Source organism: Panthera onca, chromosome A1 (genome assembly GCF_046562875.1).
Source record: "Panthera onca isolate mPanOnc1 chromosome A1, mPanOnc1 haplotype 2, whole genome shotgun sequence".
Classification (NCBI taxonomy): domain Eukaryota; kingdom Metazoa; phylum Chordata; class Mammalia; order Carnivora; family Felidae; genus Panthera; species Panthera onca.
The window spans coordinates 203,233,822-203,305,910 of NC_138339.1; positions in this window are offsets into that span (position 1 = coordinate 203,233,822).

The window sequence follows — 72,089 nt, forward strand, 5'->3', positions numbered from 1 at the left end:
TCTGTACATTGCCTTTTCATTTTGTTGATGGTTTCCTTTGCTATGCAAAAGCTTTTCAGTTTGTGCAGCCCCATTTGTTTAAGTTTGCTTTTGTTTCTTATACTTTTGGTATCCTGTGCATATAATCATTGCTAACATCAATGTGAATGACCTTTTCCCCTGTTTTCTTCTAGCAGTTTTATGGTTTCAAGTCTTAAATTTAAGTCTTTAATTCATTTTGAGTACATTTTTGTGAACAGTGTAAGATAGGGGTACAGTTCCAATATTGTGCATGTAAATTCCTAGTTTCCCCAGCATCATTTATTAAAGAAACTGTCTTTTTCCCAGTGAATACCCTTGGCTCCCTTGTCAAACGCTAGTTGACTGTACATGAATGGATTTACTTTGGGGCTTTTGATTCTGTTCCTTTGGTCTATGTGTCACTTTTATGCCAGTAACATACTGTTTTGATTGCTATACCTTTGGACTATAATTTGAAATCAGGATGTTTGATGCCTCCAACTTTGTTCTTTCTCAGTATTGCTTCAGCAATAGAGATCTTGTGTGGTTCAATACAAATTTGAGGATTGTTTTGTGTATGTTACAAGTATCACTGGAAACTTGATAAAGATTGCATTGAATCTATAGATGACTTTGGATATCTTGGACATTTTAGCAATATTAATTCTTCTCCATGAACATAGGGTATTTTTCCATTTATTCATGTTTTCTTCAATTCCTCTCATCAATGTCTTAGTTTTCCATGTATAGATCTTTTACCTCCTGAGTTAAATTTATTCCTAAGCATTTTACTGTTTTTGATGCTACTAAACAGGATTGTTTTCTTCATTTCTTTTTTGAATAATTTGTTGTTAGTGTATAGAACTGTAATTGACTTTTGTATGTTGATTTTGTATCCTGCAACTTTAATTAATTCATTTATTTGCTCTAACACTTTTTGGTGGAGTCATTGGGCTTCTCTCTATATAATATCATGTTATATGCACACACAAACAATTTTACTTCTTCCCTTCAAAAATGCATGCCTTTTGTTTATCTTTCTTAATTGTTTGCTCTGGTTAGGTCTTCAGGTACTATGCATTATGTAGTTATGTATTATTATATAATTATACAGTATAAGTTCTGTAGACTTTCTTCATTTGTGTTCATTCTTTTTCTTTTACCCTCAAATTGGATAATTTCAAATGTCCTTTCTTCTAGTTCACTGATCCTTTATTTTGCTTCATTGAGTGTGTTGTTGAAGCTCTCTATTGCAATGTTTAATTTATTGATGTCACATTAGCTGAATACCAGCCAAAGTGGGAGAATTCACATCACAGAAATCATTAAATATTATAAAACATTGTATCATTTCTTCCAGAAAGCTTCTGTTAACCATTTCCAACATGCCACTAGTTTGAATACATGAAATAAAAAAGATAAAAGTATGAAATAAAACTTGAAGGCAAGAACTCAGAACAATTAGCCCTTATCTTAGAAGTGTTAGGTTTTACCTTAAGAAGAATGAAAAGGCTCTGGAATTCAATTCGATATGACGTTATCAATGTGTAATCTGAAAATACCACACTAGCTGTGTTAAGGATAATCAATTGGATTGTGAAGCTAGTACCTGAAGAGACATCAATTCAGGGGCCTAGAGTAGTCCATGAAATTAAGAATATTAATTTAGACTAGACTTACTGTGAAGATACAATAAAGTGAATCAGTATAATAGCTATTTAAGAGGTAACATAGATTGAAATCATAATGGATTGGATAAGGGGCTGAAAGGGAGTGTGACACATTGGATAATTGACAATTTGACAGATGGTAGTGTTATACAATGATAATAAAAAAATGTGGAAAGATAGCCAACTTGAGAAAAGGGGCTGTAAGGGTCTTTAATCTGTTTAACACAATACATCTAAGTACTACACTACACTACATCAAACTACTCAAGTGTTGCTGCATAGGTTGTTACTTTAATTTCCTTTCTCTGGTGATCTTAAGGAAGACACAATTACCATAGAAACTCTAGTAATATAAATGTTGTCTATATCCTGGGAATCCTCTATTTCTCAGAAACCACATAATTCTTCCCAAGCACTTGGATGCTTTAGAAATAAAATAATAAACAAAATATCATGTCATAAACCTACATTCAGAGGAAGATATTATTAATAAAGGTAAATTAGACTTTATTCTACATTGCCATATGCTCATCTAAATAGCAGGCATTCAATTACTGTGAGAGAAAAGTCCAGACTGGATATTGGGTGAAAGCTATCAGATTTTTGAAGGTATATTTCATTTACACCATGAAGAATCCTGATAAACTGCTTTAAAGTAAAATTAGTCTTGAAATATTCAGATTTGGCAGACAGAAACATAATCATTCTTGCTTGGAAAATGGCTATATAAACGTTGATAAATGTTTGCCCATTCACTCTTCATTTTCAGGGGTGAATGCAGCTTACCACTTTGCTATATGAGAACACAGAAAAAAACCCATATATGTTGCAAGCGATTTTACATCACTTATATCCCAGTTACCCTTTCCTAAGGGCACAGTATGAGATTCTCCCATTAAACTGTTACAATGCCCTTGGCTGTCTTATTTGACTTGGAAGATAATGAGTTTCCAAAAAAATATGCTTATAAATCTTTTTTAGAATATGTAACATGTAGCAAATAGCACCAACTGACATTTGAGTTGTGTTTCATATCTAATCTTGTTTGATCATTGGTCTTTACAACAGTATTACTACACACACTGCCACTCTAATAACAGGACCAGAGAACCCAAAATGTCTGCCCAATGTTTAAATATTCACCCATTTGGTGAATTCAGTCCATGTATTCTTTATTATATCGCAACTGACAGAACATTACTAATCCAAACTAACTGTGTTATTTTACAAAAATTAAAATCAGAAGTCAAATTCATATTCTAATTTATTTCCACAGTCTTGAGATAATCAGTAGTACATGCACTGAGAGATAAGTGGGGTCAGAAAATTTTAGTCTTCAATCCCAGGATAAATTTTTTTTATGTTTTATCATTAAATAAGGGGAAATAATTGTTGCTTATAGTGAAGAAATACTTAGTATTTTAGGAAACAAGGCTGCATACAATGTGTAGATAATTTATAGTGTGCATGACAATTGGCTTTCTAACAGTGGTAATGTGAATAAAAAGAAAGTCAATAGTTAGAACTTATAAAAGGAAATGAAGGACTTTATGAATGACTGCATTTCTGGAGTAAATATTTACAGGAAAGGAAGATTGATAGGGGAAGGGAAAGACTTCCAGAATGGGAGGAAAAACCTCTGAAAATCCACATCTCAATAAAAGCAACACCGACAAAATTTATCAAAATCAAAAATTTCAGAATTCTTGAATTAAAGGATCCCCAAAGTTTTGAGAATATTTATTCAAGAAAAATAGCTGTCTAGGTAACAGATTCATAGCATTTAATTTGACTTAATTTCATCCATTCTTCCCAGCTCCATTGAAGACTTGAATACTTATAGCCCAGTAAATGAAGTAGCTGTGAAAACCTGAAGCCAGGAAGACACTGAAAGAGGCAAAAGGATCTGGAGTTCTCACTAAATCTAAGTTCCCAGAAAATTATCACTATTAAAGTTCCCTGGTTGCCTGCCATAAAGCTTGTTTCTCAGGGCTTGTTTTACCTGACTCAGAGCTTGCCTCTATTTGAACAGCCTTATCACCAGATTGCTTGATGAATACAGTCAGGAGAAATGGTTTAATACTGCATTACCAGTTTCCCAAATGACCAAACACTGAAAAGAAAAGCTGGGAAATGAGATGTCCATGAGGAGCTTTATAAGACTCCAACATGTTCCTAGGAATCTATAATTCCAAAAGCATGTCCAGAACCGTGTGTATTCTCAGGAATGAACCAAGAAAATCTTAATCTCTCTTTCTGGCTTACATTGAGGCTCTGTGCAAGAAGCAAATGAAAGCTGAGGTGAAGCTATAAACTGTCTTCTGGAATGAGGAAAGTACATGGCTAAACACACAGAGCCCCTCAACAAAGACCAGGAGACATATAGGTTCAAGGCATTTTTTTTTAAATCTAATTTTTAGCCAGTAACTAAGCTAATCAAACATATACTTCAGTGGCTACATACAAGAAAGAGCACACACTTTGCAAAATTTAATCAGGAAGGTCACTAGAAAATAAGACAAAACAATACGAAAAAACAGTAACAACACAGACCTTAAGGAGGCTGACAGGGGACTCTGTTTTCCAGAATTGTCACATTATATTATTTTTAAATGTTGATTTTACATCAAAATTATGAGACATGCAGACAAACATAAAATTATGGTCCATAATGACAGTAATAAAAGTTGTCATTAAAAACTGTCCCTGAGGGCACCTTAATTTTTGTGGGAGAGACCCTTCTCCCCACCACAATTCTGAGTCCACTTAATTCTAGTGGGCCTGATCCCTTCTGCTCCAGGGGAAAGACCATGACCCAGGCCTGCCAATCAGAGCATTTCAAGTCCTTGGCCTCAGTGATTTGTTCAGGGATAGGCACATGATCCAAGTCAAGCCAATTAAGAAGTTTATTTTCTTGGAGAAGCTAAGTTTAGAGGATTCTGGGGCTACTAAAGGTGAGACAAGGGATTGTCTGAGGTTGTGAAGCTAATGGAGATGAAAAAACAACAGATCCTTGGCCATTGTTTGGACACCTGGATCCAGCTGGGCCTGAAGTTGATGCTTCTGTCTTTTTCAGTTACATGAGCTTTTTTCCTCCCCTTAGGCTAGTTTTAATTGGGGTTCTGACACTTGGAAATAATAAAATTTCTTGGAAAAATATGCTTACTGAGACTTTAGCACAAGCATCAGTAGGTTATCAGAATGAAACGTGTTATGCAGGTTATGATACACTCAAAATCCATGAGATTTTAAAAATACACCAAATTGACCTCTAAATTTGTAAAATAAAGCAGTGAAATGTTACCTAGAGAAACTCTGAACAAATAAATAGTTCTCTGGTGACAGCAGACTTCAGGCTACAAATTTCAAGTATCAGTTTAAAGATACAGGAAGAATATTCCAAACTTTTAAAAGGAAACTTTCCAATTGAATAAACAGTAAATTTTATATGTATCTTTTGTGTATATTATATATTAATGCCTACTATATTTACCAGATATATCTCAATGTAATTATATTACTATATATACAAATCATATAAACATATACACATATTTAGAACCACATAATTTCAGCTTTTTCAAAAAGATGTAATGAAAAGACTGTTCAAAAGAGCAGATATTAGACTTAATAGGTAGCTTAAATCAACTCTTATAAATACATTTAAAATTTTTTAAACCATGTATAAAAAATTAAAGGAACATATGAGAATGATGGTGCATTAAACTAGAGAATATCAATAAAAAGAAAGAAATCATAAATATTAAACAGACATTCCAGAGGTAAAAAGCATAATAAATGAATTCACCACAGTAGCACAATGACAGATTTGAACAGATAGAAGAAAGAATCAGTGAAAATGAAGACAAGCCAGTGAAAATGATCTGGTTCCCCAAACAGAAAGAGACACAATGGAAAAAAAAATGAACAAGCCTAAGGGATCTTTGAGACATCATTAAGCATAGCAACATAAGCATTTTACAAGGCTCTTCCTGAGAGAAAAGAAAGTCTCAGAAAGACTATTTGAAGATACAATGGTCAAACGCTTCCTAAATTGATTAGAAAATATTAATCTAAACATCCAAAAAGTAGGATAAACTCAGAGAAACCCAAAAAGAGACACACGGTAAGAACATTGGGAAAAATATCAAAGACAATCTTGAAATATCAAAGACAATCTTGAATCTTCTAGTTCAATTCTTCCCTTTGGAATAACAGCAAAAGAACAAGGTCTTATCACATACAAGTGAACCCCAATAAGATTTACAGCTAACATCTCATCAGAAACAATAAAGGAAATGAGTTGGTGCATTAGTCATGGTTCGCCAGAGAGATAGAATCAACAAAATGTGCGTACTTATTTATTATAAAGAACTAACTCACGTGACAATGGATGCTGAGAAATTTAAAATCTTCAGTGTGGGCCAACAAACTTGAGACCAGGAGAGCTGATGGTGCAGTGCCAGACTGAAGGCTAACAGGCAGACACCTAGGAGAGATGATGATGTGAACTAAGTCTGAAGGCAGTCTGCTGGAGAATTTTTCTCGTGCTGCAGGAGGCCACTCTTTTTGTCCTATTAATACCTTCAGTTGATTTGAAGAGGCTTACCCACATCATGGAGGGCAATCTTCTTTACCCAAAGTCCACTGACTTAAATGTTAATCTTATACAAAAACACCCTCCAAATTTATACATAAAATTAACCATTGCAATGGTTAACCTTGTCAATTTGGCTTATCTCTAAACCATACTTATTTCCAAATAAAGACAATAACAAGGTTATACTTCTATTTTACATGGTACAAGTATCCTGCATATGACAAAAAATGCACCATCCCTCTCTTCAGGAGAATGCAAAATACCTGAATGATGTTCACTCTTATCCTTTCCATCCCATAACTGAAATACTATGATATAAAATTAACAGTACTTAAATACTACAATATAAAGTGCATACATCTTTGTTATACGGTAAGGGAATAAGAGAGGGAAGAAAACAAAGATATATGCTTTAACATATTAATAATAAAATAAAAAGTAATATTCATGACAATTACAGAACTTGATTCTGTCATTGGTCACATAGTCACAGCTGGTATTCCTAACTACCAATTCCAACTAACCATTCTGGATTCTCCTTGACTTCATCAAGCACCTTTGTGGGTCATGGTTCTTTTCCTGGTAGTGTAACCCAAATATTCAATCCTGAAGGGTCTGGGCCACTAATGGTCCTACCTGAAATGACCTTAATCACAGAGCATGGTAATACTAAGATACCCTAATACGTCTGTGTTCCACATATACTTTACTTTTCCTCCACTGTAGAAAAACAGTCCAATTTCTCCTTCGTAATCAGGATAAATTATCCTAGCCAACAGAGTAACTCCCTCTTTGCCTGTTCATTCAAAGACATGAGGAATCCAAAAGAGCTGAGTGGCCATTTGAACTTCCAGTTCAATTCTTCCCTTTGGATCCAAGACCTCTAGGCCCACAAAGCATAGAATTGTGGGAAAAAGGAGGCAACAGTTTCACTAAACACGAGGGATAATAGTGAGTGGTACTACTATTTCCACCTCTTGATTCCTGGACCCATGCACCCTGGTTACTGGAAAATAGCACTGTATATTAAAAACTGAAATATACAGTGCTATTTTATATACAGTGCTTCCTAGAACCTTGACTCAGTCTACCAAGTATTGCCACCTAGCTAATGCTATAAGTGAGGTTTCAAAAGGCAATTCTACAATTCTGTTTTTCAAATGTTTGTTCATTTCTTTTGAGGATGGATGGGGCAAAGAGAGAGGGAGAGAGAATCCCAAGCATGATCCATGCTGTCAGTGAGGCTGACATGGGGCTTAATACCATGAGCAGTGAGATCATGACCTGAGCTAAAACCAAGAGTCTGATGCTTAGCCAACTGAGTCACCTCAGTGTCCTAGGCAATTTCACTATTCTAACATGCTAGCTGCTTCAGGATAGTGGGTAACATGGTAAGAACAGTGAATGTTATGAGCATAAGCACATTTCTACACTTCATTTTCTGTAAAGTTGGTCGTTTGATCAGAAGCAATGGAGTAAAATGCCATGACAGTGGATAAGACATTCTATAAGCCCATGAATGGCAGTTTGGACAGAAACACTGCATGCAGAAAAGGCAATTCTGAACCTAGAGTAAGTGTTTATTCCAGTAAGAATAAAACATTACCACTTCACTGATAGAAGTGGTTCAGTGTAACTAACCTGCTACCAGATAGCTGGATGACTACCCTGGGAAGTGGTAACATACTGGGGACTTGGTGTTGGTCTTTACCTCTGGCAGACAGAGCACTCAGCACTGGCCACAGCTAGGTCAGCCTTGGTGAGTATAAACCCATGCATAACTTACATCCCTGTCACCATAGCCACTTTGTTCATGAGCCCACTGAGTAAGACAGGAGTGCCTACAGAAAGAAGCTGAGCTGTCTTCATAGAAGTCAACCTATGCACTTGATTATTAAAACCTTCCTCTACTGAGGTCAGTCACCTTTTTGTAGGCATTGACAGGGGATATAAATATCTTCATGATTTTGCCTGTTCAGAGAGGCCTATCCACATTCCTCTTCCCCAGACTTCTTTGTCACAATTGTTCTCAGTTTATTTCTTCTAAGTCCCTGACCGTTCAGCCAAACCATTGGCTACAGTCCATGCATGAGTATATAATTGCACATCTGGCCATTTTTTTCTTCAAAGCAAACTAAACAACCAAGTGCACTGCTCAAATTTCTGTCCACTAAGATGGTTTATTCCCATCGTCCTTCAGGGATATTCCAGAAAAGGGTTATAGAGTTACAGCTGTCCACTTTCTAATGGTGCCTGCATATTATGCAGAATCATTTGTAAACCAGGCCTAAGTGTTTCTTTCCTCTTTTGGCCTCATATATACTTCCTATGAGGCCATAAGTGCAGGCTTAGAGAGAGAAGGTAGCATGGCAGACGTGGAAACTTGTACATTTGGGCCACTTCTTCTTATACCTTACTTATGCCTTCAAGGCCTGCTCAGGACCTATCTCATAAATACCACTTCCATTTGATGATGGATTTCTGCTGTGCAAACCCAACTTTATATTACTCCCATCAAGTGAGTAGTTACCTATGGAGGATGGCCTTTCTCCAACATTCTAAAGGCCTACTGTGATTCACCTATAGGGGACTGCCAAAAACTCCAAAGAGCATCCCTACCTGCCACTGATAATTCAAGCACCACTGAATCTGATGAGTCATATGTCCCAAGGGGAAAAGCATGGCAGCCTGGATCTATTGCAGACTCTTCTTCTTTTTCTGGGCCTCAATTTCAGACACTTGGTAAATGGCCAGCGTAACACATTCAGATGAGAAATATGTTTCTTCTAACCTCCAAAGGGACCCATTAGGTATTGTGTTTGTTTTTTGATTGTAGCAGGGTCCAGTTTCAACATCTTATCTTCTACCTTAAAAGAGTATGCCAATATGGTATATATCACTGGACTCCTAGAAATTTCACTATGGTAGAAGGCTCCTGAATTTTTGTCAGATTTATTTCCCAACCTCCTGGCACATAAATGTCTTATCAGTAAGTCTGGAGTAATTGCTACTACTTTTTCATTAGGTTCAATCAGCATAATGTCATCAGTGTAATAGACCAGTGTGATACCTTGTGGAATATAAAGACAATCAAAATCTCTGCAAACTAAACTATAACATAATCTGGAGAGTTGATATACTCCTGAGGTAGGACAGTGAAGGTATATTACTGGCCTTGTAAGCTGAAACCTAAATGGTTCCAGTAAAAAAAAAAAGCTTCTGGTGAAAAAAAAAGCACTTGCCAAATCAATAGTTGCATACCAGGTATCAGGGGAAGTATTAATATGTTAAAGCTATGAAACCACATCTGGTTCAGCAGCTGCAGTTGAAGTTACTGCATGATTAATCTCACAATAATCCAATGTTATTCTCCAAGATCCATCTGTTTTCTGCACAGGAAAAATAGGCAGGTGGAACAGAGATGTGGTGAGAATCACCATCTTTATGTCCTTCAAATGGTGGCACTAATCTTTGCAATCCCTCCATGAATACGGCATTGCTTTTGGTTTATTGTTTTTCTCGACAGAGGCAGTTTTAGTGGATTCCACTTGGCCTTTCCTGCCAGATTACTCTTATTCCACAGGTTAGTCAGCCAATTTGTGGATTATACCAGATGCTGATATATCTCCACTCTAATTATGTATTTCAGAACCAGGGATATTAGGGACCCATGAGCCCACTGTGAGATGGATCTGAACTAACATTCCATTGATCACCCAACTTCTATAAGCCCCTCTTCTGAGTGAACAATAGTGATGTTTGTGTCTCCTGGAATTAGTGTCAGTTCAAAGCCAGTATCCAGTAGTCCTCAAAAGGTTTGATTATTTCCTTTCCCCCCAATACACAGTTAACCTGGTCTTAAATTCCTTTTGGAAAGGCTGGGACAAGGATTAACAGAAAACTTTAGGCAGGGCACCCAAGGTCCTTTCTCAAGGGAACCCAGGATTCCTTCATTCAAGGGACTCTGGATCTGTAAACTAGTTCAAGTCTAGGAATTGATTGATGGTTCCATCACTGCTGTTTTTACAATAAAAACTAGAGTTTTATTCATTCAATCTAGAACTTGTCTGCTTATATAAATCAGGTAAGAGTTTAGTAGGCTTTATATCTATTTCATTTCTAGCAACATCATGGTCGAGTAACCAATCCCCTAGATCTGCATGGGTCTGACTACACAGATTGCTGCTTTGACTCTGCCATCCATTACTGTAATCATGCATTGAATACCACCACTTGGACCCTGTCACCCCAGGACCCAATTACTCCCATTGCATTTAGGTTTCCCAGATCAGTGACCACAGTTCCCACTGTAAGGTTTATCCTTCAGAAAAAAAGCAATCATAGAACTCTTCAAGGATCTGGGGCTTCCCTTACAAAACTGTTTTACATTCATGGTGAAAGGTATATCTTCTTGTCTCTGTCAGTTGGGTGAGTAGGTCTTAAATGATAAATCCATTCTAACACTCTGATATCCTTAAGCCTTTGAATCACTTCTACCATGAACCACGGCAGATCTGGCATTTCTAGCTCATGCAGTCTAGGCCAACTTTCAGCCCTTGTTTAACAAGCCAAGCAAACCATTCCTGAGGCAAGTAGGATTAGCCTCCTCATGTAAGGATGAAAAGGCTGCTTCTATTGGCAAAGATTCCTCAGAATTCAGGGGCTTAATGCCCTCAGCTTCATTCAAGGTCTTTCTACATGTGCTGATTCTACATAGGATCACATTTCTTCCTGAATGAATGCCCTCACTTAAATGCTAGACATGCTGTCAGGCTGAGAATTCAATGCGCATTGTAGATCAGCCACTTACAAGGTAAGCTTCGGGGCTTGGTTTTAGCAATCTTAGCCCTGTGGCTATAGGAGAATTTTTTGGTACAGATGTAGAAGCTTTCAAGTCATTTATACAGCACTTGAGTGAGGACTTTTAATCCCTGAGCTCATCCTTTTCTTTCTCCATTTTGTCTGGTGATATCAGTACCATCTACCCAATTCAACTAAAATGGCAGTTTGACACAAATGTTTGAAAGTATCATATACATGGTCACTCATATCCTTGCTTCTTACAAATGTTTCATTAAGAGTATTCAATGGTGATATTTTATGTATCGCTATTGCCTATCACACCCTGGATATACTCTACTACTAGGAACAGAGATATCAGTGTCTTTAATTAGATTAGACATCCAGTTCCAGGAACTCTAGAACTAATTCAGAAAATTCATGCTTAGTTAAGATTTTGTTCCTCTAGTATTACTCTTAGCACCAAAATCTGTATTAGTTAGGATTATTCAGAGAAACAGAATAGAATGTGTGTATGTGTATATCTCATATACATATATGAACAGATTTATTGTAAGAAATGACTCACATGGTTATGGAGGCTAGGAAGTCTAAAATCTGTGGTATGGGCTGGAAGTCTCAAGACTCAGGAGAGCTGATGGTACAGATGAAGTTTGAAGGCAGTCTGCTGGAGAATTTTTCTTGTGCTTGAGGAGACTGGTCTTTTTCTTCTATTCAAGCTTGGAACTGATTAGATAAAACCCATACACATTATGAAGGGCAATCTGTTTTCCTCAAAGTTCACTGATGTAAAGGTTATTCTCATCCAAACATCTTCCAAATTGACACATAATGTTAATCAACATAGATGGCATATTCAAATTACTGGAGGAAAAAAAGTCAGGCAATGGTCTTATGTAAAGCAAAACTGTCTTTCAAAAATAAAGGCAAAGATATTTGCAGATAAACTAAACTGCGGGAATTTATTGTCTGTAAGCTTTCCCTACAACAGACACCAAAAGGAGTCCTTGAAGCTAAACTATAAGGACATTACTTAGTAATTCAAATCCACACAAATATAGAGCATCAATGAAAATAATTACATAAGTAAATATAAAAGACAATATAAATGCATTCTTGTAAGTCTTGTCTGTTTTAAAAGAAAACTGCATAAAGCAATAATTATAAAATAGCGTTCATGGGCTTATAATCTAGAAAGATGTAATTTGTATGATAACTACACAAAGGAGGAGGGAGGGAATGGAGGTATATTAGAGCAAATTTTTTGTACACTATTGAAATTAAGTGGTATCTATCTAAACTAGGTGGTTTTAAATTAAGATATTAGTTTTAATACCCCAGGCAACCACTAAGACAATAACTCCAAAAGAGTTAAATAAGCAGCAGAAAGAGAAGCATATAAGAAAATATTTAACCCAAAAGAACGCAGACTTGGGGGAATAGAGAAACCAAAAATTGACATATGTATTATGCAAAACAAAGATCAAAATGGCAGAAATAAATCCCATCATTAATTATACCAAACATACATAAACAGTTAAATCACATACTGGTAAATATTTTACATTCACTAATATTCCTAACAATCATTACAGCTACTTATAAACCATAGGTTATTTATATCTCCAGTGCACAAAGATTTAAATTGATTCAGGATCTTGTCCAAGGTTACACAGACATAGGTTATAGTTTGACCACTCTTAACCAAGGAGTGAGTGTACCTACAATAAGATTTTGATTCCAGCTTTCTACCCATGATGGACCAAACATTGCAATTCACAATATTACTTGATTCATTAGGTACAAAGTCTATTTGCTTAAACTATTATTTCTTTTTAACTGAGAACAGTCATATGCAGGGATGAAACAAATCAAAGTCTATTTTTGTTAACAAACAAAAAAATAAACAGAAAATGCTAACAATAATAGATTCCCATTCTACTTTTGTTTCTTTTAAAACTTTTAATTTTTTGACATTGATAGTGGTATGACAACCCTATTTCTAACATTACCATTTAACCACATTAAAAATGAGAATTGATAGGTGGTGGTGAGGAGTAGATATACAGAACAGAAAATAAAAAGGAGGGAATTTCTTTGTGTTTCAGATGATACTTGTTAAACCCAACCTACTATTTAATCTAAATGTCACTGAGCAGCTCTATGTCTCTCTGTCAAAAGGTAGTCTGTGGGTCGTGGTGACCACTTAATATCAAATGGCGTTATATTAGAGAGTAAAAGTGGATATTGTTGACATATATGTACAAATTACAGGCATAAGCCATGACTGTTTCAGGCAAATTAGAACACATGTTTCCTCCTACTTACCTGTGGGCCAGTTATATTTTTCCCTTCACTGGAAGTCATAATTTACCTTTCAAGGCAGAAGACTTACATTGATCATTATTACACACTATGCAGAAATATGTGAATTCAAAATGGATGATCACCTACACTGAAAGCTTAAACTACAAAAGTTCTAGAAGACTGCATGCAAAACCATCATGGCCCTGGAATAATCAAAGATTTCAAAGTGGTTCACTTTGTATCCCAAATTCTATAAGTCTAAGGCACAAAACATTCTTTGTCTTTTCCTTTCAGTGATTTTTCTTACTCTTCAGTCTGAACAACAAAAATGATCCATTCAAGTGATTTTTCTTAGGACAAAAATCTGCTTTAATGCAACTTTTAATTTGTGCCTGGAGTAGTAGCTTTAAAAACGTTGCCTTACTTGATACTCAATGTCCCTAAAATTACCACTTTCACAGGTCAACACTTCTTTCACTGGAAAGCTGGCATCTTCCCGGCACTGATGACTACTGAAGGCTATTGCAGATTCTGTCAGCTACCAACATCTCGGTCAATATCCTATGTTTTCCTTCCATTGTCCACGTCGTCCAGGCACCATATACCACATGGATACTCCTCCGTGGAAACTGTGAGCACTGTCTTATAACCTTGAGGGTTATAGCTGCCTGCCTCCCTTCATTTAGTCAGGATTGCCAAAACATAACTGCCTTGCTCTGGAAAGCATCTTTAAAACACTCCACTGTGTTGTACTTACAATCTCTCTCCCTTTATTGGTGTGTGTGTACACATATGTATAAACAAAAATACACCGTAAGTAAAATATCTTTTTCATTCCCTTGGGTGGAATAAATTTCTTTCAACATAACTTGCTTTGATCAACCTTACAATAAACAGAAATACAAATAACTTACTTTTCACTTATTGTCACCGTGAGGTAATGGAATTGTGAGATTGTAACTGACCTAATGGAGGATAAGCAGGAACAGGGGGAGGATGAGGAGAAGAGGGAGGACAGGGGAGACAAGGAGGATTCCGATGTTAACAGAGAGTAAGCAGAATCCTACGGAATCAAGAAAGATCTATTTCAAGGTATAGCCATGTAATATAGACTGTTTTAAACAGTATAATGGAAACATGCTAGATCTATTCATACTGTTAAGGAATGATCTCCAAAACACTGTTAAGTAAGACAAAGTATGCATACAAGTATGCATAATATGTGTGTTTTCAACATATATATATGTGTGTGTGTGTGTGTGTGTGTGTGTATACACACACACACATATATGTGTGTGTGTGTGTATTTCTGTAAGTACACACAAGAACTGTATCTGTAAACTCTAGAAGGTAGGGTTTTAGTGTGTTATGAAGGCAAGTTTTGTTCTTTTTTTGTATTATTTTAAATTCTTACCATGTACATGCATTGTTTTATAATTGTTTTTGCTTCTTATAAATGGGTCTATTGTACAATCACAAAATAATATGTTTTCTCAAAATAGGGAAAAAAAATAAACCTTACTTTTATTCCCGTCTGTAGCCTATGCTTATTTTAACTAGCAAATCACTTGGTTATAGACATTAGCCACTGCCCCCCACATATTCCTTGTCAGTTAAGAGTAAAATCTGAATTGAACATTTAATGACTACGATACTGTCACTGTTTGAAATGAGGCTAAGCAAAGCAAGTCAGCCAAAGAAAGACAAATACCATATGATTTCATTCACATGTGCAATTTAGGAAACAAACACGCAAAGGAAAAAATGACAAGAAACAGATTCTTAACTGTAGAGAACAAACTGATGGTTACCAGAGGGGAGGTGAGTGGGGGAATGGGTGAAGTAGGTGAAGGGGATTAAGAGCACACTTACCATAATGAGCACTGAGGACATGTATAGAATTTTTGAATCGCTATATCGTACACCTGAAATTAATATAACACTGTATGTTAACGATACTGGAATTAAAATTAAAAATTTAATTAAAAAAAATCTTCACAGTGGTTACCAACTACCAAGACCAAATTAGTCATGCAGTGATTGGTGCTAGTCATTTAAATAGCAGAGATGAAGAGCTAAGATAGTCCATGTCCGTTCACTTCATGTATATAAATGTGCCTTTGGACAGGAAAGATGATTCAATAAGATAAAATGTGGGAAAGAACCGCTGGAGAATAAGAAAACGTCTGCCAGGGAAACCTGAAAAAATATGCCAGCAAACGTTTATTTTACACTTTTCAGTTTTGTTCCACATGATGCCTGATTATTTTCATCTCTAAAACCACATACAATTTTTTTTAGCAGAATAAACTTTGAACATAGTGAGATCAAAGTAGACTAGGGTAACCCACTTCCTCCTGAAATGGATATTAAGAATTCACTATATGCTTCATTAGATTCACTTAAGTTAATCATTGTGATATAATCACAGGCATTGCCATTTAATCCATTCTTTTAAAAGAGCAAGCTCTTATTAGTACATTACTCCTACTCTTCATGAATGAGCCTCTGCAAAGCTGTTAAATCACCATTTATGGGTTACTGACAGTGTTATTAAGGGACAAGTAAAAATATTGTTGTATGTATTTTGCCCTGTAAATTGTCTGTGATCGGTACCAAATAATGCCCTTCAATTATTTAATTATTATCTTACATAGTACAATGAGTTATGTGGTAGACTGATTTAATAGTTTCAGTTTTGAGTTTACCATGTGAAGAGAGAGTGGATTAATTAACATGATTCTATTCAAACAGATTTGATCTTACAGAACAAAAATGCACTTCATCATTTCTATAAGCCATTTCTTTTACACCTTATGAATTGTTTAAACGATACTCCATAGGGAAACCATTGTGTAAAATATATAAAATATACTTTAAAAAAAAGCTTTTATCAGTAAAATTTTTTTTGTAAAATATTTTATTGGGGAAAATGATTAACTGTGTAATAAACTGACAGTTATTTACAAATAATAGAAAAGATTCACTTTATTTCTCCATTGTCTGTAGTTATATTATCTTGGCACATACCTGCACAATTGATTTTTATCCCCTTTTCTATTGAATTATGGCTTCAAGGTTCAGTGCACTGATAGGAAAAGACACCGATATGTTCTGCTTTGAGATATATGGGGAAGTAGATTTCATCTCACTTGGTAAACAATAAAAAGTGAGATTCTTTTTTATAATAATTGGTACATATTTATATATAATTATATAATGTATGTGATGTTATATGTATTTTCTTTATATTGTACAAATAAATATAGGTTCAATACTTTATGTTACTCTATTTTAATTTGAAATATTTTTATCAAATTTTATACACATAATAACTGGTCTCAAGAAAGCTAGATTTTGTTCAAGAAATAAGGAAGGGGAAGCTGGTAAAATGTAGAGTTGTTAGCCCAAAACAATGGGTCTTCTGAATAATCTAATCCCTTTGAGACGGCATCTCAATACCATTTTACTTTTAGTAAGTGTTTTCTTGGTCCATTAGGTCGAATCCAATTTTCATGGTCCTGTGTTACAGAGAATTCTGTTCCCTCCACCTTCAAGGTTGTCTGGTTTTTATTTGATCCTACTCAGGGTTTAGTATAGCTATCTCTGGATAAAAATGGGCAACACTTTATGATCAACGCAGCAATTGATAAAAAGACAAGAAGTGTTAAGTCGCAATTTTACTACAAATGCATACATGTGTAAATTGGTAGAAATCTGGAAATTTGATTCAAAAAAATCACTTAACTGTGCTATATAAAAGTACATTTTTCTTAAGGATTCTTTTTTTGTGACATTTCATCAGAACTGGGGGCCAGATTTTTTGTTGAGCAACTCTTTTTTTAAGTGTTATTAATTTCTTGGAGGATGTTAAGGAGTTTTGTATGCTGTCTTTTCCAGTTATTTATTTAGCTCTATTTGCTTTGATTTTATACCAGTATATTTGAATACGAATCCTAGAGTTCTTTGTGAAATTATGTTTAATATCTTCACTTTATGTGAACTCTTTCTGAAGCTGGCTTCATAATAATTCAGGCAAAATATTTTCATACTGCAAGAAAATAAAACACATTTTGAATTTCTAGATTCTAGGAACCAAGAACTTGCCTATTTATTTCATGTCCATACACACTGTGTGTGTTTGTGTGTGTATGTGTGTGACAAGAACACTTAACATGACATCTAACCTCTTGACATATTTTTAAATGCACAATATAGCATTGTTAACTATAGGCACAATGTTGTGCAACAGATCTCTAGAACTTATTGATTTTATATAACTGAAACTATATATCCATTGAACAGCAGCTTCCCCAAGCTCTGGTAACCACCATTCTACTCTGAGTGTCTGAGTTTATCATTTTAGATACCTCATATAACCACGCAGAATTTGTCCTTCAGGAATTGGCTTATTTCACTTAGCAAAATGTCCTCTAAGTTCATCCAGGCTGTCATGTATGAAAGGATTTCCTTTTTTTAAGGCTGGATAATATTCCATTGTATATATCCACCACATTTTCTTTATTCTTCTATCAATGGACATGTAGGTTGCTTCCATACCTTGGCTATTAAAATAATGCTGCAACGGACATGCAAAAACAGATGTCTCAGATTGGATCCTGATTTCAATTATTTTGGATATATATGGATGAATAACAGTCATCGTGTCTTTAAGAAATTTAATATATTTTAAGAGATAAAATACATACAAATGAAAATGGATCAGGTAATTTATGATTAATATCCAAACCATAAAAAACAAATTCAGTTCACAGAAAGAAGAAATAGGAATTTGAATATCTAGGACTCAATTTAAATATATGTCAGAAAGAATTTTGGAAAAGGCCAGATATCCATAATAATTAATTTTGTAAAATAAATAACAGGTTCTCTACAAAAGAAATCATGCTTCACAAATGTATTATTATTACTATCCTAGGATGTAGTAAGAGTAAAATAAGTCATTCAGAGGAAAATATTAGGATATGTCATTTAACAGCGCTTTACCTAGAAGTATTAAGAAAAATTAAAACAAAATTCCCAATGGCTGTTTTTTTCATTAAAGATTCATTCATTCAATATATTTTTTATTGCCTACTACATTCTGGGCTCTCAGAGTTCAATATTTTTCCATTCTATGATTCCCCTCTAGTAATGGATAGCCAACGTCCCCCGTGCCCTCAAGGATCCCAGCCTCCTAGAATTCATTTTTCTGTGTGATGCCCCAATGCACTGTCCCAGTGCTGCTCTGCAAGACAAATAGGATACTGCAGAAGTGATGATATGCTACTTAGATAAGTAGGTTATAAAACACTGTGGCTTCTGTCTTGAACCCATTCTCTCTCTTGGGTCAAATGCTCTCTTGGAAGACATAATGTGAGCAGTCATATGCAGAGGCCCATGCGGCAAGGAACTGAGGCCTCTTGCCAACAGCCATGGAAGTAAGGTTGGAAGCGGACCCTCCAGACTCAGTCAAGCCTTCAGCTGATGGCTGAAGCAACAACTGATGCCTTGACTGCAGCCACGTGCTAGACTGAGACTGAACCAACCCGCAGAGCTGTTGCCAGAACACTTGACACGCAGAAAGTTTAAAATGATAAATGTTTGCTGTTTCGCTCAGCTAAGTTGGGGTAATTTTTTATGTAGCAAAAAATAAGTAGTACGTGGGTACCTGGCAATGGCATGCTGTTGTAACAAAAACCAAAATGATAGTAGTGCTGTGGACTGGGAAGAGGGCCTTGCAGACAGTGTTTAGTTAAAGACGGAAGTGCCTTGAAGAAGCTATTACTTGAACACTCCCGGTCTTTGATAAGGCTGTGGGTGAGGGTTCCAAGTAAAGGGAGGTAATATTATTGTTAAGTGGAAGAAAGAGGAGCTTTGTTATGCAACAGAATGAACTGGATGATATAATTGCTAAGACTCCCAACCAAAGTGTTTAACACCTGGTTTCTTTTTGCCGTTTGCAGCAAAATGAGAGAAGACAGATGAACTAAAGGAATGGCTAATAAGGAAAAAAGAGCCATGACGTGATAGTTTTTTAAAAAGTCTCAGTTTCTCCAGGCAGTGAATGATGCTATAGCTAAGAAATGGCTTCCAAGCAAAGATCACATCCTGGGCAATGTGAGGAAAATATGATTCATTGATGATGTCAAGGTGTGGCTCTAAAATGTTCTGTTAGATCTCAGAATGGTCTAAAGTACTATTCAGATAAAAGTTCCCCTAAAGAGATTAAGGGTCTATCTCACAGATCCCAAGTAAGAGCAATAAAGTTCATTAGCAGGATAAAGGTATTGTCCCTAAAGCATCTCAGAAGAAGCTCAAGGTAAAAAGAAATTAACTTAAAGAATTTTTGTCTAGCGCAAATGACTCTCAAGGAGGAGAAATTCTGCCCCCACCTCCATCTCCATCCAAGTACTAACCAGGCCCGACCCTGCTTAGCTTCCGAGATCAGATGAGATCGGGCGCGTTCAGGGTGGTATGGCCGTAGACCCCCCACCTCCATCTCCATAATCTCTGACAATGTCAAGAAACTGTTTGGTTTATCATAACTTGGAGAAGCCTTACTGGTACCTAGTGGGGAGAGGCCAGTATGCTCCCAAACACCTTGTAATATACATATTGTCCCCACAAACACAGCAAGCAAATATCAATACCAAACGAACATACCAATAGTACTAAAGTTGAAAATCCCTGTCTAATGGATAAATTGTAGCAAGATTCATAGAAGACCAGCATACTGATATATAGATATAGATATATAGATATTTTTACATTTGTGGAAACATCATCATCTTAGATGTTGTAATGGAGAGAAACAGTACAAAATAAAAACCAGATCTGAATTCCCCATATTCTTTTGGCAAGAAGTTGCTAAGAATATTCTTCTACTGCAAATGCATGCTATCTATTATGAAAAAATAGAATGGAAAATCAGAATGGAACCAAGAGCTCAAAAAGAAAGCAGAATCTCAAATCATGGAGAATTAATTATGCACAGGGCTTAAGATCTAATCAAGGACATTCCAACTTGTACTCCACTGAATTTCAAAATTGTGGTGGACCAGTGACTCCTTCATATACCTCATTTTCCCCTTTTACAAACAAAAATCTTTATATTAGTTGTCCTGTTTCTGTCTCTCCATTGCATGTTGGATGTGCAGGGGTTAGATTATTTGTCTCAATAGTTTATTAAGTAAAGAGAATATTCATGGAGCTGAACTTGAGGAATAGGACGTAAGGAGCCTCATTTGTACCTGTTCTTCATTTAGATGGCAAGGTTCTGGATTTTGAGCTGCTGCTCTAATGGAGGCCTTAGAGGTTTTTGGAGACCTTGGGATGGAGTGAGTTTATTTTGCATATAGGAATGATTATTAATAATTAAGGAACAGAGGGTGGACTGTGGCAGCCAACCATCAAGATGACCCCAGTGTTTCCCATGTCCATTATTCATACCCATGTGTAATCACCTCCCACATAATATCAGGGTTGATTTATATATTATTTATTACTATATAAAACGTGACCCCAAAACTATGTGGCCTAAAATAAGATATATTTTTATCCTCAAGTTTCTGTAGGTCAAGAATCTGGGCGCAGCTTAGGTGGGCCCTTTGCTTCAGAATCTGTCACAAATCTGTAATATAAGCGTTGGTCGGGGCTGCGATCTCACTTAAAGGCTTCGTCTTGGAAAAAGACAATTTCAAGCTGACTCATAAGATGATTGGCATGATTCATTTCCTCAGAGCTTGTTGAACAGAGGGCATCAGTCCTTATCTGATAGTCCCCTCACTTCTTTGCCATGTAGACCTCATATGCTTGCTACAAAGGCTGCTGATCTGCTCACAACCTACACTGAGCAGCTCAAAGAGTTATGAGGATTAAATCTGTAAATGTAGGTAAAGTGCTAGCATAAGTGACTAACACTTAACAAAATATAGGTGCTAGACGTTGTTATAATACTCAAAAAAGGAAGGAAAAAACATTAATGCAATGCCTTTATTTTAAAAACTAATACGTTGTCAGAATTCCAAAGATTATGCACATAAATGCATGGATAATTATAAATGTGAAATGAAAAAAGAACAATCTCAGTATTATTCCTCCCTACACATTTTCTTTCAAATTGGTAGATAATTAGTTTAAGAAATTAAAACATAGAAGTACACTATTTAGGTAATATTCTTATTTCTAGCTCAATGAAACAAGAGGAAAAATTAACTATCATATTTACAATATATTCACATAAAGTTTTAATTGGTAAGTTATGGAGCATACATCTGTCATGGTTTGATAAGAGAAATTTCCTGGGGAAAAGAAAAATATATGTATAATAAAGTATAATTATAATTGATTAAGTAGACAGTCAAGCTCATATATTATCATAAGCAAGGAAACTATTTCCAGGATATATTATGGAATTATACTAACAACTGTGATTTCCTGCTAAAATAAGATACAACAAATTAGGTTTTTATGTCAAAACATAAAGTTTTTAGATGACTAAGTTACTCATAGTAGACTATCTCTGTTTTAATGACTCACACAAAATTCAGAAGTCATTCATTACTTTTACTCATCGTAGCCTGTTATGTAATTACCAAGAACATACAACGTCCAAATATCATGCTATAGACACAAAAGGATGATCCTCAAATTCAATTACAAGCTTAGTAACTTAAAACACAATTTCTTGCATCATTGTTTTTTAAATTTTGTGCTAGCATATATTCATCATTCTATGAAAAGACACTCCATATTGATAAACACTTATTTCCTAAGATAAAAGGAGGGAAAAGTTGTTCCAGTCTTTGTTAGTTATTAGCCAGGGTGGAAAAAGTTCGAGAGAAAAGAGAGTGAATCCAGGAAGAAATCCATCCATTATCAAGACTCCGTCTTAGGATTATCTTTTCTGATATCCTGGTGCATTCTAAAGTGGGTACTTTCTTTAAATTATAGGATTTAGAATAAATCAACTTACAATATATTCCTATGATAGTGTCGTCCCTTACTAGGTTCCCAGGATGCTTATTGGTCAAAATACATTGACCCTATATATGAACCTCAAACTTACTTGCACTATTACCGGAGTCTCAAAGTTTTCTTCTGATCGATACATGCCCATCCAAAGTCTTACATACATTGTCGCTATATCTTGCTCTAAATTCAATTATTTATTCATTCTTTCAATATACTGAGAATTATTTCCAAGCAGGAATAATTATACTGTTCTGTCCAGAATTCCAAATATGTATGAAGCAAAAACTTTCCAAATCAATCATACAAGTCAGGGTTCTCATCTGGGCAGCATTCAAACCTCTGGGCTCTGTAGTATGTGTGTGTGTGTGTGTGTGTGTGTGTACACGCGCACATATGTACCCATGCACATTCACATGTAACTGTGTGACAGGTTTTATAAATAAAGATTCACATAAAAATACATATAAACATTTTGACATATTGAAGGATATTTAATGTAAACCACTTATCAATATTTCAGATAATACCTCAGTTATAGCTTAGAGTATGCTTTGCTTTGGACTACTGCTAAGCATTGGTCTTAATGACCAATAGCTAATGGTCATAATATCTGATTTCTTCTTTGGAAGCTTTCATAGACTCTTCTTGAAAAATCACTTAATTTAGAATAAGTGAAATCATTCTATTTTCCAAATTGGCCAGATTGATATCCTTACATGAAGTTAATGATTATTTCATTGATAGGGAAAAATTACATTATAAGATGGCCGACAGCACTGATAGGGGAATTCCAGTCCCCACCTGACAACTCCCCTTCCAGGTTCTTCTTCCTGCTCCACTTGCTTGCAGCCCATGCCAAATTACTAATGCAGAAGTAACAGACTATAAATTGGCCCCCATGCTTGCGCTGGGTGCTCAGACCTCTGGAGAGTGATCTCCTCTGAGGCCCCTGGTTGGAAATAAACCTCCTGTCTTCCAAGATCTCCAAGTGCCACTTGGTTCTTCTGCCAGGTGATCCAGGCCAGGTTCTATAACATCATAAGATAATGATAGAGGACAAGGGGCACCTGGGTGGCTCAGTCGGTTGAGTGTCTGACTTGATTTGGCTGAGGTCATGATCTCACAGTTGGTGAGGTCATGATCTCACAGTTGGTGAGCTCATGCCCCACTAGGGGTCTGCGCTGACAGCATGGAGCATGGTTGGGATTCTCTCCCTCCCTTCCTGGCCCTCCCCGACTTGTGCTTGCTCGCTCTCTCTCAAAATAAGAAACTTAGAAAAAAAAAATATATTATTTAGCAATTGGCAATTTAAGAAATGCATTTAGTATGACATAGTGAAAAAGGCAAACAAAGTTGGTTGCTCAAAATCCTAAAATAATCTTTCAATATTTAAAATTGTGAGTTATTTAAAAATGTATGAAGGTAATTAGCATTAGCTGCCCCCATCTGGCATTTTTAAGGTAATATTAGAACTAGTAATATTTTTTTCTGATGAGACACAAATGAGGTGGCAAATTAATTTTTTATTAATTAGACATGTAAGTTCTTCAATTTGTTTTAAAAAAGAAAATATAGATTTTAAAATAATTACTGCTCTTCAAAATTCTTAATTTTTAAGTTTATTCTCTGTTTTTATTTTCTGATTTTTTAATTGTACATTCTGACTAGATTGATATATTGTGAAACTAGATGATATAAATATATCAGGTCACTTGTGACATGTAGATCTCAAATGTATACACACACACACAAATCTTTCTATTTATCTGTTTAATTATCTGAAGCAAATTTTGCATAGCTGTTTTCAAGCTCTATCTAGAGATTTCATAATACATTTTAATCTTAAAATATGGTAGCATAATAGATTTATTCTATATATTTTATTTAACTATCATTTCTCACTGAGTGGTGAAAAAAGTCCAAAAAAAATTGCTGTTTTGTCAACTACCTTGCCCATGTGAGTACCCACACACTCTGTATTCCCACCTGCTACTCCCGTGTCCAGATAAATTGTCCATGCCCCCTTTTTACAGCAGAACCCTCCTAAAACTCACATAATCAAGGACTTTTTTTTCTATCAATTCTCCCTTCTTTTTAGGAAATTTTAATTTTTCTCTCTATATCAGATCATCCCTATCAAAATAAAATCTATTTTTTTTCTCCTATATTTTTCTCTTGGTCTTATATCTATCTCATGGTAGCTACTGATGAGGTTTTTTTGGGGGTTGACAGTGGGGTTTGTGGGGTCTGGAGCCAATGGCCAATAAAAAAATCCTTGTAGATGTCTTTGGTGCAAAAAGGTGATTTTATTAAAGTACGGGGACAGGACCCATGGGCAGGAAGAGCTGTCCTGGGACCATGGGGAGAGACTGGTTATATACTATGGGGTTGGGGGTCATAAAGTCCAGGGGAAGTTTGCATTGAGATTTTCATATGCTAAAGAAGACTCCCATTAGTGGAGGCCTAGCTATTGTCAAGCTAAGGTTGTTTTTTCCCTCTAGCAAAGCATTAACATTAAGACAGTAAGGAGTTCCTGGAGAAACATTTTACACTGCCAGCCTCAATATTTGTCAGTGGGCTGTAGGTTATAAGGAAATTTACTTCTATTGCCATTTCCTTCTGCTTTTGTTTCCCACATCACTCTGGAGGGGTGATAGAGACTTAGGTCCTGCAGGACTATGATCTCTATCAGTTAACCATTTGTTTTGGGGCAAATGTGTTTGGGCAGCCAGGAGTGCCTGAGGAATACCGCACACATCCCACCTGGGGCAGGGGTGGGGTGTTGACTGTCAGCTTGCCTTATGCTCCCTCATCAGCTACCACCCAACTTCTGTCTCCCCATTTACATCAAAACTACTCCTGACAGTTGTCTATGTGCTTTGTTTCCAGTTCCTTTCATCTCATTCTCTCAATTATTGATCCCAAGCAGGCTTTCTCCTACATCTCTTCAACAAAAGATACTACTGTCAAATTCAGCGATGCCATCTATGTGTTGGAGTTTAGGAGTAAGACCTGACAGAAGCTGAACCCTTGATGGCCTGTCCAGTCCAGCAGGAGCAGGAGGCATAGAGATCCTAATGGAAAGAAAGAGTTGAGGGAGGAATACCTTAGCATCTTTTCCATCGCCTTCCCATCTTCTGTAAGAGTCACACACTGACCCACCCAAATGGAACACAGCTTATCCAGGAACCTGGGAAACATTGCCCCAGTGAGTCAGCCCCCGCAGGAACACAGAGCCTTTTCAAGTAAACACAGCCAATCTGGGATGCATAACAAAGGAAGAATGGGTGTGAGTGCAAACAGGCCTCAGGGCTGGCCCGACAGACATTGAATGAATATTTGTGGATTCAATAAACTATCTGAAAATGTGAGTAGATGTGGAACATATAATGTAATTTCTTTGATCTATATTAATGCAATTGAGTGGAGATTAACTGACAATGCAGTAACACTCTCTGCTTTATGTATAATAAAATGATAAATATAATTGCTATACTGTTATACCTATGTTATGATTATATAATCATAATATGTTTGATAAAACTATATAATTATATAATTATATATTCTATATATTTATATATAGAATATAGTTATTATATATAACTATATATTATATAGTTATTATATATTCATATACATATATATTAAATATACATATATATTATATATGTTTGATATGTTTGATAAAACTATATATGTTTGATATGTTTGATAAAACTATATAATATATAGTTATTATATATTCTATATATATATATTATATAGAATATATAGTTATATATAACTATATATTATATATAGTTATTATATATTCATATACATATATATTATATATACACATATATATACATATATATTATATATGTTTGATGATATGTTTGATAAAACTATCATGTTTGATAAAACTATATATGTTTGATATGTTTGATAAAACTATATAATTATATAGTTATATATTCTATATGTTATATATAGAATATATTTATTATATATAACTATATATTATATATATAGTTATTATATATTCTTGTAATGCCTGAAGTTCCAAAACCTCCCACAAAAGACCACCAGAGTCGTAAGTCAAAGCCAAGCGGCAAGGGTCGTTTATTGCAGGTTCGAACCTGGTCCTCTGCGCACTCGTCGCCGGTGACGCAAGAGGCCACGATTAGGGTTGGTATAGCGTTTTTATAGACAGAGACAAATAGCACAGGGGAGGTTTTTACTTGTGGCGGGAGGAAGAAAGGGGGAAGGGGGTAGGTGAGGAATGTGCTAAGCAAGCAGGTTTACAGAAGCGAGAAATGCCGGTTAGTTTGTATACAATCACTCATTCCATTACATATCAGACTACATTTAGGAAGTTTTACAGCCCATTCTACAGCGGGTTACAATCAGGAAAGGTCTCACAATGCTCATAGCAAACAGCAAGCAAAACAGACTTCTCAGCAATTGTATTTCTTATCAAAGATCCATAATAAGCAGAAAAGAGAACCCAGCTTTAAACTAAGGCAGGGCTGTCATTTGGATTCAAAGCTGTTCCTTTCATTCTATATAATAAAGGCTATCTTTGATAAATGTTTCTAATTTTTTCAAATGCCAAAATTAAACTTTGCTTAGAAATAACAACGTTTTAGCATCCACATATGCGGCAAACATGTACAAATATTTGTAAAACTAAAATAAAAAATTCTTTGGCATTTTCCTCAGTAATACACGAAGACCTTGGCAATAAGGTTTTACCACTTAAATAATTAAACTAATCAAGACAAAAGTGTATTTTTTGAAAAAGCATTGGGTAGAACTTTTTATATAGCTGGGCTACTAGTCTTTCCCAGAACACAGGGGTGTGGACTGATTGTGAAGGTATAGTCTTTCCAAACTGAAAACATTTGAGACCTTACTTAACACCCCTGCTACTTCCGTGTTCCAAGAGTAAAAGCAACAAAGTAAAAAAAAAATTACTAGCTCCAGAATTTTTCAGCTTTTTAATTCTGCCACTAAATGTTCAATCTTACATAAAGCATCTTTAAAAAAAAAAATAGTGTTGGTATATCATACAAATGATCCTCAGAAAGTTAACAATGGATTTCTTATCACACCATGGAGACCAGAAGACAGTGAGATGGCATATTAAATGTCCTGTGAACAAAAGAATTGTGCAGCTGGCAAAACTGTCCATCAAAATGAGGGAGAAGTTAGGACATTCTCAGATAAACAGAAATGAGGGAGTTTGTTACCACTAAACTGTCCTACAAGAAATGCTAAAGGGAGTTCTCCAGACTGAAATGAAAGGACACTAGGGGCACCTGGGTACTTCAGTAGGTTAAGCATCTGACTCCTGATCTCAGCTCAGGTCATGATCTCATGTTCTTGAGATTGAGCCCCATGTTAGACTCTGTGCCCACAGCAGAACATGCTTGGGATTCTCTCTCTCTTTCTCTCTCTGCCACTTCCCTGTTCGTACCGTGTGCACGTGTGTGTGTGCTCTCTCTCTCCCCCTCTTTCTCTCTCTCTCAAAAAACATAGACTTTAAATTTGGAATGAAAGAACACTAAATAGTTACTCAAAGCCATATGAAGAAATAAAGATCTCTACTAAATATATGGGCATAAATGTAATCCAGTATTAACTGTAGTTTTGGTTTATAACTCCACTTTATTTCCTACAAAATTTAAAAGACAAATGAATAATTGTATATCTAAGCTCTTGTACACATAATAGGTAGAGATGTAATTTGTGACAATGACAACATAAAGGTGCAGGGTGGGGGGGTCAGAGCTGTATAGGAGCAGAATTTTGTATGCTGTTAAAGTTGTTGGTATCATTTTGAACCAGACTGTTATGAGTTTAAGACGTTAAATAAATTTCCATGGTAACCACAAAGAAAATATCTAAAAATTATGCAGGAAAAAATATGAGAAGGATAACAAAATGGTTCAATAAAAAAAATCAACTAAACACAACAAAAGGCAGTAATGAAGGAAATGAGGGACAAAAAGTACATATGAGGCACATACAAAAGACAAATAGTCAAATAGCAGAAATAAGTCCTTCCCTATTTGTCATTACCTTGAATGAAAATTAAACTCTCCAGTCAAAAGACAAAGATTCACATAATGGTACAAAAACCAAAATACAACTAACTACATGTAGTCTATATGAGACTCAGTTTACACTGAAAGACACAAAAAGACTGAAAATGAAAGGATGGAAAAAATATTCTATGCAAATAGTAACCAACAAAGAGCTGGAATGGCTAGATTAATATTAAACAAAATAAATTTTAAGTCAAAACCTATGACAAGGGCAAAGAAAGATCTTTACATACTGACAAAAGGATGACCTGAGAAGATATAACAATTACAAACATATATGCCCTTTTGTACATTGATAGCGGGAATTTAAAATGGTGCAGCAGATGTGGAAAAGTTTGGTTGTTTAAAAAGCTTAAGAAACTTAGGAAAACAGGAAACTAGGAAAAAACTAGGAAACAGTACGGCACAACTAAAAGTGTAAACAACTCAAATGTCCGCCAACAGCTGAATGGAGAAACAAAATGCTGTATATACATACAATGCATTATTGTTCTGTAATAAAAACGAATAAAGTCCAGATACATAAAGAACTTCTCACGGGAATGAGGAATCTATCATCAGTAAAGTAGAAAAAGTTGAGGCAGATCAAAATGGCAAACTGCTACAGCTGTCTTTATCATAGATCTATAATTAAACCTAAAACTCTAAGTTACAGGGAAATAGAGCTTTAAGAAACGTCAGAAGTTGTTATAGGCTTTTGAATGATTTATAGTGATGTGACACATGTTTATGTCTCAATCTGTTACACAATGAAATTTCTAAAATATTATATTACTGTATATTAAGTCAATGTACTATCACTATACTTATCTGAAGTAATTTCATAAGGATAGCTAAACGTCATCTAAAAATCCTATTATTATTATTATTATTTTGCTTAAAAACTTCAGAAGTTAGTTGCATTGCTAAGTTATGAAAATGAGACATTCTTTACTTTTTTTAAGTTTTACTTATTTATTTTGAGAGACAAAAACAGCACAAGTTGGGGAGGGGCACAGAGAGAGAGAGAGAGTGAGAGAGAATACCAAGCAGGCTTTGAGCTGTCAGCATGCAGCCCGATGTGGGGCTCAAACTCACAAACCGTGAGAACATGACCTGAGCTGAAGTTGGGCACCTATCCAACTGAGCCACCCAGCCACTCCATAGAGTAAGTTTGTTTATAGAGTGACCTTCCAGGTAATGTACTTCTGTTTCAGTCCCATAGAAACTTCCAGTGAGACTCTGGAAGATAAGTGTTTGAGACTAAGTTGGGAAGAGAAGATATGTAGAGGCAGAAGTGGTCTTGACACCCTCCAAATCATTTTATGTTATAATGTATTGGAGTGGTATGTTCAGGTTAAAACAAGATTGCTGAGATGCTTGACACAGTCCAGAAAAGAATATGCCTCTAGACATGATTCTATAATGAATGGCAAAATGCATTAGACTATCTGATGTGAAACCGAGTTTATAAAAGGTAAATTACCAAGTTGGTAGACAGAAAGTTTTGCTCAAGGTGTTCACATATTATAAATGCCACTGTCAGATAAATGCAAACCTAACTTTCAAGGGGTAATCTCGAAAACTGTGTGACAGCTTTTAGAGGAAAACAACGATTTACCCGACACCAGAGGAGCACAATTTACTACTAGAGTGTTCTAGGAGGAGCAGTTACAATATGTTGTTTTTAATTAGTCGCCTGCTTTTCCCTGGAAGAAGAAACTTCCATTAATGAAATTCCACTAGTGAATTCAACTTATAGAAGGGCTCCTTTTAAAACCAGGTCATCGGGGCACCTGGGTGGCGCAGTCGGTTAAGCGTCCGACTTCAGCCAGGTCACGATCTCACGGTCCGTGAGTTCGAGCCCCGCGTCGGGCTCTGGGCTGATGGCTCGGAGCCTGGAGCCTGTTTCCGATTCTGTGTCTCCCTCTCTCTCTGTCCCTCCCCCGTTCATGCTCTGTCTCTCTCTGTCCCAAAAATAAAATAAACGTTGAAAAAAAAAAAAAAATTAAAAAAAAAAAACAACCAGGTCATCTCTCACATCTTTACCCCTTTGGTCAGTGGCCTAAAAGTGATCTAGGAAAATATGCAGCTTGAGGACTGCTAATGGGGTCTTTGTGCCACCCCGCAGCACTTGTAGGAAGTTAGGATGATTGAGGCTGTTAATCATAAAGACCCTGTAGCTAGAATGATAAGCAGTAGTTTTCATCATCATAGTGCTTATTTATATAACCCTGAAGTTTTCAGCCCTACTTAGCCAGCACAACACCACATACGTTTGTGGTGTGAAATAGTGAAGGCAGCTGTAAACTGTTTAACTTCCACCCCTGAGACAGTGACACATAGGGAGTCTCTGTGCCCAGCTGTCAGGATGTGGATTGCAGGCAAATAGCTCCACCCTGGGAGACTCTGAGGTCTGGTGGGGAAACTAATTCTGGGTCCCAGAGCTGGCAATAGCCCTTGATGTTTTACTTCTATGCCATGCTCATTCTCCTAGAATGTCTCCAAACATTTCGTTAGTTGGAGGACTTTGGCAATTTCAGCATCATTAGTAGCAGAGGAAAGCTCTCTAGCCCATTGCAAGAGGGAAAAATAAAGTCAGCAACCACAAGCCCAAGGCATATTGGCAAATGTGCTTCCTACTGAATTTGTTACAGCTTCTTGATCTTTGCCTAAAGTTTGCTGAATTTTCTCCATTTTGAAAAACTAAACATGTTCCTTTAATATTGTTTCTCCTCAAAGTACAATTATAACTAATTTCCTAATCCATCATTTAAAAGACAAAAGAACTCAACTGTAGAGAATCACTGGGACATCTGTATAAAACTTCAAGGAGCCTCTTCAAACTTGCTTCTTCCATCTGGCATTTGCATTTCCTTCCCCTCAACTTCCCTTTCACCCAAACACAGTGGAGCTCTAGGGCTACTGTTCAAAGTCACGGACAGATATCATTTAATTCTAGTTGGCCTACATTTTATTTTTGTTTTAAATTTTTCTTGGGGAGGACTAAATCATACATAAAGGGGAAAGTATAAATCATGTACAGAGAATCAGTAAGAACCTATTTAACCATAACCTTGGATAAAAAGAATATAGTTCCAAGATTATAGAAGACTCCTGTGTAGATCATATATCCCTATTGCTTAGATACAACCAATATACTAACTAATCTGATACAAGTCTCTTGCTTTTTTAAAATATAGTTTCTTTACCCATTTGTACATCCTTAAACAAAAATAATTTAATTTTCCCTGCTTTTCCAATTTGTTGAAATGGAGTCACAGTGGATATATTAATTTGTGGGCTATAAGCAAGTTACTGCATGATGCTGTGGTTCACCCGTTTTCATTGTAGTAATAGTCCACTGTGTAAATATATGATTTATTTTTCAGTTCTGTAGGACTGGCTTTATAATTCGTGAGAGCTAATTCAAAATGAAAACGTGAGGCCCCAAGTTCAAAAAGTATTATGAATTTTAAGACAGTGACAGCAAAGTATTAAGCCAAGCAAAGGTACATTTTACGTGTGGGCCCCATTAGACTGCATAGACCACATGCCCGTGAAGCCAATCCTGACTCAATTATTGATTTACATGTTTTTGTTTTTGTTTTCTTTTCAGTTTCCTTCACTTCCCTTCCCTTTCCTCTTTCCTTTCCCCTTTCCTTTTTTCTTTTCGCTTCCTTTCCTTCTTTTCCTTTTCCTTTCCTTTTCTTTTTTCTTTTCTCTTTTCTTTTCCTTTCTTTTCCTTTCCTTTCTTCCTTTCCTTTCCTTTCCTTTCCTTTCCTTTCCTTTCCTTTCCTTTCCTTTCCTTTCGTTTCCTCCCTCCTTTTCTTGTACTTACCAACCAGCACACTTTTACAAACATCCTGCTAAATTTCTCCTGGGGCACACGTTCAAGAGTTTCTCCAGCATACGTACACCAGAGTCTGTCTGCTGCCTTAAGGATGTGCATTTTTAATAGCTAATGGCAAACTGTTTATCCAACTGCTCAGTAAATGTTGTATTGTCAAACAATAGTTTAGATTTCCTTTATTTCACATCCTTATCTATTATATACTTAGTGATACATAATAATAACTCCTTGTGATGTTAATATTCTTAGTGATAAAATAATGATTAGTCTTTATTTCATAACCTATCGTGATAATAATTGGAATTAAATTTCATTTACTTGGGGCACCTGGGTGGCTCAGTCGGTTAAGCGTCCGACTTCGGCTCAGGTCATGATCTCACAGTCCATGAGTTCGAGCCCCGCGTCGGGCTCTGTGCTGACAGCTCAGAGCCTGGAGCCTGTTTCAGATTCTGTGTCTCCCTCTCTCTCTGCCCCTCCCCTGTTCATGCTCTGTCTCTCTCTGTCTCAAAGATAAATAAACGTTAATAAAAAAAAATTTTTTTTAAATTTCATTTACTCTATCAATGTGAGGAATATTGTCATTTCAAAATGTTTTGTAATTACTGGATACTGTATATACATCTCCATTTGTAATCTCTTTAAATGTCATGCATTTAAGCTTTGTAATTTTTGTGTATAATTATTATCGATTTTTAATTAGACTTTCCCTAGCACTTTATACTTTTTACTTATGACTTTTATCTACTTTTGGTTATTTTCAGTAGAATGTCTGAATAATGGTCTGTGAAACAGCAGAAAACGAAGGTCCCTGTTTCCTATTAATCATCAAAATTTTCAAGAGACATCTATATTTGCTCTCTTTATTTTCTGATTACTTTCTGTTTAAATGGCTTTGGAATCAATTTTTAAAATTTGCTTATCTACTAAAATTTAGTTCTCCTGAAAGATCATTGCCCATCTAATACTAAAGCCAGATACATCTGAATGTTTTAAGCTCACTTCCTGTTTGACATGTCTCCACATTTCAGACTTTCCTTTTTAAAGCTCTCTCCTTTCTTGGCAATAGTGCACATTCCTAATGCCATTCTTCCTTTGCAACATGACTCCAGAGAATCCCCATCACTGATAAAACATTCTGTTAAGTTTGTGCCTTGATCATTTGCTTTAAAAAAAAAAATAGTTTTCAGTAGCTGACCTCAGTATTTCTGTAGCTCTAAGTATTACATCTAGTCAATAACTCTCAATTTTATAATGAAAATATAATTTTCCTTTCTAACTCGTATTCATTTCCAGTTGTGTGCCATATCCATATTTGTTTCCAACAAAATGTCATATATTTCAATGAGGGCTAAATTCACATATCTTTTTTTATATCCCCCAGGTAGTTAATAATATCATTTTGTCAAAAATGTGACCATTAAACTACTCAACTCACAGAAAAGAGAACTCTTTCAGCAACCCTAAGACTCCAAACTGAGTTTGTGGCATTTACATGATTTTGTCAGCAAAACTCTGTTACCTCCTGGGCAGTAAGTCATGGATTCACGGATTTATTTATTTATTTATTTATTTTTGCACTGCCTTTGACAGATGTATTTTTCAAGCAAATTTACATAGTTTAATCAAACAGAAACTAAACCTCCCGAATAATTTCAATTCAGTCTGTATTCTAAAATTCCATAATATCTCCTAGTCTCAGTATGCAGCTGAGAGGTTTCTTCCTTTCTTCTCAGTATATACTTTCAGCGTTCAGTCCCCTGTAAATTTTCACATTGGTTGTCCTCTCTATTGATAATGAACAGATGATATGAATTTCAGGATCTCAAATTTCAGCGGAAACAAATAATGGAAAACAAGAAGCTTTAAAATGTTTAGGTTGGATAACAAAAACAAAATATTTATGGAAGGCTTATTATATTGTAGGGACTGTGTGAGGCATTTTGCATGCAGTAATTCATTAAGCTTCCACATAGATTGTAATGATTTTCTAATTACAGAGAGGGAAAACTGAAGCTGAGAGAAGCTAAGTAATTTATCCAGGATTACTCCAAGGGATTGAGCCACTTGGCTCAGAACTGGAAGATTCAAAAGCCTGTGCATTTAAATGGTTGTCCTTGTGGCTCTGTTTCCCACATCAAGAAATGCATGATGGCAGAAAGCTTGAGCTTTATCGAATTCAAGAAAACAGTGAAAAGGAAATATTGTCCAGACAGCTGTGAAACAAGATTCCCTCAGTGTAGGAATCCCAAAAGGGCTTCCTCAATTCTGACTGAAGTTACTTTGAATGCAAAAATTCCAGGCCATGAATCTTGACATAATACTCAACTTTCTTGTCTGTTTCTAAAACACCTATTCAATGGGGCACCTGGGTGGCTCAGTCAGTTAAGCGGCCGACTTCGGCTCAGGTCATGATTTCGCGGTCCGTGAGTTCGAGCCCTGCGTTGGGCTCTGTGCTGACAGCTCAGAGCCTAGTGCCTGTTTTAGATTCTGTGTCTCCCTCTCTCTGACCCTCCCCTGTTCATGCTCTGTCTCTCTCTGTCTCAAAAATAAATAAACGTTAAAAAAATTTTTTTTAAAACACCTATTCAATATTTATGCCCCATATGTTTCCTTCTTGTATCTCAAATCTATCATATTCTTTTTATTGCCATTGTACCAATGATCTACTTGGGAATAAGTGAATCATAGCTAGACTGTTAGAATAGGACCGTTCTTTCTAATAATTATAGCTATGGACTCAATATTTTTGTCTCCCCAGAATTTGTATGTTGAAATCCTAAATCCCAAGGGGATTATGTTAGGAGATGAGGCTTTTGGGAAGATTAGGTCATGAGGGTGGAGCCAATTAGTTTTAGACTTACTTAGGACCTGATATTCTTTTCTATTTTGATCTTTTCAAATGGGAGTATCTATCCTACACCTGTCCCATCATTGTATTTTGGAAGTATATAACATGTTTGATTTCACAGGATCACAGCTGGAGGAAAACAGTTTGCCTCAGAATGAAACATACCTTCAGTCTCACCCATATATGATTTCAATGATAGTTAAATGACACTTTGGACTTAGACTTTTGTTGATTCTGTAATAAGCTAAGACTTTGGTGCCTGTTGGGATGGGATGAGTGCCTTATGCACGAGAGAAGGATATGAAGACATGAATTTGGGGGGCTGTCAGAGTGGAAAGCTATGTGTTGTATCTCCCCCATTTCCCCAAACTCATATATTGAAACCCTAAACCCCAATATGATGGTATTAGGAGGTGGAGACTTTGGGACCTCATTAGGTCAAGAGGTGAAGCCCTCATGAAGGGGATGAGAGCTCTTACAAAAAACTCCCTCCCTACTTCTGCCATGAGAGAACACGTGAAAAGACAGCAATCTAAAAACCAGATATTGTGTGTGCCAGCACCCTGATCTTGGACTTCCCAGCTTCCAGAACAGTAAGAAATAAATGTCTGCTATTCATAAACCACCAAGTCAATGTTTTGTTTTGTTTTTGTTTTTTTTATAGCAGCCCAAATGGATGAAAACAACTATATACCTTTTTTTTCATTCATAAGGCAAGGATTAAAGATTGTAATAGTGAGTTAAAATTTGTGCCCCCAAAAGAATACTCTTTATTTATCATTATGAAAAGATAAGATAAAGCATGCTTATAAAAAAGACTTATAGATTATTTTAATTATTGAGACAATAGAGAAGTTGAAAGCATAAAGACTATATTTCATATACCCTAAAACTTTAAAAGAAAGAAAATAATGAGAACTCCAAATTTAGAAAGCATCAGAAATATAATAACTAAATTGTTTAAAACAAATAATGTACATGGGTCATTTTCATTATGATTTAAATATAATAATGTAAACTATAGTATCATAGTTGATAATTATTTCTACTTCTTTCTTTGAAAGAATTATACTTCCCTGCCTGAGGACCTCAGGATTGAGCATAGAACTCACTTTGCCATTGAAATATAAACAAAAAAGGGATACTTTCAAGCAGAAGGTTTAGGAGTCAGCACATGGCTAGCCACGGTTTCTTTTATTTGTCCTTCTAACAAGGGCAAAATCCTGGATTTTGACATCCTGGATGAAGGTGATGTGGATAGGACCACACTGGCTCATTATGGATGTGTGATCATAAGCCAGAAATCAACCACTATAGTTGCAAACCACTGAGATTCTTGGATTGTTTTTCACTGGTGCATAGTTTATTCTATCCAGAAGGATAGAATGATATCTAGTGATTATTTTTATCCAAATTAATAGAACCTACCTAAAGAATATTCTACAGAGATGATTAAGAATCCTACATAACCCTTTTATTTTTTAATTATTTAAATGTTTATTTACTTAGAGAGAGAGAGCATGTGCATGAGTGTGAGCAGGTGAGTGATAGAGAAAGAGAGAGAGAGAGAGAGAGAATCCCAAGCAGGTTCCATGCTGTCAGCACAGAGCCCAAGTGGGGCTTGAACTTACAAATCATAATATCATGACCTGAGCCTAAATCAAGAGTTGGACGATTAACCGACTGAGCCATCCAGGCGCCCCACAACCCCTTTTATGTATCCACATGCACAAGGAATGAATCCAGCTCTATTGTTGGGACAGTGATTAAGCCATACAAAAAAAAAAAGCGCAAAACTTCTCCCCTCATACAACTTAATTCTAGTGGAAAAAGAAAGACTAAACAAATTCTTAGATTTTACAGAATGTTAGAAGGTGATAAATATTTTGGAGAGAAATAAAAGCAAGGAAAATTGATGGAGAATCCAGGGTCTGGGAAAGGATTGAACTTTAAAGTTCCCAGGGAAGATGTCACTGAGAAGGTAACATTTAGCAAAGAATTAAATGAGGTGAAGGAGCAAGACTTTAAGGTATTTGGAGGAAAAATCTGGGCAGGAAGAGCAGGATGGACAAAGATCTTGAGCCAGGTGTATAATTGCAGCAAGAAAAACAGAAGGGCCAGGTCAGAATGAGTGGGAGAAAGCAAAATGGAAGATGAGATAGAGAGGTAATGTTCCAGATCCAGATTATGTGAGGCCAGTAAGATGTAGCCTATCCTGGCTGCTGCATTGTCAGAGTACCTCCAGCTGGACCACTGGGAGGCTTCCCGGTCAAGGAAAAGAGACGATTGTGCCGTGAGCACAGTGGTAGCAGTGAACTTTGGTTAAATTCTGGATGTAATTTGAAGATAGACTCATTTGGATGTGATGACTAATTAGCAAGATAATGGGATTAAAAGATGGTATCAAGGATTATCCAAGTTTTTGCCTGAATGACTGGAAGAGTGGAACTTGCTATTAACTTAGAGAAATCTAGAGGAGTTGAAGATTGGGGGTAATGAAAATCAGGCATCTATTACACTAATAGGCATATTAAGTTTGAGATGTTTATCAGATGTCCAAAGGGAGGTATTGAGAAACTATTGTATGCATGGTCTGGAATTAAGGAGAGTTGACTGACTGTAGATATAAATTTAGATAGATTGATTTTAAAGCCATGAGAAGGTGGGGACATACCTAAGGAAATGAGAGGTGAGGACTGATTTTATATTCACTTATATCATTATTACTGCTAAGGGAAATGATAAACTTTAGGATTTATAATCAGAGTTTCAGGAATCCTAGTTAGGACAGAAATGTTTATTAGACTTAAGTGTATAAATATGTTGATTGCAAGAGCCATTATCTGACACACATCATATATTCAAATTAACCAAAATATATGTAGTATATACCTACTTTTTCCTTAACAAGATAGTACTATCTTAATATTTTATAGAAAATGACTCTATGTGGTCATTGAGTTGTGTCCCTCAATTCCCTAAATGATAGAATGATAAAAAATATTAAGAAATTTCCTATGGAGGGTTAAGTTTATTTATTAAAAAGTATATGTGACTAGCATAATTAAATAAAAAGGAGAGGGAAACATATTATCACATCATTTGAAAAGATTAAAGAATTATAACTGTGTCAAGCATTTTTTTTTCCTCCAATTATCGTACTACTCTGTTTTCCAGGAAAATGTTCACTGTTGATGATAATGTTAAATTACAAAAGCAATTCAAGGAAATCAGCATGAGAATGAGAAAATATTAAGGATAGAAATAAAAAGTAAAAGAAAAACTGTCAATCAGTTCACTCTAAACCATATAATTTTTAAAGGGGAGATTCATCAAACCTTAGTCCTATTTGGTTTTAATAGCAGAGATTAAAAACACCTTCAGCTGACAGATAATCTATACAAAATACAGAAAAAAATGAAAAACATTCTTTTCACCCTTCTGTAAAAACATGCCTCTCTTCCTTCCAAAAATAAAAATAAACACAAAAATATCAAGGTACAGACAGCAATAAACCACCCTGACAGCTGTCAACTCATAGTTGACATAGCATTAACTGTTAGACTATGGTGTTCTGCTGAACATAAATAATTTCACAAACTCACAGAATCCAGATGAAATTACTCTATGATACTGATGGAAAGAAAGAAAGAAACAAAAATCTCTCTGTAATCACTTCTGAGCACAAATAACCAATTGCCCAAGCAACCAGAAAGACGAAATGGCCCCCTTTCCAGGCCACCACAAGTGACTGCTACTCCATTTTCAATTACACGTTTAGCCTTGCTCTGTTGTTCCATCCTTAAAAACAATTATCAAGGTACTAACCAAGAGGGCCTTAATGTTCTCCTCAACAAGACTTAACTTTGGTTGCTTTCTTCCTGACAATACAGCCCTGACCTCACTTTTCTCAGAGGATTTACTTTAGAAAACTTTTAATTGTAAAGTCTTTCTCTGCTCCTTTGAGATGTAAATCTTCTCCCAGTCTCTTGCCAGTTTTATAATCCAAGAATGTCTTTCTCAAGGGCCTGGGGGCCATCTTGTTCAAATATAATCATCAAGAAAGATAGCTCCCCTATTTCCTGGTCAGTGGTAGGGCAGGAGCCTAACTTCCTGCATAAGCTTTGATTAACAAACATAGATAACCTAATCACCTTGACCAATCACCTGCCTAATGCCGACTAGTACTTTTCTATTAGACCACCCAGCATTTAAAAATTCTTTTGCCTTTTGTGTCAGTAGCGTTGAGTTCAGGCTCTGCCCTTAACTACAAAAGCCTGAACCCCTCCTGCAATAATCTTTCTTGCATGTTTGACTCCAGTTGGTGTTGTATTTTTTAGACATTACTCAACAGAACTACCAGTAGTTCCTATCAGCATTCAATCTTGAAAGGTAACCTGCTTCACTGAACCCTCTCCCAATGTACCTCACACAACCACAAATCCTACAACAAGCGCCCGCTAACATCCTCTTACTAAGATGTCTCATATATTCCCACAATGTCTGTTGTTTGTTGGTGTTCTGCTGGAAAACGTAGCTAGTGAGCTCCCACAAGACTAAAGTGACTTATACGCATAGGAAGGAATTCTAAATAAGAAAATATTAAATCACAATAAGCTATGGTTTGGGGAGGAATAAAATGAGAGTTTCTAACTGTTGAAATGTAATATGACCAAAACATTTACCTCTACAATTTTTCAAATTTCTTGAAACTATCAAAAAATATATGAAATTAAATAGTATACATACACACACATTCACAGCAGCATTAGAAAATAGGAAAAACAATTCTGTGATACTGCAAAATGTGCTAAATTCTGTGTTTGCAATAGCATGACTTTTAAGCTGAGACTCGAAAGGCAAATATAATTGGACAAGGAAAGTCCTTAAAGTTTGATGAAACTTATCTGGAAGAGCTCAAAGAGTTGGGACATAAAATGCAATGAGGCCAGGTTCGGGGAAAATTCCCAGAGGGCTTCACATACGAATTATTTCAAATTTTTAAGAAAAGAGATAATAACATTCCTTCACAAACTTTTTCAGAAAATAAAGGAAAAAACATTTCCCATATCATTATATGTGGCTACTATTACCTTGATACAAACCCAGACATAGACAAACAAGAAAATACAGCTTAAGATCAATATTCCCCATTAACATTGAAACATAAATATTAATATAATAGTTACAAATGAAATCCACCATCATAGAAAAAATGATTATACACCAACAGCAAGTGGAATTTATCCAAGGAATACACTGTTGCTTAACAATCAGATAATCAATAAATACAATAACCATACTAATTGAAAAGGTTCAGAAACCCAACCACGTTGTAATCTCAATAAATGCAGAGAAAAAAAAAATACATTGACAAAGACCAACATCCATTCATGATTTAAAAAATATTCAGCAAACCAGGAAAAAAAGGTAATTTCCTCAGTCTGATAAAGGGCATTTACAAAAACCTCACAGCTTATGATATATGCAAAGGTGAAAAACCAAATGTTTTCCTCTTTAGACTGAAAACAAGGCATGGATGTCTACTTTCTTCACTTCTATTCAACATTGCCTTGGAGACTTTACCCTGTACAATTAGGCAGAAGTAAATAAATGAATAGATAGATGAAGATAAAAGAAGCAAAACTGTCTACATTCACAGATGACATGAAAATACATGTAGAAAATGTCATCAAGGAATCCAGAAAAGAACTATCTGAACTAATAAACAAGTTTAGTAAGGTCTCAGGACTCAAACTCAATATCAATTATATTTTTTATACCTTAGTAACAAAGAAACCAAAAAAGAAATCAAAGAAAGCAATTGCATTCACAGTAGCTTCAAAAAGAAAAAAAAATAAGCTTAGGCATAAGTTTAACAGAAGAATTGCATGTCATACTCAGAACTATAAAATACTGCTGAATAAAATAAAAAAAAAAAAAAACCTCTCTAATAAGTAGAGAAATGTTTTGTGCTCATGAATTGGAAGACACAGTATTATCAAGATGGTAATTCTCAAATTTATTAATTTATTGTTTTCCCTTCAAATAGACAGCAGATTCTTTTTTAAAATTGCCAAATTGATGCTAATATTTATATAGAAATCTGAAATATTAGAACAGCAAAAATAAGCTTGTAAAATAAGAAAAAAAAGTTAGAGGACTTAAACTTTCTGATTTCCAAACTCACTACAAAACTACAGGAATTGAGACACAATGTGATACTGGCATAAAGATATGTATGAGATCAGGGGCACCTGAGTGGCTCAGTCAATTCAGAGTCCAAATTTGGCTCAGGTCATGATCTCGCGGTTCACTAGTTCGAGCCCCACTTTGGACTCTGTGCTGACAGCTTCTGAGCTGTGGATTCTCTATCTTCCTCTCTCTCTGTCCCTCCCCTACTTGTGCTCTCTTCTCTCAAAAATAAACATTAAAGACATAAAATAAAAAAAAGGAAAAAGATCAATATAATAAAATTGACAGTCCAGAAATAATCCCTAACATTCATTTTCAATAAGTGTACCAAAACAATTTAATACAGAATATACTCTTTTCAGCAAATTGTGCTTGGGCATATTAAAGAGAATAGATTTAGACGCTTACCTCACACCATATGTAAACAATGGACCACATCCCTAAAACCTGAAGAAAATACAAAAGAAAATTTGGGGGACCTTGGATTAGTCTAAAAAGTTAAATATGACATCAAAAGTATGTTCCATAAAAGAAAAAACATGATTGATTTGAGTTTTATCAAAATAAAAAAAATACTATGTTTCAAAAGCCCCTATTAAAAAAATGAAAAGACAAGCCAAAGTGGAAAGACCTTTTGCACATCATATATCTGGTAAAAGGACTTTAACAGAATGTTTAAAGAACTCTATAATATGATAATAAAATGAAAATAAACATCCCAATTTGAAAATGTGCAAAGAATTGAAAAGACATTTAACCAAAGAAGATACATGAATAGCTAAAAAGCACATTAAAAGATGTTCAACAACACTATTTATCAGGGAAATATGAACTAAGTCCCCTAGGAGATACCACTATATACCCACTGGAAGGCTCTTAGAGAGAGAGACAGTAACATGCTTTGGCAAAGACGTAGAGAACTTGGGACTATCATATATTGCTGGTGAGAATGTAAGATGGTACATTTTGGAAAACAGTTTGGCAATTTCTCAAAAAGTTTAATGTAAAATCACCCCCTGACACAATAGTTCTACCACTAAGAATTTACTCAAGAGCAAATAAAACCATGTTCGCACAAGGCATGTGCACAGTATTTGGAGAAGTATTATTAATTATACCGAAAAACTGAAAAAAAATGCTATCAAATGATGAATAAATGTGATATATCCAAATATTGGGATACTATTCAGTAATAAATAATAAATAGGAAATAAAGAATAATAAATAATAAAAAGGAAAAAAAAACATTGATGGGGCAACATAGGTGAGCCTCAAAATCATACTAAGAAAAGCATATGCAAAAGACTCTACCATGTTGGATTCCAATTCTATAAACTGTTTAAGAAAAGCAAATTGACAGAGAAAGAAAGCAGATAGGGGCACCTGGGTGGCTCATACGGTGAAGTGTCTGATTCTTAATTTCAGCTCAGGCCATGATCTCACAATTTGTGGGTTTGGGCCCCATGTCAGTGTGGATCCTGCTTGGGATTTGCTCTCTCTCCCTCTCTCTCTCTCTGTCCTTCCCCTGAGTTCTCCTCTCTCTCTCTCTCAAAATAAATAAATAAACTTAAAAGATATTAAAAAAAAAAAAAAAAAAGAAAGAAGACAGATGGTGGTGTAAGGCTGAGGGATGAGTGTGAGAATGGATTAACTGCAAATGATCACCAGAGAAATTCTCCCACTGGATTGTGGTGAGGGTTGAACAATTATACAGATGTAGTAAAAATAAAGATAATAGAGGTGCAGCAAGTTCCTTTATGTAGGTGCCTCTCAGGGTAGGTGAAAATGGAGTAATGACCTGGAGAAAAGGAAGGATCTAGGCTAAGTAAGAACATGCAGGCCAGGATGCAGGGCACCAAAGAGCCTTCTAGAATAAGGACCATGGGCAGTTGGTAAAAGACCGTCACACCAGCATACAGTAATAATGTGAAGAGATAAAAGGATTGGATTGATTGTGTTCTCAGACACATGAATGACCAAGAAACTGTATCACAAACTCTCTTACTCATGTTATTTCCTTGTATCAGTGAACAACTTACACTGACATTGACGATGCAGAAGGAATAGAAAAGATAAGGCAACCCTTTTCTTTAAGTCTTTCCACATTCATCAGTAAGCTGAAGGTAAAGTGTTGGTGGTATATGGGCATATCAAAAAGTGAAAGACAGCTGAGTTAGTTAAAAAATTTTTTTACATTGATTTATTTTTGAGAGACAGAGAGAGACAGAGCACAAGTCGGGGAGGGGTGGAGAGAGGAGACACAGAATCTGAAGCAGGCTCCAGGCTCTGAGCTGTCAGCACAGAGCCTGACGCAGGGCTCGAACTCAAAAACCGAGAGATCATGACCTGAGCCGAAGTCGGAGGCTGAACCAACTGAGCCACTCAGGTGCCCAGTTGAGTTAGTTTCGTGTAGCATTTCCACTGTTTGGTAACTATAAAATAAAACTGCATAACTTCAGCAATTCTACATGCAAGTTAAATGCCCATACACAGTAAAACCTTGGTTTGTGAGCATAGTTCATTCTGGAAACATGCTTGTAATCCAAAGCACTTGCATATCAAAGCAAATTTCCCCATAAGAAATAATGAAAACTCAGATGATTCATTCCACAACTAAAAAATATTCATATAAAATGATTATAATACTGTAATATAATACAAAATCATAAAGAAAATACAAAGACAAATAAAGAAATTAACCTGTACTTAACTTTGAAAACTCTCATGGCTGGTGTGAGGGAGGTAAGAGAGAGGAGGGTTACTGTGTAGGAGGACTTTCACTATCACTAACCACTAATGGAATCACTGCTATCTATAGGTTCAGTGGAATCTTTTTCTTTTTGTGCAACTTTAACAAGGAATCTATCCAATGACACTTGCTTTTGCCTCCTTTTGAGGATTTTGCAAAAATGTGACATTGCCCTGTCGGTAAATAGATTCATCGCACTGCTACAGCCTTATTTGTGTAGTGCTTTTCTACAAAATGTTGTACTGTTTCCCACATTTTACCCATCTCCCTAATGTCCGCCTTTTTCTCCTCCTTCTCTGCAGACGAGATTTCCTCCATAACCTTTGTGTTGCTCACGATGCAGATCCGTCAGTTCCTGGGTGGTCAGCTCCTGGCCATGTTCTTCCACCAGCTTTTGAATGTCATCCCATTTACCTCCAGTCCCATGGTCTTCCCCAAGTACAAAATTTCATCAGCAACTGGAGGCTCCTATTCAGGAACAAGCCTCTCTAAGTCATGTCCAAGAATGTAATCAGGCCACAGTTTTCTCCAGGCAGAATTGAGGGTTCTCTTGGTGACCCCATCCCAGACTTTATCAATGATCTTGAGGCAGTTCATGATGTGGAAATGATTTTTCCCAAACTCTCTTCAGTCACCTCAAAGCATTGCTGAAATAGTGCTTTGGTGTAAAGCTTTTTAAAATTTGAAATGACTGGCTGATCCATGGGCTGGAGGATTGGCGTGGTGTTGGGAGGAAGGAACTTGACCTTAATGAACTCAAATTCTTCCAGTAAGTCATCCTCAAATCCTGGAGGATGAACAAGAACATTATCCATAACCAGCAAGATTGTGAGTGACAGATTCTTTTCTAAAAGATGTTTCTTCACCCCAGGACCCAAGACCTCACTGATCCACCTAATGAACAAGATACAAGTGACCCAAGCCTTGCTGTTGGACCTCCATATAACTTTAACTGGCTCTTCTACACCTTGCATTTTTTTAAGGCTCATGGGTTCTCAGAATGATACATGAGCAGGGGCTTGACTTTGAAATCCCCACTTGCATTAAAACAAAACAAGAAGGTAGAAGGTCTTCCATGGGCTTATGACCGGCCACTGCATTCTCTTCTTCAGTAATGTAGGTCCTCTTTGGCATCTTCTTCCAAAAAAGCATTGCAGTTAAAAACTTGCTCCAGCAGGTAAGATTCAGAAACCATGAGTTTCTGGAACACGGTAGCAAATGCCTCAGCTCCCTTAGCGTCCCAACTTGCAGCCTCTCTGTGCCTCATAGCACTATGGAAGCCATTTCTCTTGTTAAAGTTATCAAATAATCCCCTGCTTGCCTTGAAGACTTCTCTATTTTCTGTCGATGTTCCTGGCAGTTTACTTATGAGGTCAGTGTACAAGGCCTTTGCCTTCTCATAGGTAAAGCTCTCAGGCACAGTATCACCTGCTAGTTGCTTCTTGTTTATACAAACCAGAAGCAACTTTTCTACATCTTCCAGAACATGTGGCCATTACTTTGATATTCTCATGACTCCTTTTGCTGCATCTAGCCCCCTTACTTCTTTTTTCTTCTTTAATATTGCACAGATGGTTGATGTAGTCTTATAAAATCTTGTAATTTTGGCCACTTGCATACCTCGTCTGTACTTCTCAATGGTTTTCTTCTTAACTTCCACTGTAATCATCTCCTTCTTACCACCTTTCTTTTCAACCCTTTTCTGCATGGGGGCCACTGTATACACTCACACAGATGTTGACTACAGTACAGCATTAATAAACTTGTCATAAGCTGTATTTAATGTAACTGGCAATAAGGCAGCAGAGGAAAGGGTGTATATCTGCAAGCAGCCTGACCTAGAAGAAAGTAAAGCATTCCTAAGCTTACTCTTGTATGAAAAAGCAAAGGACTGTCCATATTGTGGGCACCTTCCAATGTTGTGAAAAGTCACTAATTTCTGCCAAACACCACGGACTGAGACCAAGCATCCAAGCATTGGAAATGATCACCCATAATCCTGCAGAGAGAGAGAGGAACCACTGGCTTAGTTGTGTGACCTTCAGCATCACATACTGCTCATATTGCAAAATATCGCTCATTTATAGAGTTAAAATTTATTAGAAATGTTTGCTCATCTTAAGGAATACTCACAGAACAAGTTACTCGCCACCCAAGGTTTTACTGTATTTGCAATTAAAACTGGCAATGTACCATATAATAATGAATAGCAAATGTCACGATAATAAGCAAAATTTTATTTTATTTTTTTACTTTCAACAGAATTTGTTGGCAAATAAAAAACAACATGGTAAGTTTAGAGATTGCAGAGAGAGCTTACTTCACATTTCAATACCTTTCACGCCACTTTTTGCCCCACATTATTAACAAGGAGCCCATCATTTGTATTTTGCCCTGAGCCCTGAAAGTTATATAACTGGCCCAGCTCCTGGAGAAATTTTGACCAAACTGGCTATTCTGAGAAGATTATAGTTTAAAAATTCCACCTTGCTTAGAGGTTCTACTTTTCTGTGCTTGAACTTTTCGATCACATGTGACATTTGCATGTGTGGGCGGATTATGGGATAGCGTTTATTTCTTAGACTTATGTGGGGCCTTCCATTTGAAAATCTGGACTTGCAAATCCTGCCTGTAGGAAACTGTCACTGTCCCGAAAGCCAATCTTGGCTATAAAATTCACTAAAACTGTTAAGAGCAGCCCCATGGCTTAGAACCAAACTACACACTGCTCATCCACACCCTCCAATTATTCCATATGAGCAAATATGACAGATTTTCACCGAACTATTATAACAATACCATCCGTTGACAAGTTGAGTTCTTGCAGTTCACCAGATTTCAGAAATAATTTCTCCCCACCTCCATTGGCTACTACATCACAGACAACAAAGAAACAAAGCATAAACAACAGTAATAACAATAACACTACCATCAGGACAATTGAGTTTACCCAAAAATACACATCTATGTCCACTTAAAGTGCCACAACATTATAAAAGTAGAAAAAAAATCAAGCAGACATTTAGGTAAATCCCAGCAATGGTAAAAAATGCAAGAATGTTTCCTACTCTAAACAGATAAAAGAGGAAATATGACTAAAAGACAGCAATGTACTGAGTACCAAGTGATATTGCTAAACTTGAACAAAATGATCCTTTCTGTTAAAGGATTAGGACAGCAACTGAAACTTCAAAAGGAAAGTTGACTTGTTAGAGGCAAAGGGCTTGAGTCATAAAACATATTTTATAGTTATCAAAAACAAAACAAAGCACAGCTAAACAACACATGTTTAAGGAGACATGAAGGACCTTGGAAATAACAAATGGGTGTAAGATAAAATCATAGGATTTTACACCGGGGCCAACTTTCTTTCTTTCCAGCGATGTTACTCAATTGTTCCGTCCACTGGCAGAAATTCCTACAGTTCAAAGGTCCAATACTCACTTTGTTGCTTTAGGAGAGAGAGTGCATTTAACTGTGGTGACCTAGAGGAAAAGCACTGGAGGACCTTAGGGGGGACATTAGTCGATGTGATTGGGCCACCCGAGTTTTCTCACTGGCATGAAGTGAAAGGCTCCTGCTCTCTTTCAGACTCTGGACGATATCCAGAGGTGATATCTCCCTTGATGATTACATTTCAAAGTGAAGGCTCCCATGTTCATGAAAAAGACATTCCTCTAGTAAAACTTTCAAGAAGCTGGGAAAAAACTTACATCTCAAAGGGACATGGAGAGTATTTATGAGGTAAAGGTTTCTAAAGTAAATCATCTCAGAATAGGGAGGTCAGGGTCAAAAAATATATATATGTCCAAATCTTGGTCAGGCTGAGGGAAACTTTAAGACCTTGGTCATACCCCTCACTCTCTCTTAATGACACTTTACTTTACATAGCCTTTCAGCACACCTCTGATTCCCCTAGAGAAATTATTTTCCTTATTCCAGTTCCACTCATGCAATCCAAGCCCCTTTCTCTGTACCTTGCACGGCATCCCCTTGGTTTTCTTGGTAAACTTTAGGTTCTGTCATTGCCTTTTGCATCTTTAACTGGTCAATTAGTCTCTTCTTGCTCGTTCCCTTAGTATCAGGTCATTTCCAGAACAGCAGGGGCAAAACACTACAATCCCTTAGCTCCAAATCACTTTTGTCTTATCCTACTCAGCTTCTCTTTAAAGTCAAATGTATTGAAAATTTTGGTAAAATCACTGGTCCCTAGTCTTTATTTCCTACCCATTCACTCATTATATTTTCTCCATGTTACTTTTACAAAACTTTTATAACAAAAAGCAATGGCCATCTTATGATTCCTTTTACTCTTGATATTTCAGGAGCATCTGTGTGTACTGAACATACTGTCTGCTTCAATACTGACTTAGCTACCACTATACTATAATTTCCTCATTTTACCCTGAAGGTTCAGGGATTCTTTGTTTTCTTCACAGAATGTTTCCCTCTGCCCTTTTATTAACTGCTGGCACTACAAGAACCATGTCCTTAACCTTCTTTTCATCCATACATCACTCTCTCTAGCAAACTGCATCCACTTCTGCTAATGTTGATGGGCTGATAACTTCTGACTAGGTGTTTCTGCTCTACAAAGTCCTCTTGAGTTTCTGACCACACATAAAACGTAACATTTCACTGTGCATATAGTACACAACTAGCCCATCCCAAACTGAACTTACCAACTTTACTCTCCTATCCCCAATGTTGGTCTTGTATTTACCCCTCCTTTTTAAATTTATTTTTTATTATTTAAAAAAATTTTTAAGTTTTTTTTTTTTAATTGGGGGGGTTGGGAGGGGCAGAGAAAAAAGGGAGAGAGAGAGAGAGAGAGAGAGAGACCCGAGCAGGCTCCTCACTGTCAGCGCAGAGCCCAACAAGTGAGATCATGACCTAGGCTGACCAAGAGTCCGATGCTTAACCGACTGAACTACCCAGGCACCCCCCACCCTTTTCATAGATGGTATCCTTTACCTAATGGAAATCTGGGCTTCAGACATGTCTTTCTCTCTTCGACTCATTTCAACTCAAATACCAAATAATGTAATTTCTAAATGCTAAACTCTCTTAAATCCGTACATTTTTCTCTATTTTGATTGCTCCTGTTCCACTTCAAGTCCATTATCTCCCATCTAGTTTATAATAGCCTGTCTGGCATCAGGCATGTCCTCTTTCTAGAAAATTCTCTAACTGGCATTTTAATATTTAAATCTGGCTCTTTAATTCTCCATAATCCTAAACACCTCTTATACTATTTTGTATGTATCCTAATTGCCTTTTGTTCCTCAGATATTGAAGGTCTCATATTTCCAGGGTGTCATATATTCTTTTTCTTCTGCCTGAAACATATCTCTGCTTCCTACCTTCATGCAATTTCTCACTAGGTGTATTAGTTTGCTGTGCTGCAGTAGCAAAGAGTGTCAAACTTTCAACAATAAAGTTTTTGGTTTTTTTCTCATGCATTCTACATGCTGCTCTCATGGGTCAGCTGCTGTAGCTTTACTGAAGAGTAAGGCAAACTAATCATTGTTTTTTCACTTTAACTTTACTAAAAAAAACCCTTGTGTTCATTTCCTCTAGCTGTTGTTTTATCTATTTTTGTCAGTACCTTGAATAGTGTGTTGGGCTTCCATAAGAAATATTCAGCCAAATGAATATGTTAGCATTCAGGTGAAACTTGAGGACTATAATTTAGATTTAATATACGATAAATATTTACATAATGTATGCCTTTCTTTTCATTTATTGTTTGCACTACATGTTATGATTTCCATCAAGGGAAAGCACAAAAAATATTAAGTGTGGATTAGTGTGTAAAAACCATTATCTATTTTTGCAGAATTGACAGTGGTACCTCTGTAAACTTTTCAAAGGTTATGATAAGTATATTTCTTTCTAATAAGGTCAGAAGGAATCCAGAACATCTAAAATAAAGGCTTGATTAGCTATGTTTTAAATTACTTTTTTATTATTATTATTTTACTGCATTCCCAAGGACACAGTGTAAAGTGAATTGCAGTGAAAAAAAAATGGAGTGATCAATATCTTCATAGCCCGAATTACTTTGAATCATTTGCTCATCTCTAACTATTATGAGCAACTTGAATTGACATTTTCTATATCAATTAACATTATACTGAATATACTTCAATTTAATTTCCTCTTAAATACCTTTTTTATATGCTGCATGGAACAGGATCCTGTGGTGTAGCCTTCATTTCCAGTTTATATGCTTCAGTTAAAGATAATTTGATTGCTTTTCTTTTGTGTCAGTTAGGATCCTATTAGAAGTCTTTCATACAAATATGAAACTTAAAATTGAGTTTATAATTCAATAATAAATTGGTCTACTTATATGATCTTTTTCTAAAGAATGTAAGCATTTCTGTCTCTTATAAGACATAGAAGGAGACGAACTGAAAGGACAATTCAACTTGAAGAAAACAAAATCATCCTACGGGCTACGTCACCCAAACACAGATCAGTAGAAGTTCCTTTAGCCCGGACCCCAATTTACTCTCTTAGACTACGTTAATTGAGAAGTAAATCATTTCTCTATCTAGACATGCCATGTTTCAATTCATTTATTACAGGCAGAATAATCCTTCTGACTTTTAATATAATCTTATCATTACCCGGTTTGAAAGTCATCATTGGTTTCTGATTATGAACCTGTAAACGTTTTCAATCCTTAAATCCCTTCGTTAGCAGTCCGGCTATATTGCATTATTTGTGCTTGTGCCAAAATGTCTTGATTTATATGCCTCCACATATAATCTTTTCTATATCTGAAATGACTTTTTCCATCTCCTTATTACTGAAGAAACTTTTTGGTTTCTTTTATGAACCAGTGCTTTCAATTGTTAGGTTCTGTCTTCACTAATTTTGTAACTTACTGAACGTATTTATTAAGAAATGACAACGTGTTGGATAGTATGGCAAGACCCGAATGGTCATTACAAGCCTGTCATGAAATAGAAATCAGTACCTCGTATAAAGACATAACATAGTGAACAGTGCTATAAAGAAAAGGAGCATGGGATTATGACAGGATATAAATTATAGAGATTACCAAATCACTGAGTGTATAAAGCCTTTCCAGAGGAAATAATAATTAAATCAAAAGCAAACCTAAGTAGGGGTTGGCTACAAGAAAAGAGGAACAGAGGGAATTCCAAGCAGAAGAAAAAGCATGTGCAAAGTCTCCATGGTAGAAATTTGCTTGTAAAATATAAAATTTGGAAATAGGACAAATACAGCTAGGGGAAATAAGCATGAAAGGCTACAGCATCCAGACCAGTTTGGAAGAGTTAAATCTTTATCTTAAGAATAGGATAACATGGGGGCGCCTGGGTGGCTCAATAGGTTGAGCGGCCGACTTCGGCTCAGGTCATGATCTCACGGTCCGTGAGTTCAAGCCCCGCGTCGGGCTCTGTGCTGACAGCTCGGAGCCTGGAGCCTGTTTCAGATTCTGTGTCTTCCTCTCTCTGACCCTCCCCCGTTCATGCTCTGTCTCTCTCTGTCTCAAAAATAAATAAACGTTAAAAAAAAAAAAGAATAGGATAACATGAATATATTTTAGGTAGGTTGTCAATATAATGGGAGTTGTCCCTTTACATGATGACTCAAGATGATGTTGAGAGAATTGATTGAAGAGGACAAAGAACGAGTCCGTGGTTGGGGAGTGGTTCATATTAAAGGGGTATTTTGGAAATTTGTAAAGGTTGTTGACACAATGACTGGTGTTCACTAGTTTAATTCAGTGTATAGTAGGCAGTGGTGTTAGATATTCTACAACCCAAATATCAGTTTTACACACAGAAAAAAAAAACTGTCCCTTCTGAAATTAGCATAGTTTGAATAATATGTTTTTATTTATCTGAGACTAGAACCTATATACATTTTACATGTAACACAAAATAAGTTTTTGCATGGTTTTAATGGACCGAATATTACATGCAAACTATTTTTATATCAATTTTTCATAAGTGCAACTATAGTATAAATCATGTGGGAACTGTATCTTGCTTTATTCCAAATAAATGTTACCATTTTAGAAAATTTCATTACCGACAACACCAGTAATGATATTTGAGTCACCAACAAAATACACCTATATAAGTCTACTTTTCATATGTTACATTTACTATAATTCTACATATACAGTAACATTCTAATTTAGTATTTTTTAAGTTTATTTATTTATTATGAGAGAGACAGAGACAGCACGAGTGGGGTAGGGGCAGAGAGAGAGGAGAAAGGGAGAATCCCAAACAGGCTTCCAGCTGCCAGAAAAATGCAGCGTGGGCTCGAACCCACATAGCTGTGAGCTCATGACCTGAGCTGAAACCAAGAATCAGTCGCTTAACTGACTGAGCCACTTAACTGACAGAGCATCCCTCTGACTTAGTATTTTTTAAAAGGTAAAATATAGGGGTGCCTAGGTGGCTCAGTCAGTTTTGTGTTCAACTTTAGCTCAGTTCCTGATCTCATGGGTGGCTTGTGAGTTTCAGTCCTGCATCAGGCTCTCTGCTGTCAGAACATAGGCTGCTTTGGATCCTCTGTCCCTCTCTCTCTCTGTTCCCCACCCCCTGCTCACGCTCTCTCTCTCTCAAAAATAAATAAACATGTAAAAATTAAATTAAATTAAATTAAATTAAATTAATAAGTAAATAAAGGTAAAATATAAAGAAAAATGTCAATAACATTCAGGTTGAACATTGAAATTGAGTTGCATACATTGTTCACAACTTAATCGTTACCATGGCTACCATGACATGTTTTTCTCCCCATTAAAGCAGTAACACCATCAGTATTAAGTAAATAGTTTGCAAAGAGACACTGTAATTAACTGGAAAAAAAAAAAGTGTATGAATCTATAACACTGTCAATGTAATGTTAAAAACATCTCCTAAATAGAAGTAAAAACCCTTTTTTTCTTTTTTACCTTACAACACTCAGTAGCCACATAATAATATATGAGTATTAACAAAGCCATCCACAGATGAAGCTATGAGGACAAAGAGAGAAAAAATCTAAGTGAAGTTTCCACTGCCAATACATTCTTTCAAAAAATATATTCATGAGGTGAAAATTAAGAAACTCAGATGTATAATTAAATGCAGTCAAGACAATTTTCCATGGCATGTGGGTAAAGAAAGGCATTCCATTTTCAAATACCCTGTTATTACATCCATCTTTTTAAAAATCTCTCTCTCATGTTCGCTTTTCCATATAACTTCTACAACATTTCTCTCCTCTCCTTTACAGAAAAGTCCCCTGAAAATGTTGTTCATGCTCTTTGGTTATCTGGAATCTGATCCTTGTTCCTTTTCTTTTTTCACTCTTTATACTTACTCCTTTGGTGTTGTCCTAAGGTCTCATGGTTTTAGAAAACATCTGTGTCTTCAAACTCCTAAATTTATACTTTCAGCTTTCTCTAAATCCCAAATGTGATATCCAACCCTGTATTCAACAGCTTCATGACGGGGGTCTAAAAGGCCAAATTTTATGTATTCAAAGGGACTCCTGTTCTACACACACACACACACACACACACACACACACACACCCCTCCTACAGGTTTCCACATCTCAGTCAATTACAACACCATTCTTCCAATTGTTCAGACCAAAGATATTTGATATACCCATGATTCTTTTCTTTCTTTCATACCTGAAACAATCTATAAGGATAACCTCTCATCTCTACCTTTAGAATATATAAGGTATCTTACCACTTCTTAATTACTTCATTGCAACCATACTGGTCTAAGTCATCACAAACTTAAAAAATTTTTTTTCCTAATGAACTCATTAAATAAATTCATTCAATAATTTTGACAACCTGTATTGGGAACTAGGTATACTATGATAATCAAGGTAGACAATGTCTACCTTGATTTGTATTGACTTATACAAATCAATATGTCTACCTTGATTTGTACTGACTTATACAAATCAATATGTATTCAAACTGAGATAAGTACTAGGGTGCTAGGAAAAACAGGATGCCTTGAAAAGATGGGAAAGTCCAGAAGTCTGTTACAAAAAAAAAAATGTTTAAAATCGGACCTAATATATCCAGAGTAATTATGCAGGTTGAGAATGGAATGAAGAGTAAGTAATGTAGGCAGACATGGCAGCCTGAGCAAATATCCTGGGGCAGGAAAGGCCAGTGTGACTGGAGCATTTTGAGAGGCAGGGAGAACACCATAAGGCTTGGTGTACACAGGAGTCAGATGATTCAGAGCTTTGTAAACCACATTAATTTAATTATTCCAAAGTTCATGTCAATCTGGCTATCACTTACAGACTAGAAAGGAATAAAAACAGAAATGAGACAATGTTAGTTCATTGCCCTTAGGTTAGTGGGCTCCAATTAAGATGTAACAGTAGCTTGGACAGGGGCATGATTGAGACATGAAGAGTTGTAGATGGATTCAATGTTCATTTAAGAATTGTAACCAACAGAATTTGGTGATAGATTGTGGTATCAGAATGGGGATATGACAAGGATTGTTTTTAGGGACCTAAAGCAAGTAGATGAAGGTGCTGTGTACTAAGTTGCAAAAAGACTTGAGACAATAGATTTGAGCGAGGACCAAGAGTTCAGCTTTAGGTGTGTTAATTTTGAAATGAGTCTGAGAGATATTTCAGTGCAGGTGAAGATGTCAGGTAGGTGGCTCAATACATGTATGTTATTTATCTCTTGCTGCATAACAAATTACTGTGAAACTTAGCAGCAAATCTATATTAGCAATCTATTGCTGTACAACACTAAATTGCTGTACAGCTAAATGCTGTAATCCAGCATTTAGCAGCATAAAACAACTTCTCGTGCAGTTTCCTGGGTAAGGAAATTGGGAACAGCTTTATGGCCCAGGATCTCTCATGAGGTTGCAGGTAAGGTTTCAGCCAGAGCTGAATGCTTGAGTGAGGCTGGAGATTTGACTCCAAGATGGCTTGTGCACATGGCTTTTGGCAGAAGCCTCAGTTTCTTGCTGGCTGTTTGGAGAAGGCCATACTTCCTCCCCAAATAAACCTCTCCACAGGTCTGCTTAAGTGTCTTCATGACACGGCAGCTGGCTTCTCCTAGAATGAGTGATACTAGAGAATGCAAGGAGGAAGCTGCAATACCTCTACATAGTCTCAGAAGTCCCACATGATCACTTCTGCCATATTCCATTTGCTAGAAATGAGTTACCAAATCCTGCTCACATTCATGGAGAAGGAAGGTTAAGCTTTGCCTCTTGAGTGGAGGGCTAGCAAATAATTTGTGAACATATTTTAAAGCCACTATTCATGATTTTATAGTTCAGTGGAGAGATTTATGTTAGAAATATAACATTGGGAGTTTTTCACATAGATGGCATTTGAAACTGTGAGAGTGGATGATGGACTGCTTAGTAAGAGAGAATAAATTGAGATAAAAACCAGAAATGCTTTCCTGGGAAATCCAACATTTACAGGACCTGTGGTTGGAAGAATAGAGAAGGAGGAAATTGAAGCTGGGAAGACAAAGAAAGAGAGTATTGAGAGGCAGGGAGTGGTATACTTTGTGTAAGGCTACCAAGATGTTCAACTTATACTTTTAAGAATCTGTTATTTATTTTATTTTATTGGTACATAATTAATATATAACATTGAATTCACTTTAAGTGTACAACATAGTGATTTGATATATGTATAGATTGGGAAATGATTACCATAGTAAGTTTAGTTAACATCTATCAGCACACATAGTTACAAGTTCTTTTCTCCCGTAATAAAACATTTTAAGACCTACTCTTACCAACTTTCAAATATGCAATAGAATATCACTAACTATAGTCACCATTCTGTACTTTACACTGCCAGGACTTAAATATCTTGTAACTGGAAGTTTTTACCTTTTACCACCTTCACTCATTTCTCCCACTCCCAGCCCCTGCCTCTGGGAACCATCACTCTGTTTTTGTATATATGAGTTCACCTTTTTTTTTTTTTTTTTTTTTAGATTCCACATATACATGAAACCAAACAGTATTTGTTTTTATCTCTCTGACTTATTTCACTTGGCATAATGCCCTCGAGATCCATCCATGTTGTCACAAATGGTCGGATTTCCTTCTTTTTTATGACTGAACAACATTCCATTATATATTAACACCGCCTCTTCTTCGTTCATCCACCGACAGACCCTTTGGTTGTTTCCATGTCTTGGACGTTGCAGTTAATGCAGCAGTAAAGGTGGGAGTGCCGATATCGTCTCAAGAAAATGATTTCATTTCCTTCAGGTAAATATCCAGAAGTTGAATTTCTAAAACATATGGTAGTTCTATTTTTAATTTTTTGAGAAACCTTCATACCGTTTTTGTTAGAAGGTGCCCCAATTTACATTCCCACCCAGAGTGTACAAGCATTCCCTTTTCTCATCCTCACCATTTGTTATTTTCTGTCTTTTTGATAAAGACATTGTATCAAGTGGGCGATGATATCTCATTGTGGCTCTTAATTGCATTTCTCTGGTAATTAGTGATGTTGAGCACTTTTCCCCGTACCTGTTAGCCATTAGGATGTCTTCCGAGAAATACGTCCATTCAGTTCCTCTGCCGTTTGTAAATTACATTGGCTTTTTTAGGTTTGTTTTTGTTTTTGACATCGAGTTGTATGAGTTCTTTATGTATTTTTGATATTAATCCCTTATCAGATATATGATTTGCAAATATTTTCTCCCATTCCACAGGTTACCTTTTCACAAACTCAACCTGGATGATTTTAATCTTGTTATATAGTATTGTATGTAGTACATATACGATAGGCTATATACAGTCTTGTATGTAGTATTTCTATTTATATACTTCCTGGAGATGCTGCGATCCTACTGTTATCCTCAAAAACAGATTCTCGAAGAACAAAATTTAAAACTGAGGTATCAGCAGAACACTAGGTGAACAGGAAAATACAAGAGAATCTCAGTTTAAATTTCAAAATCTTGAGAAAGGGATGAAATGTTCAAAACACAACAGTGAATCTCTTATCTGTTGATACACAATAAAATAAATGTCAGATGGATACAGAAGCCAACTAAAATGTCAAACATGCTAGTTGAACAGTAATAAAATATTTCACAATAGATTTTAAAATGCAAACATTAAAGTAAATTTGAAAACCATAAAAATTAATGGATTGTATATAACAAAAATTAAAATAGCCTATGTATCGATAATGATTGTATGTAGTAAAATTAGAGAGACAGTCAGGGAAATAATTTCACATATATTAAAATCTCAGCTTAAATAACTTGACTATATAAAGAGCACTATCTATTTAGAAAGACTAGAGAGCAAGAGACCAATAAAAATGGTTATATGATCTAAATAGTCAAATCTCAGAGAAAAAAAATTAAATTCATAAAATTTAACTGCCCCCAAAATCAAAAAAATAAGAAAAAATGAAACTATGTAATAGCATTTTTGCGTAGTAAATTGCAACATTTATAAAGAATTATAGTACTCATTATTGTGAAGGATTTGATAAAACGTGTGTTTTTATATTCTATGATTTTTGTTAAGCATTTATATAAAATATTATGACATTTCAGAAGAAAATTTAGCAATATCAATTAAACATTTTAAAATATGTACATTTTAACTTGGCAATTCAACTTTGGAAAATTATCCTAAGGGAACATTCAGAGAAGATATCAGAATTTTATGTACTATAAAATTCACTGTACTGTTTTCATGAAGAAAAGAAATAGCTTAAATATTCTTCTTTGTGAAAAATATGAAACTGATAATGTTCATTACAAAAAGTTGAATATTATTTAGACATAGAACATATGTTTGAAGAAAATGACATATAAAAGTCATCACAGTATAAAGTTAAAAGTAGACAAAGTAAATTTTATGACATAATTTTGTGCACTTGTGCATATAGGAACATGTAGAAAAAGGAAAAAGGAGAAAAAAGTAAAAAGAAATACAATAGATACCAAATATTTATAGTGGTTTTTCTTTTAGCTGTGACATTCCAGGTGATTTTTAAAATATCTTTTGTTCACACATTTTTGTACCTTCTAAATATTTTTCCTACTTCTTATACTCCAAAAAATATATAGAAAAAGAAAAACATCAGCCATCGAATCCCACTTAGCTCAAAAGAAAAATTAAAAAACAGTAGAAAAAAGAGGAAAAAATATGTCACCAATCATTATTTAAATAAGTCAATTGAGGGGTTCCTGGGTGGCTCAGTCAGTTAAGTGACTGACTGCAGCTCAGGTCATGATCTTGCTGTTCACTGGTTCGAGCCCTGCTTGGGGCTCTGTGCTGACAGCTCAGAGCCTGGAGCCTGCTTCAAACTCTGTGTCTCCTTCTCTCTCTGTCCTTCCCCCACTCATGCTCTCTCTCTCTCTCTCAAAAATAAATAAACATTATTTTTAAAAAAAATAAGTCAATTGCAATTTGATAAACAACAAACATTCGAAATACTCTAATATCAGTTTGCCTTTGGTAGTGTAGGAGAAAGCATTTGGCCAATGGCCCCCATTTGCCTGGCCTCTTTGTGAAGTGCTCTGGCCCATGTCATTGTGAATCAGAATGCTTAAGCAAAAATCAAACCGTTAAGTGACAAAGGCTTCTATATCTTTACGCTCCTTCCATATCTCACTAAGACAGATAGATACCCTGGAATCAAATTGTCAGGTCTCCTGTTTTGAGTCTTTTGAACCTAAAGTTCTCCCTAACTGTATCAGCAGTAACTGAGTTAAATGTTGTTCGCTCTCCTCTGAGCCGTACCCTGTCATCTGACTCCCAAAGAAAAGCCTCACCCGATGAAAGTGAGAGAGAAAGAAACAGAAAAAGACGGAGGTGGAAGTCCTCAGAAAACCAAATATCTTCACTCAAAGTATCCAAATTAGTGGAAAAAATGGCCACTCAATTTTTACCAGGATATAATATAGGAAACTTGTGTTTATAAAACCTTTGCAATACAGGCTACAAAATAAAAAGCCTCTAGATCAGGTCTCCAGAATACATTCCGGTACCTAGCAGAAATGAACATCCAGAGAGCTCACACCACTGGAACAATGAGAAAGGGATATGAGGTCACTGCCATCACAGTAACATAAATAAAATAGTAAATAAATAATAAAATAATAAAATGAACTACCATAGAGACATCTGTAAGTATTCTTTTAAAAAAACTCTAGCTTCTAAGAAGAACACAGGCAGAAATCTCTTTGACATCAGTTGCCACAACTTCTTTCTAGATATGTCTCCTGAGGCAAGGAAAACAAAAGCAAAAATAAACTATTGGGACTTCATCAAAATAAAAAGCTTCTACAGGCGCCTGCGTGACTCAGTCAGTTAAGTGTCCAACTTGGGCTCAGGTCATGATCTTGCAGTTTGTGAGTTCGAGCCCTGCTTGGGGCTCTGTGCTGACGTCTCGGAGCCTGGGGTCTGCTTCAGATTCTGTGTCTCCCTCTCTCTCTGCCCCTCCACCACTCACACTCTCTCTTTCAAAAATAAATAAACATTAAAAAAAAAAAAAACAAACTTCTGCACAGTGAAGGAAATCATCAACAAAACTAAAAGGCAGCCTAAGGAATAGGAGAAGATATATGTGAATGACATATATGATAAAGCATTGATATCCAAAATATATAAAGAAATTATAAAACTCAACACCCAAAAAGCAAATAATCCAATTAACAAATGGGCAGAAGACATGATTAGATATTTTTCCAAGAAGACATACAGATGGCCAACATACAGATGAAAAGATGTTCAACATCACTCATTATCAAGGAAATACAAGTTTCCCTGGAGAAAGGGACTCTCTTGCACTGTTGATTGGAATGCAAACTGGCACAGCCATTCTATGAAATTGCATGGGGGTTCCTCAAAAACTTAAAACAAGAACTAACCTACAATCCAGCAATTGCACTACAAAATATTTACCTAAGTGATGCAAAAACACCAACTGAAAGGGATACACACACCCCAATGTTAATACGGCATTATCTACAATAGCCAAATTATGAAAACAGCACAAGTGTCCTTTGGCTGAGGAATGGATAAAGAAGAACTATATACAATGGAGTATTACTCAGCCATAAAAAAGAATGAAATCTTGCAATGACATGGGTAGCTGCAGAGAGTAAGTGAAATCAGTCAGGGAAAGATAAATACCATATGACTTCACTCACGTATGGAATTTAAGAACAAAACAAATGAGCAAAGGGGAAAAGAGAGAGAGAGAGAGTGAGAGAGAGAAATCAAGAAACAGACTCTTAACTATAGAGAACAAACTGATGGTTACCAGAGGGGAGGTAGGTGGGGGGATGGGTGAAATAGGTGATGGGGATTAAGGAGGGCACTTTTTGTGATGAGCACCTGGTGTCGTATAGAAGTGTTGAATCACTATATTGTACACCAGAAACTAATATCACACTATATGTTAACTGAAATTTAAATAAAAACTTAAAAAAAATAAAAAGCTCCAACTAGCCTCCTGAGATTCTTTGTATATCCTAAGAATTAGATTTATAGCTTTTCTCTGGATAATGGTTTAGATCTAAACAGGTAATTGAAGATTTTAGTTCTCTGAGAGTTGTAAATGGTTATAGCTCTGACTAGGTCTCTAGGTTATGGCCCAGGATGAAGTGCTATCAGTCTAAGGTATTCAGGCTCCTGTTGCATTTCCTTTCAGGAGAGCAGGACAGCTGCCTCTCTCCTTTCATAAGCTGGAAGAGATCATGTTTCTTTGCCCTTCACCTACAGAATGTCTGGATCCTTGTGTAGGAAAATCTCTACTGGCTCTCATCACGTCACCCTAGGGATAGGAAACAGTGCAAAAAGGGAACCAACACACTTATTTATCATGAAGTGATAAATAAGATATCTGTCTCTGACCCAGAAGGCCTCCTGTGTGCATTCAGAATAGAATAAATAAAGATGAATATTACAAACCCATAATCACCAAAGTAACAATAAGCAATTCAGGGATCCAGAAGCTAAAATACCACAAAACGGGAGACTAGACATTGAAACACTTTTGAAGAAAAACCCTACATCATCATAACTTTCAGTGCCAGAAGAAAAAAATCACCTAGAACAGCAGAAAATTGGGTTCCGACTCAGGTGCATTACCCTAATGTCATATGAAGGAATCCATATTATAAGATCTAATTGGCATCCAGAATTCCAGCTATCATGCAGCCTAAAAACATAGTTACGGTTCTTTACTTTCATACCACAAAACACATGAGTGAATGCTGAGTATGTATGCATATACAAACACCTGGTAAAACTGAATTATAAAATGAAAAATCAAATAGACTCCTGTGTTCTTCAGGATCTGAAAATACTGTTAAAGTAACTGGAAGATATTTGGCAGTTGCAATATGGGAAGGAGTTGTTAGCTACTTCAAGTTCAAAATTTTCAACAGATCCTTAGGAAGCTGAGAAAAAATGTTCTTCTATTCTGGAAGATATAATTTATATACGTCTTAATGTATTTATAAACCTGATAAAAATGATACTCAGAGAATAATCATTGGCCAGGTAAATCCTGTATTACACAGGTACACAACCATCCTCCAATTATGGGTACACGTAGAATGTTCTGATCAGAAATAAATATCTTTAAACATGTTTTCAGTTGCCATATTTTTATGTTTTATATTTGTTAATTAGTATAATATGAATTTTTCTGTAACAAAAAGGAAAGAGGAAAATGCCTCACCTAGATTCCCTGTAAAAAAACATACATAAGAGATGCTATAATAAGGAAAGAAGAACATGAAATAGGAAAATACCTCAGGAAATGGAAAAAAAAACAATAGAAAATTCATTAATGGCAATAAAGAACAGACATGTAATTAATAAAATCTAGGGCCCATTTAAGAAAAAGACCCAGATTTTAAAAAAAAAGACACTCCCATAACATTCTGAAAAATGGACTATTAAAGTTCTAAGATTTGAATCTGTGAACCAAATTTTGAAGAGGATTTAATGCTCTTGTTGAAAAATGATGATGGATTTATTGAAGAAAGTAGAGATGGAACCACAGACATAGCCAGGAAAGCATTTGGGCTAGAGTTCCAGAATCACACATGAAGACACGTTCCCCTCTTCTTCCCTCCCATTCTACCAACTGAGCACCAATGAATCAAATGTTCTACAATCCACTTTTTTCTAGTCCAAACAATTGTATCTCAACCGTTAAATGCTTGTGGGAGCAACGATTAGGCCTGGCCTAGAAACTCTTTAAGCAGCATGGAGAAGAGATGTTTGAGTTTCAATCTCAGGGGTCAAAGAGTAAAATGAACCTCCAATATGACTTTTCACCCCTGCATCTAAAGAGAAGAAAGAGACGGTAATCAAGCAATGAATGAAAACAAATATCAGCATGAATTTGATAGATTTTATTTTCAAATTTTAAATCACTGGATCAGTTATTTCAAGCATCAAATCAATTTTCTTCAAATGTAGGAAAAAATAATTAAAATATTCTGAAGATTCTGTTGTTCTTCTGTGAAGGACAAACAACAGTTTGCAAGTTCAGCACATCTTGAAACCAGCAGAAAAAATGTCAGATTTCAGTAAAATATGTTGATGATTTCAGAAGAAATATCTTGAGCACTTGGCTTCCTTCAGTCCTCCAGTTAAATGGTAAGAAAAAAATATTTATTAAAAACTAGTCTCTTGGTCAAAACAGGATAAAGCAACTTTACATGGTCATTAATATTTTCTGCCTTCTTAGGGAACATAATTTCTGATGTAGTAAAATGAATCCCCTCACTATTTATCACTTTTTCAAGGAGCCCAAGTAAATAATTTTCAGACTGCACAGAGTTAAGGAAAAAAACAAACTAACTAATTTTCATTAGCAATTAGAAGTCGTCATAATCATAGCTATGTCCAGATTAAATATGCACATTTGGATACCAACCACGATGATTAATATTTCACCTTTGCCAGTGTTACCATGGCAATATTACAATTAAAATTATCCAACTTAAAACTAATAATCTCAATATGCAATTAACTAACAGTGTGCAAATGTAAGAGAATGCACGGATTCAGAAAACTGCAAAAATGTACAGATTTTTCCCCTCCTTTCTCCTCATTCCTCCAGGAAGAGACAAAGAGCAAAATTTAGACAAAAAGGGAAATTATTGATCATTGTTAAGCATTCTATTAGTAAACACTTTTATGATCGGTTAACGACAAACTTTAAAGCAACCTTTCTTTTCACTCCTTCCCTTATGTTCCCTTTTTATTCACTGTGGATTTCTTCTTTAGTCCTGAGCAGAAGTCTGCTTTAGTTAAGCACCCCTTTGTGTTATTTTACATACATTCCTTGCCTCTCCCTCTCCCATTTATAACTGAAGTTCTAATGCTGGCCTCTCTCATAGGAAGTACTGAAGGAGTACTAGCGACAGTAATAACAACAGTTTCGTTGTTTAAGTACCATCATATCTACTGCCTTGGTTGGATGCCTCCTTAGCATAGATCCTAAGGCAAGGATGTAAGTCCAGGTATTTTAACTGAGAAATATAAGTGAAGAATTAGGGAAAGTGAAATAAACCATAAAGTGTATGCCAAAGTTCATTTCCAATATGGGCAATTGGGACTGAATTTCATCATGCACTCTCTAAGATAATGTGTGAACATGCTTCAGAATCAGCCTAATCAGGGACAGAAGGCTAAATCATTTATGTTCTGATTCCATCATCCACTGGTTGAAGACTGCCTCAACCACATGATCTTCTTTTCTGTCCTTTGGTTGTGCCTGCACATAGCCCAGCAAGCCCACTCTGTGCTAGAGAAAACCTCTTGGCAGAGAAGAAAGACATACATAAGCCCTCGTTATTGGCAGCCATCAGATGGCTGTGAACTGTCAGTAACTTCAGATAAACTTAAGTGAACTAATGAGATATAGAGCAGACATCAGAAGGGTCAGCTCTTTTACTTCATGCAAAGCTGCAAGCCAGATTCTGGAATGAAAATAGTTCATAAGACAAACATTGATTCCTCATGAAGTGTATGGAATTTATAATAGCAGACAAGTCTAAACAATTCTGAACATCAACAATTTGATTACATTTGGTACATTTATGCAACACCTGACATTTGTCTTATCCCTGTAATTTTTCAGCTTAGGGGAATCATGCTGCTCTGGCTTCTCTTCTCCACCAAACTATGTAGGAAACTCCATACTGTGACTCCACAACCTACACAGCCATTTATGCTTCATGATTCTACAAACCACTTGAACTCTATCTGGGAAGAGAGATTCTCCCTGTGCTTTATGTTATAGAATTGTTCATTACCCTCAATTTCTCAGTCCTCAGCCCAAGGTAGAACAGCAATGAACAAACACAAAACTTCCCTCTTAGTTTATTTCACTGCCTAATTTTTTGTTATACATTTTCTAGTTATTGGGGAGTTAATGTAGGTCCTTTTTGGTCACATCATCTCTTATGCTCTGATTTGTTAAAGACACAGGATTCTCATAAAATGAAAGTCCATTTAAATACACACGCATCAAAAGAGTATTTTTAGCAACTCAGAAGCTCCCTGATGCCTTCTAGTACCTACTAAGCTCATAAGTAGCCACATTCCTGATATTTGTCACCATAAATTTTGTCTGCTTTTGAACATAATATAAATGGAATCAAATAGTATGTACTATTCTATGTAGGGGCCTCTCTTCTTCAATAAAATACACATTATTGTAGGTAGCAAGAGATAATTCTTTATAACTTTCAGATAGTCTATTTTATACATGCATCACAATATATTTCTTCTACAGTGTGTGGATATTTGGTTTATTACTAATTATTAGCTACTGCAAATAGTGCTTCTATGAAAATTATTACGTATTTGGTAAATGTATGTATACATTTCTGTTGTATGCATGCATAAAAGTGGAATGCTGAACCCAAGGTTGTATGTATTTGTTCAGCTTTATTGGATACTGTTAAGATTTTTCCAAAGTAATTTTATCAGTTTTATTTTTCAATTGTTTGTTCTCATACTTATTTGCTGCTAGATACAATTATGTCTGATTGCTTTATAGTGACATTGCTGGATACACGTATCTATTTTAATAGAATGCCAGTCAAATATTTTGGACTTTCTATGTACACAATCATTTTAAGAGCAAATGCTTATAATTTATTTCTTCTATTCTAATTCTCATTTTTAAAATTATTATTTCACTTGCTAGGACAACCAATTTAATGTTGGATAAAAATGTTGACTAAAAATTGTTTTAACAAGCAATTTGAATCAATACTGACTTTGGAATAAAGCATTCAATATTTTATTACTAAATATATTGCTTGCTGAAGGATTCTTGTAGATACTCATCAAAAAGAGATTGACTGTTTTCCTAGTGCTCTGTGCACTTATTTGGGTCATAAATTGGTGTTAAATTTTATCAGATGTTGTTTTTGTCTCTGCAAAGACTATTATTTTCCCAGGGCTGTCATACTAAATTTCCACAAACTCTGCAGCTTAAAACAATAGAAGTTTACTGTCTCACAGTTCTGGAGACTGGAAGTCCTAAAAAACCAAGCTGTCATCAGAGTTATACAAAAGCTCTGAAGGAGAATCTCTCCTTGCCAATTCCAGGTCCTGGGGCTCCAGGCATTCTGTGACTTGTGGCTTTATTACTCCAGTCCCTGCCTCCTTCTTCACATGATCTTCTCCTCTGGGTGTCTTTCATAAATCTCCCCCTCCCTGTGTTTTATAAGAATGCATGTGATTGGGGGAGTCTGAGTGGCTCAGCTGGCTAAGCGTCCAACTCTTGGTTTTAGCTCAGGTCATTATCCTGTGGTTTCATGAATTCAAGCCCCATATTGGGCTCTGAGCTGGCAGCGTGGAGCCTGTTTGGGATTCTTTGCCTCCCCCTGCCTCTCGCATACCCATGTTGTCTGCTGTCTTCTCAAAATTAACAACAACAACAACAACAACAACAACAAAAAGAAAGAATGCATGTGATTGGATTCAGAGCTTACCTAGATAATCCAGGATAAGCTCCTTCTCTCAAGATCCTAAACTTAATCTTATATTTAGCCATATCAACTAATACTCACAGATTCCATTGACCTTACATGAATAACTTTTGGTTGAATTTTTTGGCCACCACAAATTCATATGATTTGTCTCTTTTTTAATATGGTGACTTATATATATATTTTTAATATTAAACTAACCTCATACTTGAAAGATGAATCCAACTTGATCATGATACATTATACTTTTATGTGTTGTTGGATTTGATTAATAATATCTTGTTTAGTTTGTTTTGCACCTATATTCACAAAAGATATTATGCCATAATCTTGTTCTTAGAATGTTTCCTTGTCAAGTTTTGGTATAAAATTTATACCGGCATCATAAGTGAGCTTGCAGTGTTCTTTCTTTTCGTGTATCTGGGAAAGTTGTTCAAAGTTTTGTGTTACTTTTTCCTTGGACATTTGGGAATATTTGGTAAATCTATTTAATCCTGGAAAGTTATCTGCGTGAAGATATTCATTATATATTTAATACATTTAGAACTAGCTTTATTTTCAATTTCATCTTGTGTCACTTAAAATTTGTGTTTTTTCTATGAAGTTTTCCATTTAAAACATTGTCAAATATATTGGCAGAAAACAGTTAATGGTATACTTCAACATATTTTAATATCTGTATGATTTGTAATGATGACTCCTCTTTCATTCGTAATATTGCTAGTTTGCACTTTGTCTATGTTTCTTTTCATCTTGTTAAATGTCTGAAAACTGTATTAATTGCTCAAAAAGCTTGCTTCAAGATTTGGTGATTTTTTTCATTACGGCCCATTTTGTTTCTTTTTCCTTCATTTATTCTTTTATCTAAAACATGTCCTTTACTCATATTTCTTTGGTTTAATATTCTAGTCACATTCTGTCTTCTCAAGATGGATTTTCATGTATTCTCACTTTTAATATATGCATTTATCACTATATTTTTCTCTCTAGTCACTCTAAAAACAGCTTTTAATGATATTTCAAAAGTTTGTGAATTATATTTTTATTTTACTGACTTAAAAAATATTCTAATTCCCATTAGATTTCTACTTTGACCAATAGGCCATTTAAGAGTGTATTGTTTTCCTGTTATTTCTTTATTTTTTCTCTACTGTTAATTTCAACTATAATCAGAAAATATACCATAAACTATGTACATCCTTTGAGATATGCCAAGTCTTGCTTTGTGATCCAGAAAATATCACTAACAATCAGTTTTGGTAAATAATCCATATCAAGTTGAAAGAAACAAATATTTGGTTTTTACTGAATGCTCTGTTTTATTAATCTATATCAAAAGATCAATATTCTTAATAATGCATGTGAAACCTTTCCTATCCTTATATAGTTTTGTTCTGCTTTCTTCTATCATTAACTGAAAGGTTTGTGCTGATTCCATCTACTATGAATATAGAGTCTGCTTATTAATTCTTAATTTCTTAATTTGCTTCATATATATTGAAGCTATGGAATTAGGTGATACAAATATACAATTTTATATTTAGTTGTATAAGAACTTTTAATAATTGTGAGTTATTCTCTCTTCATCTCGAATAGTTTTTGCTTAAAGTCTACTTTAACTAATATTAGCTGGGGCTTCTGTAACAAAGAACTACAAACTGGTTGGCATAAACAACAGCAATTGTTTCATAGTCCCAGAGATTAGGAGTCTAAGATCTAGGTGTTGGCAGGGTGGTTTCTTCTGAGGGCTGGGAGAAAGAATCCGTTCCATGCCTCTTGCTTAGCATCTGGTGGTTTGCTGCTAGTCTTGTGTTTGTTAGCTTGTAGAAGCATAACCCCAATCTCTACCTTCCTCTTCATATGACATGCTCCCCCAGGCCATGTCTGTGTTCAATTTCCCCTTTTATAAAGACATCAGTCACACTGTATTAGGAGCCCACTCTATTCCAGTATAACCTCATGTTGATTAATAACATCTGCAATAAGCTATCTTCAAATAAGACCAGTTTATGAGGCTATGGACTGTTAGGACTTCAACATGAATTTGGGGAGGACACAATTCAACCCACAGCCTAAGATTTGCTTTGGTTGGTTTTTACATGAATAAAATGCAATGCCTGAGGTTTCAATGACTTATTATACAAATATGTTTCATAAATTCTGTGAGTCAGGTGTGATGCCATTGCTCCAGGCTCCATCCAGGCTAGGGGTAGGTCTTTCACAAGTCTTTTCATGCCAGCAATCTTGCTAGAAGAGCAGCTCCTGTGTGGTATGTGCACTTCTAATGGTGATGAGAAGGAATGTAAAATATCAAGAGAAGCCCTAAAAACATGTTAAAAGCCTCTGCCTGAATGCACCACAAGTCGTATCTATGCACCTCATATTGGTCATTGCAAGGAATATCACAAGCTCAACATCAATGAAGTAAGAAGTATAACATTCTCATAAAGTTAGGGAGAAGGAGAATAAATACCTGCTGAAAAATATTATAATCTATCCATCATTCTTTTACTTTTAATATTGCTATTGAATACTTAATACTTTTAATAATTCCTTTATACTTTAAGTTTGTCTCTTATGAGCAGCACATCTTACCTTTTTTCCTCTAGCCTAAAATTGTGTCTTTTAATTAAAGCACTTATTTCATTAAATGACAAGGGCCTATCTATTATTATGTTACATAAGCGATACCACACATGAGACTGGGAAGAACTGTGACTTTATCTTAAAAGTCTTAGGTATTTATAAGAATTGTTAATAAAATTATAAGTTCTTTAAATTTGGGGTGGTTAAGTTACTGTGTGTAGTGAATACAGAATTTTATTGCAACTTGGTTTAATTATATATAAAACAAAAATCACATATTCTCAGGGAATAGTTTGATGGATTTGACAAATTTATACAGTGATCGAACAATACCAGAACTAGATATTACAACACTTCCTTTGCCAAAAAAATATTCCTTTATGCCATTGGTCAGGTATTGTCCTCATATATACACGAATGTATTCAATTTAACATTTTGTTAAGATGCCTATAGCGGTCTTCACAAGGGATATTGGACTCAAATTTCCTTTTTATGTGATGTCTTTGGCTCTCACATCAGGGTAATGCTTTCCCATCAAAATAAGTTGAAAAGTATTCCTTTTCAAAAAATTAAATTAAGGGAGATTGATAAAAATTAAGGGATATTGATAAAATTTCTTAAAGATTTTTTTAAAAAAATCACCAGTGAGCAATTAGGACTAAATTTTACTTTGTGGGGTGAGTTTAATTTAACAATTAAACTCATTTAAATTTATTTCATTGATATAGGATTATTTATATTTTCTCATTGTCTTAAAGCAGTTGTTTTTCATAGAATGTGTTCATTTCATCTAAATTGGCATGTTTATTAGCATATAGCTGTTTATCATACTTATTTATTATCATCTTAATGTCTGTAAGTTATGCACTGAGGTCCTGGCTTTTATTTCAGAATTGGCATTTTTAAAAATTAATCATTTACCCAAAGTTTTATCCTTTGGTTCATGATTTTTTGTCGCTTTTATATATTGCTTTATCTTTTTCTATTTTATCATTTTCTGCTCTGATCTTTTTCATTTTTTTTCCTTCTGTCTGCTTACATTAGGGTTTAATATTCTCATTTTTTCTAGCTTCTCATGGCAAAATCTAGAGCACTGACATTAAATCACTGTTCTTTCATAATACAAACATTAAATGTAAATTTCCCTCTAAGCACTGCTTTAGCAGCATCCCAGAGATTTTTTTGTATGTAGTCCATTGTTAGTTAATTTGAGGTATTTTCTATTTGCTACTATGAGGCTTTCCCCTTGACTTACGATTTACTTAGAAATGTGTTAATTTCTACATATCTGTGAGTTGGCTGAATTTCTTTCTGTTACCAATTTGCAATATGAATCAACTGTGGTAAGAGATCAAATAATTCCAATCCTTTAAACTTAAGGGAACTTATTTTATGATTCATCCAGTGGTATATACTAATTGATAGACTCTGTACACATGAGCAAATACATATCTTAGAGATGTTGGATAGAGTATTCTGTAGATGCTAATTAGGTCAGGTTTGTTGACACTGTTGCCTTATTTTTCTTTTTTTAAAGTTTATTTATTTTGAGAGACAGAGACAGTGTGAGTAGAGGAAGGGCAGAGAGAGAGAGGGAAAGAGAGAGAATCACAAGCTGGCTCCATGCTGCCAGCACAGAGCCTGAAGCATGGCTTGAACCCATGAAACTGTGGGATCATGACCTAAGCCAAAACCAAGAGTCAGACAGTTAACTGACTGAGTCACCCAGGTACCCCAATGCTTCCCTATTTTCTATATTCTTAGAGATATTTCATCTCCTTGTGCTTTCAATTACTAAAGAAAATTACCAAAATATTCGTTTATCATTATTGAATTTTCTATTTCTCCTTTCTATTCTGTAAGGTCTACTTCAAGGATTTTGGAACTCCACAATTATGTGCACATATATTTACAAATGTTATATCATCCTATTCTGTGTATTCTTCTACCATTAAGAGTGCATGTAGTTCTTTCAATAGAAGATGGCAGAGGGAGAGGAGGATCCTAGGCTTACCTTGTCTCATATATATAACCAGATAACTATCAAATCATTCTAAGTACCCCAGAAATTGACCTGGGACTGGCAGAACAAACTCCACAACTAAATGTAGAGAAAAGGCCACATCGAGAAAGGTAGAAAGTATGGAGACACAGTCTGGAAGAGAATAGAATCATGGCCACTGTGGTGTGACTGCAGTCACTGAGCAGGGTAGAGACAGACTAACAAGGGGGGAGTACATAGGGAAAGTGAATCCCCACAACAACTGGCGTGGAAAGTGAGAAGAGCTGAATTTTGGGACTTCTGGCAATCAACAGTGCTTAAAGTCTGAAGTTTTACAGTTCAACAGGCTTGACTGGGATACAGCCTGGAGGGCATTGCTCTGAATTTGGAGAGAAGGCATGCAAACTACCTGCAGTCACAGAGCATGGAATTAGCAATCTGAAGAGCACTTGGGGCACACAGTGGGGAGGTTATTTTCTCATTTTGGAGCACAACACAGAGAGGCAGTGTTCAGAGAGAGACAACTCTGAGAACAAAGGAAATGGCAAGTGTCATTTACCACTCCCACCCATCAGAATGAGCACAGGGCCATCTTCAGGAACCAGCAGGGCACCCATACTGGCTACCTCACTTACACCAAGCCCTGTCCCCTCTCCCATGCTCCAGTGGAACTGGCCTTCCAAGTCTTGCTTGATTCCTTCCTAGAACTGCAGGTGACCTCCCACAGAAGACCAGCCCAAACTTCTGCTCTCAACATGTCTCCCTACTCATGGGTTTTGCAGAGTCTTAGTTCCAACAGCAGCGGTGATAGGTCTCATGTAGCAAGCAGACCAAAGCACTCCTAGTTAAAAAGCATCACATTCAAGCCAGGGACTAAACACTGGCCACAATAGCCTATGAAGATGACTGGTCTAAAAATAAAGCAACCAAGAGAAAACAGCAGAACACACACAAAACACATTGAAGAAACTCTTGGCCCCAGGTCACAGAGAACAGAGGACACTACACAACAGGTCATTATAGGACCACTTCTTCATAAGGCCATTACCCTCAAGAACAGGAAACAAAGCTAACTTTCCTAACACAGAAAATCAGGCATGGAGACTTAGATAAAATGAGAAGGCAAATTTATCCCTGAAAGAATAAGACAAGGCCATGGCCAGAGATCTAAATGAATAGATATAATTAACATATCTGATGGAGAATTTAAAGCAAATAATCATAAGGATACTCACTGAACTTAAGAAAATGGTGGAAGACATGAGTGAAACCTTTAACACAAAGATAAGAAATAACACAGCAGAGAAAAGGGCTCAATAAATGAAGTGAGAAACACTCTTAATGGAATGAACAGCAGGCTGGAAAAAACAGAGGAAGGAATTAATGACCTAGAAGACACAGTGATGGAAAGTAATCA